General features: G+C 39.2%; 3 protein-coding genes across 3 annotated transcripts in view; 2 read left to right on the forward strand and 1 right to left on the reverse strand.

Moving 5' to 3' along the window:
• Positions 1-3,158: 3,158 nt before the first annotated feature.
• hgd (homogentisate 1,2-dioxygenase) lies at positions 3,159-32,664 on the forward strand. The gene is made up of 14 exons (XM_039745608.1): positions 3,159-3,282; positions 5,225-5,296; positions 7,004-7,092; positions 12,537-12,642; positions 13,919-13,978; positions 17,605-17,696; positions 19,827-19,861; positions 21,147-21,226; positions 24,473-24,572; positions 24,652-24,776; positions 25,203-25,307; positions 26,804-26,930; positions 31,669-31,850; positions 32,374-32,664. Exons 1-14 carry the CDS (start codon positions 3,268-3,270, stop codon positions 32,515-32,517), a joined length of 1,332 nt encoding a protein of 443 aa, XP_039601542.1. The 5' UTR covers positions 3,159-3,267; the 3' UTR covers positions 32,518-32,664.
• Positions 32,665-57,860: 25,196 nt separating this feature from the next.
• On the forward strand, positions 57,861-58,991 carry LOC120524684 (sperm-associated antigen 16 protein-like). The gene has a single exon (XM_039746496.1). It carries the CDS (start codon positions 57,967-57,969, stop codon positions 58,492-58,494), a length of 528 nt encoding a protein of 175 aa, XP_039602430.1. The 5' UTR covers positions 57,861-57,966; the 3' UTR covers positions 58,495-58,991.
• A 9,174-nt stretch (positions 58,992-68,165) lies between these two features.
• Positions 68,166-72,089, reverse strand: part of ndufb4 (NADH:ubiquinone oxidoreductase subunit B4) — a 17,664-nt gene continuing 13,740 nt past the window's right edge. The window contains exon 3 of the mRNA XM_039745610.1: positions 68,166-68,319. Within this exon, the coding sequence (XP_039601544.1) occupies positions 68,257-68,319 (63 nt within the window). The 3' untranslated portion in view covers positions 68,166-68,256. The remainder of the gene's footprint in view (positions 68,320-72,089) is intronic.

Genomic DNA, 72,089 nt, shown 5'->3' on the forward strand with positions numbered 1-72,089 from the left:
CGGGTTGGATAAAGGATGGATGGATTGCTGGATGGATGTATATGTTGTAAACTCTAGGGGTTGCTGTTGCCCCGTTAACCCCAACAGACAGACGCTCTGGACACCATGTAAAAGTACCAAGAAGTATTTTAATCCTTTGTCTTCTCAGTGACAATGCCTTAGGTACCAGAGCCACAATAACAAAGGTAAATAAACATAAATCAAGCACAAACTGGAAGAACTTTGGAGCTTCCGCTCTCATGACCTGGGAGTACTGCCAGGCTACAGCTCCCCCTGGTGGCACCAACAGCACTCAACAGGGCTGAGCAACTGAACTCCAAGTCCCAAGATGCCCTGCAGGAATTCTGGGCACAACTACATTACAGGGAAGCTGCCATCTAGCCTTTTGGGGGTGGCAGTGTCCAAAAGTATCTGCCTTTCCCCATCCTTCCATCCTTTGGGTGTCCTGGCTGGGTTGAGCTCCTGGCCTTCCATCACAATGTATATTATAATTAATCATAATATACTGTATAATTAATTCTCATATATTATGTACATGTTTAATAAATAAACAGCAACCCCCCAAACACACATAAGAACTTCTGGCTTGGATAATGAAAAGCTGTTGCGGTCAATAACAGCTATGTAGGTGGTGATAAGAAGGTGGGACCAGTCCAAATATACCACAGGTCAGGCATTACCACTTGAATAAGCAGGTCCAGCTTGGTGTGTCCACAAAAGAAACAAGCCGTTCAGAAGTCTGTTCCATCCAGAGTTCAATGGTTGAAGACACCAGCAGTTAGAATGGTTCATCTTGAGAGTGTTCACAATGGAGCGAATCATTTCTCTTGCTGAGTGTAAAACTAAGCATCGACAGGCTGGTGCAACCCCTTCTAGTCGGTCACGTGGACAAATTCAGACCTGCACTTCATTTTCTGGATCACACATTTTAGCTTAAATTGCAGTGTGTTCATGTTTTTAGTGTATTGCATTCACATAAGTCTCCACGTCATCTTATCCTATCAGATGTACTTGTGCAACATTAAAAATCATCTAAAGTAGGAGGCTTATGCCAGTTCTCTGCAATACCCAAAATGCCACAATACCTGAACTTGGCATAACTCACCATGAGATGTGATATTTCCTTCAACTTAAAAAGTGATAGAGGCTGGCCACTTTTGAATTGTGCCCACGGTATTTTTACCCTTGTGATGTCTTCCAGCAATGACAGCAGCATATTCCCAATTTAAAAATACATTTTAAAAAAATTACAGTAACATAGCAAAAAGAAAGAAGCCAAATCGTAATACCTATAATTAATAACAAAAAAAAAAAAGTTGACCAAAATTAAAAAAAAGGAAAGAGAGCTTCTGTAAAAAGGCTGCCACATGATGTGGCATCTAAAAGTGAAGACAGTGATACAATATAAGTTATAAGGGAAAGAAGCTCAAACAAAAATTAAAATGCTGAGAATCATAACAAAATGAATGTGCAAGTTATTGTCTCTGTGGTCCAACTGATTGGCTCTTAATGATAAAAAATTCAGTAAAACTATAGTTGTAGGTCATTCAGCTGCCCTCTGTAAATATGTAAATGCCAGGATGGCCTCCTACCGCAAAGGTCCAAATTTTTTCATTATTTTTCTCACAGCAAAAAAGCATATGCTTAATAGGTTCTTGTGCAGCGACATCCATCCATTTTCAGAATGATTAAACCGAACTGTGCAGTCCACCCAATTCAAAACTCTGTATCTAGAGATTATTCGCCATCTTGTTAGTAACTGATCTTCACTGAAGTTGTACATTTATTTGGCTGTGGAATGTGCACGTCTTTCACACGTCGGTGAGTTTTCTTCTGGGCTTTCCATTTTTTCACCCACACCCACAATGACAAGTGTGTGAAGTTAACTGACAACTCTAGATTGGCCCAGAATGATCGAAATTGGGTGTGTGACTGTGTGTGTCCTGCAACTGACAGGACAGGACTTGTGCCCAGTGCCGCCAGCATATGCACCGGCTCCCCACAACCCTGTAGTGAATAAACCGGTTAGAAAATGGATGGATGTGCAAAATACCCAACAACAAAACTGTCATACCAAAAACATCTTCTGGAGGAATGGACGAGTCTCGTTCACTTATATAACTGAGCCATGACTATCAAGTAAGCGCTGCTGTTCCAGTTGCATACATGAAAAGAGGAGAACTGCTGAGTCATTGTTTGTGAGCCACAGTCTGGATCCATATGGATTTAATTTGGGGAAGGGGCATACCACACAAATTCTTCAAAGCTGTCACAGGGTTGAAAACTTTCACATTCTGTTTTTATTTTTGGGAAAAACTAAATATGCAATCATTAAGCATTTAATTAAATGTAAAACAAAAGAAATGAAAAGTGATTAAAAACACACCGAAGAGTCTAAATAAATATAGCTAATTAGTTTTAAATATCGCATTAATTTAATGGTTTATACTACTGTATATCCCAATCCAGTACAATATTGAAAACGATTAAGAATTGTACAGTTAAGGGTGCTGCACTGCGTTTGCTAACTAAACTCGCCGTTTTATCACAGCCCTGTTACAAAACTATCCAAGAGATCAATGAACTTTACACTTTGTTGGCTTTTTACCCGAATGGCAGGACAAAGTGCGCGGCAGCCAAGCTCGGTATGGGCGTCTCGGTGGAAGCGCGTAGGTTAAATCGGGATTCTGGGGGGATAGCAGGTTAAACGTATAAAGTTCTATCTATCTATCTACAGTATATACAGAAATGTATCATCACTAGCCCATTACATTCTGAAACTGTTATACTTAGAGAACTGCGTGGATCCTAAAGTCCATATGAGCAGCACCCGGTACCACGAAGGAGCCAGACTTTCATTGATGCTGAGGACACAAACCCCTGCACTAATTTGCGAAGGATCAGGAGTCGACACACAAGTGTGGGAAAAGAACTGAAAAACCGGAGGAAAACAAATCACTCGAAATCGCAGAAAATGTATCGACTCCACACAGTCCCTGACCGGAGCAGGAATCCAACTTTTAGGAACTGTGGCTGACCTTTCCGCTGAGCCACTGTGCCTCCTTCACAGAATTCCAGCATTATAACATGCCTGAGAGCGTGCATTGCGTGGCCACCACACTCTGGCAGCGAATCAACCCCACCGCCCCCCCAGCACTCCACCCCCTGGATGACCCTCAAAAGCAGACTGCTGAAGCCTAACTGCTTCTTCTTACTTGTGGGACTCAAGGGAACCAGCAGGTAGACAGCGACCACTAAAGCGCAAGCATGTCCGACCTCGAGGTACTGTAAGCTCTTTTTTTAAGTCTACAAATAACATTCAAGTAGTTTAGTTCCTCTTCTTCCTTTCGGTCGTAGTTAGCATGCCATAAAAATATCCGTGGCTTATACATTACTTATATGTGGATGTGTCAGAACAAAGTTTTCACGAGTTTGCAAAAAAAATGTTCGAAGTAATGCATTTAGAGAGATTTTCATTTTAAAATGATTATCATCAGATTGGGTGTAGCTCCGCTTTATTATTATTATTTTTTTCAAATAGCTATTGTATGCTTTAGTTTCCGCACACGACAATGACACGCAGAGACAATGAACCCTTTTTCACATTTACCATGAGTGGATTAGTATTTTGCAGATATTAATGAATGTGCAAAAAAACTGGCAAGGAAAGTTAATGTTACTCTTCTGATGCGTGTACAGTACTGTACAGTACACGTTTCTCGAGCTGCTGTGATGTTTCTCTCCTTGCGGAATTATTTTCATCTGGTGGGCGTTCGTAAAGCAGCCAATCACATAGCGTGAAAGCACATCTGCCCAGCTGTTCGTACTTGTTCGATCTTCGCGAGTTTTTGTAGCATCGGTTTTGGTTTCCACCTTTAATACACAATAAAGTATCCATCCCCGTTTTTCAGTTGTAGTATCCAATGCCATTTACCTCCTAAAACAAGTTAACGTAGGCTATTTTCGTCGATCACAAACACCTGTGTATCGCTTGTATAATTTCGATAATGAATGGATGAATCTTGATTACATGATTTTGCAAAAATATTACAAAATAGAATGCCGCCTTCTCTTTTATTTCGCACAGCATATATAATATAAAACTATTAAGCCATGGATTCTCAAAATCATGCATTGCACCGCTACCGTATTTGTTTTGATAAGTGCCTTCTGATAACATCATTAATGACAGTAAACGAAATCGCAAACAGTATATATATATATATATATATATATATATATATATATATATATATATATATATATATATATATATACGGAATGTATATATAGACTCTGCATATATATTGTAGCGAAGGACGGCACTGACGTCCCAGGGGTCTCTGGCGCTACACCTAAAATTCGTCTGTTAACTTGAATTTATTTCATGTTGGGTTTCAATCGTGTTTAATGTTGGTTTACAGCTTTAGGCAATGGGAGTGTTTTATTGAAGTTGGTGGGTTGAGGTATAGTTTGCCCACCACTACTGACTGATGCTGTCGGGAATAAAGAATGGGTGTAATTTGAATGTTGCCTTTTGTAGTGATTGTAGCACATGCTCAATATTTTTTTTAAAAATTGTCTTGCTAAATCGTGTCCTTTTGTCTCTCTCTCTCTCTCTCTCTCTCTCTCTCTCTCTCTCTCTATATATATATATATATATACATACATACAGACTGTTACTATAATTTCCACTTCTGTAAAACTTTGAGTTGCCACAAATATTTTTTTAAGCAGAGGAACTAACTCTATAACATAAATTGGGTGTTTATTTTCAGAATTATAAGAGAATAGCTCAGAAGTTCTGTTTAAAAAGAGTGATGAAATTAGTTGCTTGAAAATGTTAAGTTAGAGAATCAAATTTTTTTTTGCAGTGTTATGTATATATTGTGTGAGCGTGTGCGCGTGTGTGCGCGCGTCCACGCGAAGAGATAGAATGTACAGTAATTGTAATTACTCCATAAACACTGACACAAGTACGGCGAGGTAGCAGAGTGTCGATTTTTCCCCAAAAGAAATTCTAAACACGTAAAATTGCATATTATATGTTATGTTACCTAAACTATTTCGTCATCGCAAGACGGCATTAAGCTCAGCGAATCACCAGGCGCTTAGTCAGTCAAATCCGCTCTGCTGAAATATAATACTGCGAGGAGGCAGCCTGGTGAGAACTGCAACTTGTGGAGTTTCATCATTTTGTGTTTTTCTTTTAAAATTTCTATAGTATTTAACTGGATTTGGCAATGAATTCGCCTCTGAAGATCCACGATGCCCTGGTGCACTACCAGAAGGACAGGTAAAGAATGAATTACGCTTACTTCTAGTAATATATGAATAAAGTAAAATGGAGATAATCAAAGTGTATCGACAGTCATAACTTGTTTTTTGCGACAATATAATGCAATAACAAAAAAAATGACTACCAGACAGTTTAATCCCAGACTTCCACTTCAGAGCCCAGAGCACTGTGGACCAACAGTTTGTCTAAAAGACAGGCAAGAGAAACACGCAACATAACGCTGAAAAATAATCAGAGTAACATAAATACGTGTACACACATATGTACAGGATGGTCTTTGGTTTTGTATTTATTGTATTATATTTATGTATACATTTATTTTGTATTTACCTCTTTTAACATGTTGTGAAAATCACTGTTTCAGACTGTAGTAATGGGATGCTAGCACTTGTTCATCAGGTTACTATAATAGATTTATCATTACCAAACAAATGAACAATTTGTGAAGTCTAGTTATTCCAAAGGTGCCAAAATGTCAGATGCAACCTGAGCTTTAGTGTTTAATGTTTTTTATCCATATTGCATAATAATGACTTCATTTCAACCCATACATCTGGTCCAGGGTTGGCACAGTGGAGCAGTGGTAGTCCTGCTGCCTCACATGAAGGAGACCAGGGTTCGTGTCCTGAGTCCTCTCTGCGGTGACTTTGCATGTTCTCTCTGTGTTTGTGTGGGTTTCCTCCGGGTGCTCCAGTTTTCTCCTACTGTCCAAAAACATGAAGGTTATGTTAGCTGTTAAGTTGCCCCTAGCATGTGTGTTGACCCTTCGATGGCTTGGTACCGTGCCCTGGCTTTGTTCCTGCCTTGAACCCTATGCTAGTTGGGACAGGCTTCACAACACCAGCAACCCACAACCCCAGTCTGGATTAAGCAGGTTAGAAAATGACATAGCATCTGGCGTTGTTTGTGTGTTTGCCAATCAAGGAAAAACAGCTTAACCGATGTTCAAAAAATTTTGCATGTAGATTGCTGTTGGTCTAAATTAAGATAAAAGTTACCTGAGCTTTCAGAAGTTTAAACATTTTTGTGCATTATTTCATAAATGGTCGAGATTAAATTAATGACATTTTGCATGTACAGTAGATTACAGTTAACCCAATTTATCATGTAGAACTTATGAAATTTGAAAAGTTTCATTATGGGGCTGGGTGCAATACAGAGAACAACACACAAACTGATAGTTTTACCCAACTTACATATCGTATGATTGATTCAACTATACAACTAGCCACCACGTTTATTAATGTGGGATTAAACGTCCATTCATGAAACCGCAGTAAATGAGAAAATACAAAGGAGTAGCATGTTCATTGTTCCAACCCAGCAAGGATTTAGCAAAATTATGGAATCCAATCATACACAAAAAGAACAAATTCTCTTCTCATGAGAACAACTGAAGAATTAATTGTTATCAGAAAGATAGTGTAGACGACAAATGGAACACCATCATCTCAGCCAGTGGTGTTTAAAGGGTAACCATTTAAAAAACCACAACACATTGCACAGACAAACCTGCACAACACCAGGTACTTCAGGCTAGGATAGAGTAAACTGTAATGGTGTTTCTTATGATATTGTTCTGTAAAGTGCTTTGTGACAATGTCATTATACAAAGAGCTATTTCATCAATAAGTACTGAGTGATGACCATAAACAATAAAATGAGTGTTTACTAAATAAAATCTTGTCATCTTTGCTAACACAGAACAATCCCCAAGTCTGCCCCTACGGCCTATATGCAGAACAACTATCTGGATCTGCTTTTACATGTCCCCGGCAGACTAATAAGCGAAGGTAAGAATACATTCATTCTTTTAATTTATAGTCAGCAACACAGATATGATAATGGGGGTCTCAAGACATAAATTGGCCATGTACATCATGACTCTTAGCATTATTGTTATTGGTACTCATTTATATTTCAGGAAACTACCTGAGTACTTCCCACATGTACCTTCTACTCCATAAGGTTCAACTCTCCACTTCACAGCAGTGGACACACAAAGTGCTGCACAATAAGAACTGCTTTTTTAAGATCACATTTTTATTTAGTTAATCACCTATAAAAACAAACAGTCACAGAGTTTCAAATAACAAAGGTAATACCACAGTGATAAAATCCAATCCCACCCAGTAAATGCATAAAATCCACTCTCCCTCCATCCCCAACATGAAATCCATGCCACAAAACAAAATTAAGAAAATCAACCGCCAGCAACCCTATAATCGCACCCCCACACATCGCTCTGGAGTTTTCAGCTAAAGAGAACTAGGAACACAAAAGAGACAGACACCAATGTTAAGGTGCTAAAAAATAGAAAGGGAAAAGGGAGACTAAAAATAAAAATAGAACAAAAGCTTAGTACATAGGATTTGAGCGCATCATCTGCCTCCTACGGTACCTACCATAGCTTGACTGATTTAGAAGTATTATTAGTTCTAGCAGTGGATATTTCTAAATAAATGAAATTAAAAAAAAAAATGAAACAACCCAGTGTTGAACTGTCATCAGTTCTGAGGATTTCCCTCTAGATGTAACAATCAGCACCCAATAAGAAGACTTTATTTTTGGCAATAATTAAAAAGAATGGAAGGATCATCTGCAAGGAGAAAGTGTGAAGGAAAAACGGGAATTTTACAGTTAAGTTTACGGAAAGCAAATGTGCAACTATAGACCAGAGGGCTAGGATGCACGAAGGAAAGTAACAGAAACATCTTGTGAATGTGAATGATACAACAGATCAAGGAGGTGGTGCTGCTTAATCTGTCATGTTATGACCAGTGAGACTCTTGTGGTTCTAAATGACAACACATATTTGATAATGCAAAAAAGATTTTTATAATGCACTTATTTGAAAGGTGATGTACAGTATATAGTGTATTCAGAAAGTACTCAATCACCTACACTTTATTCACATTTTGCTATGTTAAAGCCTTGGGCTAAAATCATCAAGCAACACTTAATACCCCCAGAATGACAAACCAAAGGATTTTAGAAAGTTTTGTTAATTTCTCTCTATTATAAAAAAGAAATCCTGGAAAGCAAAAGCAAGGCACGATGCGTGATCTTCTCGGAAGTTCTCGAAAGACATTTAAAAGACCCGCGAGACGAAAGACACTTGCCACTGAGCGTCTCGTGGGGACCGTAAACATAAGACTTGTTGCCAAGAGATTGTCCCAGGGCCGTCTCGCGGGGATGTGGAACATGAGATTCTTGCAAGACACACCCTACTTACAACAGATATCATATAAGAGCACGTCCATCAAAAAACAGTCACTCATGTAAAAGCACGTAGTGCACACACATCCTGTGCTCTCAACACATATAAAGCGTAGAAGGACAATACGGAGAATAGACACCCAAAGGCGTTGGAGAGAAAAAAAAGGCAGATAGATTATGAAACCAGTAAAATTCGAAAGTATTGCAGCATCCCAGCCAGGTTGCAGCCTTTTTGGTTTTAAGTGACTGTTCGGTCCAATTGAGGGAGGGCGGAGTACAGCACGGAAGACTGATAGCGGGGTGTTGATTGATGCGGTAAGGGGGGCGAGACATGGAGGATGAGGGATTGGAGAGGGTGCTAGAAAGTTGTGTTTGGGGTTACGAAGTCCGCGATTGTTGAAGTAAAACGTTTGTGACACTTTATCATGTCAGTCGCTACAGTATCAAAGAAAAGATAGAAAAGATTGCATTAGCGCAAAACAAAAGGTAATTAATTATCAGAACCAGGTGTAACTGAAAAAAGAGAAGGAAAAATCGAGGTCAGAAATAAAAGGCAAAGAGTAGACAACAAAGTCTTCGCATTTGCATCATTCAATGCACAAAACGTGGATTTACACAACAATGGACCACACGCTATGAGAATCTGTGGTACTGCAACAGTTAAAACAATGACAAGTTGAATTTCAAAGAATACACAATTCGGTCAGGTGTATATTTATGATCACGGAGAAGCGATGCAAATTTTAACAGGCAAAAAGAAAGGTAATGTATATATTCCACGAATAACATTACACACCAAAGGAGATCGTGATATGCCATTCGTATTAAAATGTTTACAAGTTTACCATGAGAATAGCTTTTGCTATGACAATCAATAAATCACAGGGACAAACATTAGAAAAAGTCTGATTATTTATTAGAGAAACAGAAACAATAGTCACTCACAGGCAGTTATACGTTGCGTTGTCACAATGTGTCTCCAAAAAATATTGTTTTTAATGAAGCTTTAAAGTAAAAGTGCAAATAATGAAATTGAAACAATTCTAAAGAAAAAAAAAATTAAAATTGTATATCCGATTAACCAAACACAGGGGTTGGCAAGCAAAGTGAGCAGGGGGTGAAGCCCCCTAGTATTAAAAAATAAAAAAAAAAGAAATAGACATATCACATTGACACAAGTATCCAGACCGTTTGCTCTGACACTTAAAATTTGGTTTAAGTGCATCCCATTCTAGTGATCATCATAGAGATATTTCTACACCTTGTTTTTTAGTCCGCATGTGGTCAATTGAATTGATTAGACATGATTTGGAAAAGACACACACCTTTGTATATGAACCCCCAGAATTGAGAATGCATATCTGAACAAATACCAAGCCTTTAGGTTGAAGGAATTGACTTTAGACAGGACTGTGTCAAAGCACAGATCTAGAGAAAATCACAAAAAAACCCTGCAGCAGTCAAGGTTCTCAAGAGCACAGGGGCCTCTGTAATTCTTAAATGGAAGAAGGCTGGGACAGCCAAAACTCTCCCTAGAACTGGCCACCCAACCAAACTGAGCAAGGACCTTGGTAAAAGGTGACCAAGAACTCAATGGTCACTCTGGCTGAGCTCCAGAGAGCCTGTTTGGAGTTGGAAGAAACTTTCAGAAGGTAAACCATCACAGCAGCACTGATCTGGGCTTTACGGCAGAGCACCCCAATGAAATCTCACTTGGAATTTGCAAAAGGGCACCTAAAGGAATCTTAGACAGTGTGAAACAAGATTCTGTGGTCTGAAGAGACCAAGATAAGCGTCATGGCTGGGGGAAGCCAGGCACTTCGCATCACCTGGGCAATACCATTCCAGCGATGAAGTATGGTGGTGACAGCATAATGCTTTGGGGGTGTTTTTTTAGCAGCTGGGACTGGGAGACTAGTCAGGGTTGAGACAAAGCTAAACAGAGCTAAGTACAGAGATATCCTCAAAGGAAACCTCCTCCAGAGTGCTCTGAGCCTCAAACTGAGTCAGAGGTTCACCCTTCAACAGGACAATGACCTTAAGCACAAAGCAAAAGCAACACAGGTGTGGTTTGGGGGCCCCCTTGGAAATGTCCTTGAATTGCTCAGCCAGAGGCCAGACTTGAGCCCAATTAAGCATCTCTGGAAAGACCTGAAAATAGTTGTCCACCAATGGTCTATATCCAACCTGACAGAGAAGAAAGGCAGAAGATCCCCAAATTCAGGTGTGTGAAACTTGTTGTGACACCAGGCTGTAAATGCTGCCAAAGATGTTTCAACTAAGTACTGAGTAAAGGGTCTGAATACTGGGTCTATGTAAAATTTTAGCTTTTTATTTTTTATAAATATGCACATTTTTCTAAAATCCTGTTTTTGCTTTGCCATTCTGGGGTATTAACTATTGCTTTGTGTAGGGAAAGAGGAATTTAAATGATTTTAGCACAAGGCTGAGCTATAGCAAAATGTTAAAAAAAGTGAACGGGTCTGAATACTTTCTCAATCCACTGTAAAATCAATATTTAGGATTGTTACCACCATTTTAATTCTGGTCAAATTTACTAGTTTGAAGATTTCAGATTCTAAAATAGCACAGCTGTTAGGCTTTACTAACTCACTCATGGTTTCCTCCAAATATGTAACCACAAACGTACAACTGGACCAACAATATCAGGAATGTAAAACTTGATATTCATGCTAAAAGTTTAGAAAATGTTATGGATGCAGGTGGCATTGTGTTTAGGGTGGGCACCTCTCAGCTCCAGGACAATGAGTCTCAAACCCATGTTGGGCTGCCTGTCTGGAACACACTGTATATGTTGCATCATTTGGTGACTCTAAATTGTCCCACAAGTGTGAGTGTGTGTGCCAATATGCCCAATGCACCATGCAGGATTGCTTTGTGTCCTGCACCTAGCACTGCTGGAACAGGCTCTGGCTTCCTACAACCCTAAAAATAAATTTAGACAACTCGGTAAATAGATGGATAAATATTTAAATATATGCTTGCATTTCCAATGAGAATAAATCACTGTTTAAAATAAATGTCTTGGTAATATTTTTTAATTTTGTAAAACTTTACCAATTTGTGAATAATTTGTTGGTGTGGAAGCTATTCCCGAATAGAAGCATCAAAAAGGTTTACCTTGTTCTTCAGTAATTCTTAATCCCTACTGGTAGCTGAATAAATGTACAGTATAAAAACCTTTTCTTTCCCAGCCAGGACCCCACTCTAGGAGCAAGCATAGCAGCTCATCTCACTTACTTTACATGAAAAATGTAGATAAGATCAGGCCATTAAGCCCAACAAAGCTTGTCCAAAGTAACATAAAGTTGACATCTGAAGGTCCCTAAAGTCCTACTCTCCACCACAATATTTGGTCATTTATTCCATATGTCGGTGCTTCTCTGCATGAAGAAAAACTGTCTAGCATTTGTGCAAAATGTACTCTTAACAAGCTTCAAACTGTGCCCCAGTGTTCTTGTTGAACGCATTTTAAAGTAACAATCTCAATCCACTCTATCAATTTCTTTCATAATGGTAAACACTTCAAACATGTCACCTAGTAATCTCCATTTGCTTAAACTGAAAATGCTCAACACCTTCAATAGCTCCTTATAGCTCATACCTCTTAGTCCTGAAATTAGCCTAGTCGCCTTTCTCTGGATTTTTTCTGGTGCTGCTATGTCTTTTTTTGTGGCCAGGTGACCAAAACTGAACACAGTACTCCAGGTGTGGCCTCACTAGCATGTTATAAAGCTTAAGCATAATCTCCTTCCACTTTTACTCTAAACATCACGACCTAACAATCTGTCAGCCCTCTTAATGGCTCCTGAACACTGTCTGGATGTGTTGGTAGTGATGGCTCCTACATCCTTCTCTTAAGGTGTACTTTCACATTTCAGACTTTCCATTGAGTCACATAATGTGAAATCTGAATGCCAAGGGCTTCTTCTTTTGAAAGCTCCATCAACAGATCACATATTTAAAATAATCATGTGTTTTTGGATACACTTTACAGCTGGCTCTACCGAATCCTGCCTTCAGTTTGCCACAAGCCGTTTGCCCCCATGGAGCAAGGCTATTTAACACATAACTGGGATGAAGTTGAGCCTGAGCCTAATCAGGTAGAAAATTTCTTTACTTTTATTTGTTATTTGTATTAATGATTTGTTTATTTAAATGAAATGTACACGAGTTGTTTGGAATTTTTATCTTTCTTCCTCTATCATTCTCATTCCACTACTAAAGATGGATATAAAAATAACAAAAGAACGCTGTGTAATAAATTTAGACCAGAACATTTAGACACCTAGGCTTAGGAAGGGTAATATTTGATCCTCCTTCACTTTCAAGGTGTCTGGCCATCAAGCATTTTAAGGGAACACTGCAATCTTGTACTTTGGCTAGACATCTCTCTTTCATACTGGTATGCCCACTGTGATAGATGACCAGGGGTCCTTGCCTGGCCGGGACGCCCTTCTGAGGAGAAGACCAAGGGAGAGGACATATCAACAGCAGTACCTCCCCCGGGACATTACAGGGCAGCCTCAGATGAAGGAGGGCACCTGGACAGCTCCGGAGCCGTGGTCTGCAGCATTTCCACCACACTTGGAAGTGCTGCCAAAAGATGATCAGGGTGCAGTATAAAAGAGGCCGCCTCACTCCATTCGGGGAGCCGGAGTCGGGAGGCAGAACACAGGGCTTGCGAGAGAGGAGTGGAGGTGGCAGAGAAGAAAAGAGAGAAGGAAAGGAAGGACTGAGCTACTGTATATTGTGCGTTTGTGTATTGTGAGCCGGAAAAGACTGAAGAAAATGAATGCGTGTGTTTTTGAGACATTGTTGGTCTGGGTGTCTGTCTGTGTCTGGGCTTCTTCTACACCACTAAATGCCATTTCAGCAGACGTACATAGGGTACCCCCTTTAAAGCAGCCACCCTGTCTGCACACTCAGGCTCTCTCTCCACTTGCCTGTGTGGCTCACCTGGTGGCTTCTGTGAGTGTTTCTCCTGCTTTGTGCCAACCTGTTGATGCTCCTGCCACTTTCTTTAACTGTTGCCAACAGGATATGCCCTATAACAGACTATAAAAATATCTTGACAAGAAATTCTCTTTAAGGTAAAAACATAAGCATGTTAAAAGTGTGATTAAACAAGTTAAAATTCTGCAATAGAGAAATTATGGAAAAAGAGTGATGGTGTAAAGTGATGTTGAGATTTTAATGTGTATTCACCACAACTGACTTTCTGCATAAGTAGTGTGATATCTGCACCTGAAGATAGGAAATACAAAGTGAATGTACACTTGCTTACCAATAATGCAGTGCACATTCATGTATAAATGGGTTTTTTATCTTTCTGTGTTAGTTTATAACTAATATTTGAGGTTACATGCTGTTTTTCAGCTCCGATGGAAGCCATTCATAGTTCCTAAGTCAAGTGAAAAGAAAGTCGACTTTGTCATGGTAAGTTGTCATTTCTGTTGCTTTTATTGCTGTGTTAACAAATAACATTAACGTTTGATCCTGAAACTGCAGACAGCAAAATTATCGAAAATGTAAGGTTTCTGTAACCTTTTTGTATGGAGGGAAACACCAAGAAGTCCAGAAAATACAAATATGGCCAGTTTATTTACCTTAAAGTAGATATAAAAGGGGGTAGCACGGTGGCGCAGTGGTAGCGCTGCTGCCTCGCAGTTCGGAGACCGGGTTCGCTTCCGGGTCCTCCTGTGTGGAGTTTGCATGTTCTCCCGTGTCTGCGTGGGTTTCCTCCCACAATCCAAAGACATGCAGGTTAGGTGGATTGGCGATTCTAAATTGGCCCTAGTGTGTGGGTGTGTTTGTGTGTGTCCTGCGGTGGGTTGGCACCCTGCCCAGGATTGGTTCCTGCCTTGTGCCCTGTGTTGGCTGGGATTGACTCCAGCAGACCCCTGTGACCCTGTATTCGGATTCAGTGGGTTGGAAAATGGATGGATGGATAGATATAAAAGAGTGAAACATACAGGAACTAAAAAGCATCTTAAAACACCAAAACTTCCCAACTGTCTCTGTGCGCCAATATGTTCCCTAAACTGTTTTCTCATGCTTTGCCCACTTGCCTATCTCAAGTAACAGCCAAAAAATATCCCCTTCCCCACCCTCTATCTTTATTAGACTTGGCCTCTTTTCCTCCCACCAGCTCAGCACTCATTTCAATGTAAATCCCAACTCTGCATGCTGTAAGCCTATGAGTATGGGGCAGCTTAAACCCCATTCTGGACTTATTTACTTCAGAAACACCAGACTGGAGCTTCTTCCACCACCAGTGCTGCCCCATAAGACAACTAGGCTTAGTCCACATCCTTTTATATACTGTATATATATATATATATATATATATATATAGTATAATATATATATATATATATATATATACAAATATATATATATATATATATATACTCAGCAAAAAAAGAAACATCCCTTATTCAGGACTGTGTATTTCAACAATAATGTTTTAAAAATCCAAATAACTTTACAGATCTTCATTGTAAAGGGTTTAAACAATGTTTTCCATGCATGTTCAATTAACCATAATCAATTACTTAACATGCACCTGTGGAATGGTCGTTAAGACCTTAACAGCTTACAGAAAGTAGGCATTTAAGGTCACAGTTCTAAAAACGCAGGACACTAAAGAGACTTGTCTACCGACTGTGAAAAACACCCAAAGAAAGGTGCCCAGGGTTCCTGCTCATCTGCGTGAACGTGCATTAGGCATGCTGCAGGGAGGCATGAGGACTGCTGATGTGGCTAGGGCAATAAATTGCCATGTCCGCACTGTGAGACGCCTAAGACAGCGCTACAGGGAGAGCGGAAGGACAGCCGATCATCCTCGCAGTGGAAGAGCCCGGATCTCAATCCCATTGAGCACGTCTGGGACCTGTTGGATCGCAGGGTGAGGGCTAGGGCCATTCCCCCTAGAAATGTCCAGGAACTTGCAGGTGCCTTGGTGGAAGAGTGGGGTAACATCTCACAGCAAGAACTGACAAATCTGGTCCAGTCCATGAGGAGGAGATGCACTGCAGTACTTCAAGCAGCTGGTGGCCACACCACATACTGACTGGTACTTTTGATTTTGAGCCTCCCTTCATTCAGGGACACATTGTAAAACATTTTTAGTTTGTCTTATGGTGTTGACTCTTTTAGTGTTCATACAAATATTTACACATTAAGTTTACTGAAAGTAAAAACAGTTGAAAGTCACAGGACATTTCTTTTTTTGCTGAGTATATATATATATAGTAAGAAAGGTGCTATATTGCACCCAACCCGGCACAGTCTTGACACAGGAGGCATGTATAAAATAAAAAGACTTTTATTTTTCTTCAGCTGGAGGGTGCGTCTTCCCAGTAATCCCTACAGCCACAACACAGTCCCAAGCACTGAAACCACTCCACAAAACACTCTCTTCTTCTACGTCCACAGCTTTGTCCTTCTTCCTCCCGACTCTGGCCGCCAAATAGTGGTTGTTGGCTCCCTTTTATTGGGTACCCTGAAGTGCTCCAGGTGTTTGATTGCCAACATCTGGCTGCACTTCCAGGTAAGGCGAAACCAATGTCCAAAAGGAGCCAGCCGCTCCTGTTGCAGCACCTCCTGGCGGCACCTGCAGAACCCAAAAGAGCTGCACAGAACTCCAACCCTCATGAAGCCCTGGGGGAGTCCGAGGCACCGCTGCAACCCAGGGAGGCTGCCATCTAGCATCCAGGAGGTGATACTGGGCTTGTCCCCCTTGTCCCCCTGGCAGAAGTGGTGAAGGGGTGTCCCGGCCAGGCATATATTTATATTGGATTTTAGAAGGCCTTTGATAAGGTGTTTAAGCAAACAGAGATTAAGAAATCACATGATCAAAGTATATAAAATTATGAAAGGAATTGGTACAGTGGATCGTTTTACTTTAAAATATGTTCTTCAATAAGAACACATTGGCACATTTGAAAACCTAAGGGCAAGTTTTCTCCCACAAACCACAGACAGATGGAATACATTACCAAATACTATGGTGGAAAGTAGGACTTTAATTTAAGGAAGAATGCAGACATATCAAAAGCAGCACCTCCCCCGGGGCACAAGAGGGCAGCCTCACATGAAAGAGACCAACCTGACAGAGGGCGCCTGGACAGCTCCAGAGCCGTGTATAGTATAAACATGTCTTTTGGGCTGAAAGGCCTTTTCTCGTCACAATTGTTCTAATGAAACCTTCAAAGGAGAAGATGTCCAGAGTACACGTGCCGCTCTTTCTACTTGAGGAATAGCTCATTTCTATAAACTACCAGGTTGACTCTAATCCCACCTTTTAGCAGCATTCCTTTCTTAGTGTATTCAGTTGCAGCCACATGAGTGGCCGTTTTGAAGAATCTAAGAGTCTATTCTCATTAACAAGAAGGCTGACTTAATAAAGTGGCCAAAAGGTATACATTTTCATTTTATTCTTGAAAATATATCAGAACATTTGTGCATGATAAGAGCAAGTAACTCTGTAATAAAGCAGTTATGCTGCTGCGGCTTCACATATCCACTGCCCTGTGGTCATATCATATGCTCAAGTGTTAACCGTGTGGAGTTTGCACATTCTTCCCATATTTCTGTGGGTCTTCCTAAGGGTACTCTGCTTTTCCATGTTCTTTTCCTCTTTGCTTTAATGTGGCAGTTCCAAATTGGCCCCTGTGTGAATGTGAATGTGCGTATAAGTGGGCCCTGTGATGGACTGGCACCCTGTCCGGTGCTGTTTCCTAGGCTCCAGCTCCTGTAACACTGAACTGGATTAAGCAGGTTTAAGAATGTTATGTACGAGAGCGGCATTGTTCATTGATATTATATTTGCTCTTTCAGATCTCTGAGACTCTATGACGATAATAATACTTTGTTTTTAGATGGTAATTGTAAAGTAAAATATAATGCAAACAATTCTGCAAAATCTGTAATTTAATTATTTTAACTATTATTACAATTATTTAGTTAAAAGTTTCTATGTAACATTTTAATGAAAAAAATATATTTCTCAAATCATTTTCTTCACAATAAGACTTTCTGCAAAATATTCTTTATTGCAGGGTTTGCATACCCTGTGTGGTGCTGGCGATGTTAGATCTCACAATGGCATTGCTGTCCATATTTATGCCTGCAACATCTCCATGACTGACAAGTACGTTCTATTTATATATTGTGTGTGTATATATGAAGTGGTGAATTGTAGTGGGGAGCTGGTGAAATGTGGGTAAGGACAGGTGTCTGCAGTCAACAAGAGACAGAGAAGAGAGAGGTTGGGAGCATGCACCGATACAGAGCATCACCGCACCCACCACACATGAACCACCTCAAAGTCCCACATTAGGACCCGAGCACAGCCGTGCAACAAGTGACACCTCAGCACCACCCTAGTTCAAATGGATTGGGACAATGTGAGGTTTTTACAGTAGCTGGAGTACCAATCCTGCCACCAACCCCTGAGTTTTCCCTGCAAGTTGGAGGACGGAACCTAGCAAAAGGTATCAATACACCATCTCCACAACATGGAGCAGGTTACAACGTGGGTGCTTTTTGTGACATTACAGTTTTTCCTTAGAATTAAACCACGTCTAATTCCTTGTGAAAGCAACTGAGCAACCTTTACCCAAGGTATGTTGATTGCATTTAAAAAGCAAGACCACTCTTTGTTAGAAAAGAAGCTACAGGGGACAATAAGTGTAGGAAATATAAGAAAATGTCAGAAAAAAAACTTAAACTGTTTTATAGCTTAATCTCAAAAGGTACAAAGAATTAACAAGAAGTTTGTTAAAAAGATAACAAACGAACCCACACAAAACAAAATTCTATTGCCTTATTGGGTCTTCCTTTTAGATATTTTATCTCTCTCTAGCAGGCATTTTATCTGTTCTGACCTTCCTTCCCTCTCAGATGAGCCTTTGTCCTTTACCAACCCCTATAACGACAGTCGGCCCTGTGTGTACGGGCCAGACTGCAGTCCAGTGCTTGAAGTGGGCTGGTACTCACCACTACTCTGTTTCAGCACTTCTAGATTTTATTGTTTGGAGTATCAGAAGTTTTTCCATGTGTACCAGCAGTGGTTGAAGTCAGCCAAAACTCAGCAAGACATTGTACCAGTACTTCTACCCTTTACTTTTCAGAGTATGGTCAGTTTTTCTTTCAAGGCCTCCAAACTGACACTACTCACAACCTCGCAGTACTATAATGCTACACGTGTTGGGTGGCAGATGGGAATTGTAGAGAGGGGGTCTCCTGCCTTACATCTCTCCATATACTAGCTTAAATTTGTACGAAGGGGACCCCAGCTGAAGAAGGCAAAACACCTGGAGTACTGCCTGTTCCTTTTTTCCATGTCATCCACTATTCCCATACATTTTGTTTTGTCCAGCATCTTTCTACAGTGACCACCACTGTAAGTCACTTTACAACTATAACATTAAACAAGATTGGTTTATATACAGTACATACATTTTACAACTGGACGACAAGTAGATTAAGGGACCTTGAGTAAGAGGCAGGGATTGAACCAGCAACCTTCCAATTTAAAAAACCAACTCATTGGCTGCAGAGTGGTGATACTCGTAACTGTCCTCCAGTCACCTGCTACCTACCTGTAGAGCCATGCAGTGGTGTCCTCCATTTATTATATGCTTTAAACTGACTGTGTGCTTTCTACTACTTGCAATGCAGTTTAATTGAATATTCAAACCTGAAACACAAACTTGAAAGAAACCCACACTTAGTTCCATATACAGAAAACTACTAGCCCATGGATATGATAGATAGATAGATAGATAGATAGATAGATAGATAGATAGATAGATAGATAGATAGATAGATAGACAAGGCACTATATAATTAGATTAGATAGATAGATAGATAGACAAGGACAAGGCACTATATAGATAGATAGATAGATAGATAGATAGATAGATAGATAGATAGATAGATACTTTATTAATCCCAAGGGGAAATTCACAAATATGTTTAGAATTATTAAGGCCAATCTTTTACATTTATAGTTTTATGCATTAAATGCTTTATTAATAGTTCCAGCTACAATCTTCTTTTACATGTGCTTATTTTGGCGAAAAAAATCATACTGCATGTTCAATGTTTATAATCAATAATAAAAGATATTGATAAAACATCTCTGCATATTAAGGACTAGGAAAATAATTGTGTAGTACTTGCACCTGACATGCCTAACAAGTATTAGGAAGCTGTGCATTTCTAGATGTATGTGCAACTTAATTTAATTAATGTCCATTGTTAAATATTGTTGCAGATGCTTTTACAATGCAGATGGTGATTTTCTTATTGGTGAGTATACTATTATGCCCGGATTTGCACCTTTTTCAATAATTAAAATTCTCGAGTGAACTTTCTATTGATGCCCCTTCAGTGGTTGACTTCTGTCGCTTGTCTGATGCCATCAGGACAGGTTCTGGTTCAGCTACAACCCTGAACTGGATCAGTAAATACACAAATCAGAGGTAAACATTCTACTAAGTCAGATAAAGTGGACCACCTGTTGAGCCACAGTTCCATTCCATCTGAACTAGTGTGTTGCTGAGGTTTCACCCATTGTATGGCTGCACTCATGTCCTAATCTGGGATCCTGAGCTGGTTTGTCATGTGTTGGGTGTGGTAATGCGCTGTATCAGTGCAGGTTCCTAACCTCTCTCTCTCTCTCTCTAAAGGAAAACTACTTTAGATATGGAAATAATTAGCAAACTCCATAATGATTGTGTCCAGGACAAGATCTGAATTCTGCCTGGCAATTACTTGGTTAGAAAATGTAAAGAGTTTCTCTGAGATATACCTCTTACTAGTTTGATTTGATTTTTGCTTTACCCTATTGGCAGGATGCAACCTTAGACAGGGTGCCAATCCATTTCAATGTGTGCACACTTCCACAGCAGTCCAAATCAAAATGCACACTGTTGACATTTGAGGGGAAAGCAGAAGGGCTTAAATAAAAACCCTACACAGGTACAGAGAGAACATGCAAAACATACACAGACAATGACTTGGCCCAGGATTCAAACCCAATGTCCTGGAGATGTGATACGGGAGTATTAGACACTGTGCCACTGTCCGTCCTTCCATCTTCTTTACCCCCTTATCTGGACAGGATCATGGGAGACAATCCCATCAATCATGGAGCATAAGGCAGGAGTAACACCTGGACAGAATGCCTTTCCATCACTGGGTGAACACACACACACTTGGGCCAATTTAGTAACAGCAATTAACCTATCCTGCAGGTTTTTGGATGATGGGAGGAGAGGAAGCCCATGTGGCAAACATGCAGTGAACACCTGAGACGTGAATCCTGTTCTTCTTACTGCTGTACCACCATGCCACCCACTGGGCCACTACATGCATAGTGCATATGAGATAAAAAAATGATAAAAGATGTGTTGAGTTGGCAGAATATCCCAGATTTTGGTCTGATATATACCAATATTCGTGTTTTGTTTACCAAATTAGCAATCACCACTTTTGAGCCATTTGCTTCCTATTTGTTTGTTTGAAACGTGTGAAGTTTTCTACTTTCTACCTTCCCCTCAAATTCAGTTTTGTCTTGCATATGTTGTTTCAGTACCACAGCTTGGAAAACTACTCATTACAACAGAATTTGGGAAGATGATGGTGGAACCAAATGAAATCTGTGTGATTCAGGTAACACTGAGAATTTTAAAACATGATGGGAAGATAAGCATTTGGTTAACATTTTTATATTATACAAATCAGTTTCTAGATGCACCTATTGTATATCTATATCTATATAAAATCCAGTGTCTGTCTATCTGTTTTTCACGAGAGAACTACTAAACAGATTTAGATATACAGTGGTGTAAAAAACTATTTGCCCCCTTCCTGATTTCTTATTCTTTTGCATGTTTGTCACACAAAATGTTTCTGATCATCAAACACATTTAACCATTAGTCAAATATAACACAAGTAAACACAAAATGCAGTTTTTAAATGATGGTTTTTATTATTTAGGGAGAAAAAAAATCCAAACCTACTTGGCCCTGTGTGAAAAAGTAATTGCCCCTTGTTAAAAAATAACCTAACTGTGGTGTATCACACCTGAGTTCAATTTCCGTAGCCACCCCCAGGCCCGATTACTGCCACACCTGTTTCAATAAAGAAATCACTTAAATAGGAGCTGCCTGACACAGAGAAGTAGACCAAAAGCACCTCAAAAGCTAGACATCATGCCAAGATCCAAAGAAATTCAGGAAAAAATGAGAACAGAAGTAATTGAGATCTATCAGTCTGGTAAAGGTTATAAAGCCATTTCTAAAGCTTTGGGACTCCAACGAACCACAGTGAGAGCCATTATCCACAAATGGCAAAAACATGGAACAGTGGTGAACCTTCCCAGGAGTGGCCGGCCGACCAAAATTACCCCAAGAGCGCAGAGACGACTCATCCAAGAGGTCACAAAAGACCCCAGGACAACGTCTAAAGAACTGCAGGCCTCACTTGCCTCAATTAAGGTCAGTGTTCACGACTCCACCATAAGAAAGAGACTGGGCAAAACGGCCTGCATGGCAGATTTCCAAGACGCAAACCACTGTTAAGCAAAAGAACATTAGGGCTCGTCTCAATTTTGCTAAGAAACATCTCAATGATTGCCAAGACTTTTGGGAAAATACCTTGTGGACTGATGAGACAAAAGTTGAACTTTTGGAAGGCAAATGTCCGTTACATCTGGCGTAAAAGGAACACAGCATTTCAGAAAAGGAACATCATACCAACAGTAAAATATGGTGGTGGTAGTGTGATGGTCTGGGGTGGTTTTGCTGCTTCATGACCTGGAAGGCTTGCTGTGATAGATGGAACCATGAATTCTACGGTCTACCAAAAAATCCTGGAGGAGAATGTCCGACCATCTGTTCGACAACTCAAGCTGAAGCGATCTTGGGTGCTGCAACAGGACAATGACCCAAAACACACCAGCAAATCCACCTCTGAATGGCTGAAGAAAAACAAAATGAAGACTTTGGAGTGGCCTAGTCAAAGTCCTGACCTGAATCCAATTGAGATGCTATGGCATGACCTTAAAAAGGCGGTTCATGCTAGAAAACCCTCAAATAAAGCTGAATTACAACAATTCTGCAAAGATGAGTGGGCCAAAATTCCTCCAGAGCGCTGTAAAAGACTCATTGCAAGTTATCGCAAACGCTTGATTGCAGTTATTGCTGCTAAGGGTGGCCCAACCAGTTATTAGGTTCAGGGGGCAATTACTTTTTCACACAGGGCCATGTAGGTTTGGATTTTTTCTCCCTAAATAATAAAAACCATCATTTAAAAACTGCATTTTGTGTTTACTTGTGTTATATTTGACTAATGGTTAAATGTGTTTGATGATCAGAAACATTTTGTGTGACAAACATGCAAAAGAATAAGAAATCAGGAAGGGGGCAAATAGTTTTTCACACCACTGTATTTCTATAATTTGCTTGAACATTCCAGTTGATTCTCTCATCGCTGTAAGTACCATAGTTCGCTTGCAGTACCGATTCATTTACGCGAATCCGAGAAAGCAGCTGCAGGCCAATGGGAGAGTGGCGAGGCCCTCGTCACTCATGTGCCAGCCTCCATGTGAGTCGCTATACCTCTCGCCACGTGTTGGAGTGTACCTTGCCTCTGCTTAGCTAGCGATACCTGTTTGTTCAACAGACATTATCATCTACAGATTGTTAAGGAGTAACGTTTGATGTTTTTGATAGAGAGATCAGAGCTACGTGTGTTTTAGAGGGTAGCTTCTGATTTCCAGAGATATCACCGCCACGTGCTCTTCTCCCCACGTGGGGGACGCTTTCCCATCAGAGCTGAACATGATCAGATACAGTGCCAATGTTTGATGTTGGAAGTGTACATACCTACCTTCCGCTTGGCCAGAACTACAACTTTTTTTTTTTTGTTATTGATTTTTAAGGTTTTTCTTGTTTCACTACTATGTGGGTGGAGGCGCAGGGGACAGCTAGTACAGTATAAATGAATGTGGCACATATTACTTGTTCATTGTGTGTGTACTTTTATTGAGCATTATTTTCCATTTGATTTTAATAACTGAGAAGGGGTGCCCAGTCTGCAAGAGGCTGCTATTCACAAAGTACCCACTAGGGTGGTTTGTCCTGCCATGTTCCTGTACGTGGTGTCCATGCTCCAGTAAACTCTTGGATGCTGAGCACTCTTTCACATCATGCTGAACTTGTAAATAGGAAATGTAATAATACAGAAGTTAAATAGAACTGAACTATACACCATTTCCAAAATATTTTGTTAACAACAAAGTGACCACTGGAAATCTAAGCAGCCAGTTCTTATATTTACTTTATGTTGTAGAAATGTATCCTCAATAAATGTACCTGCAGATGGATGTGGGGGCCGGGACTGTAGCATAAAGTACCAAATGTGATACAAATATTCTAACAGCACCAGGGCTTTCTCAAACCCATTCTAACAGTGGATTTAAGGTTTAACTCGGGGGGGACACCCTTTGATAATATACTCAGTTACATACTTTAACTAATTTAATAAATCTAGCATGGGTCTAATTCTAGTTAAACAGCCTCAAAATGTTTGCCACTCTCATTTTACCAGCCAGAATCACAAATTCCTAATTCTGATCTCATTTTAGGCCTATTAATTGAACAACTGAAACACTTCTATAGAATGGAGATGCACAACAACCGGATCATTTTATTTTAAAGTACAATTCATTTTTTTTGGTTCTATCCCAACGTTTTCGTTATGTCTTAAGAGTAGAACTGGCAAAGGCAATTTAATTCTCACCTCAGACTAATTAGATGGTGTTCTTCCTCAAAGACTATTGACGAATGTTTCAGCTTTTATAAGACCCACTGTTAGGTCCAAGGTGTAATAAACAGTTTCATGTTTGTTTGTAGCAAGGAATGTGTTTCAAGGTTGATGTATTTGGCGAGACCAGAGGGTACATCCTGGAGGTGTTTGGAGCCCATTTTGAACTACCCGATCTTGGACCAATTGGTAGCTAAACAATTTATCTACTTCACTTTATTTCTTTACTATTATAACAACCCCCTCACCATAACATATCCTCTGGCAGGTGCCAACGGCTTGGCCAATCCCAGAGACTTCCTGGTTCCTGTTGCATGTTATGAAGATTACAAGGCTCCCAGTGGATATACAGTTGTGAACAAATACCAGGGAAAGCTGTTTGTAGCTCAGCAGGTAAGTGATGGCAGAATTAACTATTAGGAACCATAATGAATCAAGGATAACACTCCCTACTGTTCACATTCATGTACTTTTTTTCAGTTTTAAAAGTGTAATCATCCACATTACCATTAGACAATACATATAACTGAGCTATGAACAGTCAATAATACTAAATCAGAGGTGTAAATTAATTGGTACTGTAGGTACACACACAATGAAGTCTCAATCACAGCTCAAGCAAATGGCTGTATGACAGCTAATATGTTAATGGCCCACAGGCAAAAAAACACTTACAAGTCTGTTGATGCAGCATTTAATATTTGTTGTATATGTTAAGAGTCTTCCTATTTGATACTTTTCATGTGTCTAGGATGGAAATACTGTTTTGTTTGTATTAATCACATCAGTGAACAAAGAATCTACCTATTTATATCACAGGGTTTCTCTCCATTCAATGTGGTCGCCTGGCATGGAAATTATACCCCCTACAAATACAACCTAAAGAATTTCATGGTGATAAACTGTGTTGCTTTTGACCATGCAGTGAGTATTCAATATGCTCAAAATTATATATAATTAGAGTTATCAAAGGTTCCAAAATTATATATTAGAAAATGTTTTCCTAGATATTGGCATGTCACAGGAAAGGGTATATTGCACTGAATAATCCTGTAAGAAATGATTACTGTAATAATTTCTGAAAATTATTCATATTTATTATCTAGGTATATATTAATAAAGAATTGTATTGTGATCTCCTTTTATAGTCATTTCATGCCGATTTACTTTACACTCAGTTTAAATTAACATATTGATAAATTCCACTCAGTATTTTTGAAGGCCCTGATTTTTGCATATTACCTGGAGCCACACATTAGTGCTGCTGCCAGATGTTCATTTTACCTTATAGTGAGGTCTGGTAAGGTACATCATAATATATTAATACAATTAGGAAGCATACATTTAAATATACTCTCTCTATATAAAATCCTAAAAGTGCAATGATTTTGTGCAACAATTTTATGTGACTTTTTAGGTCACTTTTTTGTCACGCTTTAAATCGTCTTATTTTAAAACCTACGTATATATCTTTGGTGTCATTCTTTTCAGAATTTATCGAACTTTAATGTGATGTCGTTAGATTTTCAGATTCTTATTCCATTTTTGAACTATAAACTAAAATATCAAGAACTCATGTCCCGCGAGACAAGACTTTGTGCCAAGTGATTTAACCAAGCCCGAGACCGGAATTAAAAGACCAAGAGTAGGACATCTGCTGTACAGGCTTTTAAATGTTGATGAGATGAGATGCAGATCACGCGGCACGACAGCAGCAAGCCAGCAGCTGATCAAGCAAAGAGGAGGTAAAAAAAAAAACTGTATTTGTTTCCCATTGTACCACCATTTAAGAGGTGGTTTTGGAGAAGCGACCGCATCTCCTTGGGGTGCGTTCAGCCCCCTCTTCACAACGCGAGCGGCAGAGACGCAAAGTGGCTGGCGCGTAGCACAGGCCACGGGGGGTGGCTAGCGAAGCGAGCAGGGAGTAAGCCCACTAATAACGTATATAAGATAAAACAACCAAACAGTCTGTAACAACCTTACCAGGCCTCACTTTCCTGAGTTGCTCTGACAGGGCAGGATTTTCAAGCGACAGCTTCACACATCTGTCCCACTTTCTGCATCACTTATTCACTAAATGATTTAAGAGGGTGTAGATAAAACAAATGTTTTCTTTTATATATACAGACTGAGAGAAAATTGTTTGCTAAAGAAGATATGTAAGAGATTTAGTGAATCTCCCCATGTGTTAAAAAGTATAGTAAAACACCCACTTTCTAGACTGTCCACATATATTTTGCTATCTGAATAGAGTGCACTTCAGCATTGTTTGTCTTTCATTTTCAGGATATTACAAAAAAGGTGTTAATAAGGCCTATATAGGTGTTAAATACTTGGACCAAAAGACTTAATATCAAGATGTCAAAGCAGAGAGAAGGATTCATCATATTCAAAAATTATGGTGACATGCTCTTTTACAGGACCCATCAATCTTTACTGTGGTGACGGCAAAGTCAACACGACCTGGAGTGGCCATTGCAGATTTTGTTATCTTCCCTCCCCGCTGGGGAGTGGCAAACCACACATTCAGACCACCCTACTATCACAGTAAGATTCTTTTACAGATTACTGTAAGTCTTTTAATGTTTAGTATCTCATAATGAAGTGTTTTCCCTCAGAATGTTGTTGGAGATGAAATAAATAGTAAACTTACAAAAACTTATAGTTAACATTATGCTTGTTAAGAAGTAAAAGAATATAAACTATAACCAATATCAACATAATGGGTGATCAATTTCACAAAAGATTGTCTGAAAGAGAATATTGGAAATATTAGTCAGGAGCATTGGGTGCCAAGAACGGCAATTGTTCTCAAGAGTTTCAAGATGAATGATAAATTAGAAACAATGAACAGTTTAAGAGCGGGATAACAAAACATTTTTGGAAACTTGATTTGTCACATCCCATTCTATTGAGACAAAATCCATTTGGTTTTGTTTACTTTGTTTCGGTTTGCTTTGCTTTTTTTATTTTGGTCATTTGAGTTTCTTCAGAGATTCGTTTTTACTTCAACAAAGTAAATATAAATGATTTTGTCAAACCAATGACTACAAATTGGCCCAATAAGGGTGTGTAAGTGAATGTGGCCTGATCTGCCTCTTGCCATTTTAATTTGGTTGATCTCTGTCATGATTTCTTTCAGCTCGGTGATCATTCCTCCTGAAAAAACATCTAAATTCAGAACGTAGCTCTTCTTTCTGCTAGTTCTTCCCTGTGTGCACAATCCAGTTTATGTTATTTGTTCTGGCCTGAAAATGACAGCATGTTCTTCACATCTGGCTCTCAACCTGCAATTTTACTATGCACAATTTAGTTATCTACCTTATTTCTGTGTCATCCTCAAATATTTCTCTCTGTAATTGTTAAGCTTTTCAATGGCTCTTTATTTCTCGCTTTGTTGCTATTTTGCAACAGGTCCATTCAACTTCTCACATCTAATGCTGCACTCAAATGCTAAGAGACATATGAGTAAGAAAAAGCTTACCACTGGGATACTTCATGCGACTTCCATTGCAAGTGGTAGCTGCCATAACAATGACTTTGTACACGGAATTAGCCAAGTTGTGAAGTTATGCTGACCTCTTATCTCATATCATTACTTAAAAGAAAAAAAAACTAATAACCAGATCATTTAATAATGTAATTTTCTGTTCACAATGTATTAAGTGTGAGGTAATGTGTGCTTATTGTGTTTATTTTCCATTTTATTTGCTCAGAAAGAAATCAGAACTAATCTTTAATTGCTTTTTGTGAGAATCGAGCTACAAATCTGCAACAACCTTGCACTTTACCACCAACTGGTTATTCATGTGAAGAGGGAGGTGGGAGGGTGAAATACCACAAGGGGTAACTCCAAATATTCTCATATTATGTTCTGCGTCACATAAACGCAACATAAGGCCCCCTTAATTAACGGCTCCTCTCTCTTCTTCTCCACGCTGCTGTTAATTTCTCTTTACTTGTGTTTACTTATAGTGATGTTGTTTGCTAAATAAGAGTACAGAAAATATTAATCAATGTAATACTTTACTTAGTAGATCCTCTGAGAAAGAATCTCCTTTATAACGAAGCTGGCATAAAACATGCTGTGGAATTAATTTAAGCACCTATCAGCTAGTGCAATTTGGGAGCCGTTGTGCAATCTCGCTACATTGAACAGTCGTTTTCGGTTGTAGATACCGTGCATGTTGCAGAATGCAAGAGTGCTTAGGTATTTAAAAACTAATGCAGTTATTTTAATATTTTTATAAAATAAATATAATTTGCATAAATATGTCACAAAAATGTGAAGCAATATTTTTAGAAACTAAAAAGCAGAATATAAAAAGGATAGAAGCTGGATAAAAAAAAAATGCCACATAGCAGACTCATTGGAGTTAGCATCCAGCCATTAAAAGGCCACGTGCAGAGTGTGTAAGGCACGGGGATAAAGACCAATTAGCTGCAAGCATTTAGGAGGTGCTTCTTCTCTGCTAAAATTAATTGGATTTGGCAAATCTCCTTGGGTATTCTGGTTTGATTCGGCTCACAAAGCTGGAGAAAGTGAGACACCATAAGTGCCGGGGACATGAATGTGCAGGCAGTGCATGAGGCAGACAAGAATGCAAGAATGGAGCCACATAGAAGGAGCTGGAGAATATCGGGGCAGCAGCAGCAGCACTTTTGAAGGGTATCCAAGTAAGGAGGCTAAAATAAACAATGATGAACCCCTAGTCCAAGATCTTCTCAGTACATACCCAAATTCTTCTTATGATACAGCAATATACAATAATGAGGTTTCATGTTAAACACTACAATCATGAACCACATCTACTTTGTTAATTGAGGTATTACAGTATACCATTTTCAGAATTGGAAAGGAATTAGAGCAGCCAGTGAGGTGAAAGGGAGCGTGTCTGATCAGATATATCCACACGGTACATCAATCTCCATTGAAGATATTGTGATGAAGGGTGGAATAGCAGGCAACGATGTATTTCAAAATGCACTGCTTGTCTCTAATTTCTTTGCTTTGTTTTTGTAATATTGTACAAATCGGCCAACATCTATTCAATATCAATTTATCAATAATTAAAATTAATCTTGAGCTATGCCATTAATACACGTCAGCTATGGTACATTTGTGGTGAAAGGTGCTATGAATTTGCACTCAAAACAGAAGTCTCCTCAATCATATATTCAATTTATTCTGAACCTTCAAGAAAACCAATGGTTCTCAAACTCTGTCCTGTGTCATTGTCAGTTCTGATCATTTTTTACAAACAGTTTATTAATCTGGGTCCTGCGTTTGTCTTTAAGTCATGTTTAGCTGGTTGCCTAATTTAACTCTCTAAAACTCTAAAGTGTGATATGATTTTGTGATCATTTTATAATATTAAGTAATATCACCTCTTCACTCTGATTCAGATAGGCAAGTACAGAAAACAAATGGACCATGAAAATTAATTAACCTGTGTGTTTTTTTAATTACTTTCTAAATAATTTCCTTTATGATTGACAATAAACAAACAGCAGACACAGTGTACAGTATGTTTTCTAAGCAGGAGCTGCTAACTCAGCCCCAATCACACCTCAAGTGCCTGCTTTAATAATATGCATTGTAAAAGAAAATAAAAAGTGACCAATTTGAAAGAGAAACATTAGGATAATAAAAGTATACCTGTGAAAGAAGCACACTCATCTTTGCTAGATTCCATTGAAAAGTAACACAAACAGAATGTCTAGATTGGCATGTACAAGGCAAGAATTGTACAACCACAACATTTTAATTAACATAAAAGGTCCATTTATGAGCAGAAGGTGGCCCCCAATTAATGAATCAGAACAAAAACCAAAAGGCCGTGGCCATCACGTTTCAAGATGCCTCAATACAGGCAATGCTAAGGAGCAGCTAATCTACCATTTTCACTTAAAGATTTCATGTGCCTAAGTGGGCACTGCCACATAGAGGCACACCTACCAACACCCACCACAGTACTGGGCAAGTGTGTTTAGATATTTGACACCCAATGATAAAATGACCATTTAGGAAGCATTAACCTGCCAATCACTGGGCAGAAATAGTGGGAGAAAATTGCTTAAAGAGTGCTATGCTTGACACTTAGCAGCGCTGGAAGAGACACCATTTATTCTTTTTGTCATCCACTATAACTAATGCTTTTAGATACTTTACTGGTTTCATCTATCTAATTTGTGAATTTTTGAGAAGAAAAAATAAACTGGGCCTGATTGTCCTTTCTTTCATTTTGACACATTTCAATCTTTTATACTGTATTTGCTTTAGAAGCAATTTTTACCAATGAACACTCACAATTGCTTACATTTTACAAGGATTCTTCTTTCACATCATTACCATCATTATACATTTTCAAATGACTTTTTAGTAATTATTATTTCAGAAAAGTTTTTTTTGCTTTTTAATGTAATTACTCTTACCATCCAATCCAAAATGCAGTGAATTGCTTTGCATTGTAAGCGTATGAGCTTTGTCAAGAGACTATACGGTTATGTTTACTGGGCTACATTAAAGAAACACTGAATGATTTAAGTCTGATTTTAAGTATAAAATACTTTTACAGTTTATCCCTGGCACAGTAAATTAAACACAAGGACATTAAACAATTGAAGAGGAGGAATAGGAGGGCAGTAGTTAGTGCTGCTACCCCACAAAACCAGTATCCACGGTTAGAAATCCTATGCTGAGTTTGCCACATCCTAATTTTGGCGAGAATTTACAAGGATAAAACACTGGAAGGGCTTTGAAAACACCATCCAGTATTGCAGATAAGTGAAACTCCTTGTTTTAGGTATTAAGCTAATTTATCTTTACTGTGTGACAATTTATTCCTCTACATCCTATAATTTTATAGGTTTGTTAAACAAAGTTATTTTAGTCTATTGTACACAGTACAGTAAAAATCAGTAAAAAACATGCTTATCGACATGCTGACACTCTCCGGCACCAAGGCTGAGTATAACTGCCTTGCCTCGAAACATCTCTCTTCTTTCCTGAAACATTTCAGAACACATTTGTCAGCATAACAAAAAGCAGATAAATACCTTGAACACTAAAAAAAATGCCCTGTTAGGTATATCAGCTTACCTGCATTAGTTGACAGGACCTAATACTCGGGTATCTTCGGTTTTTCTTTGAATTAAATGCACATGTAATGATAAGAAATGACTGTTTCCCAAAGCTGCTTTTCCTCATTCAGAGTGGCTCACATGTATGAAAACATTCATCAAAATAATGTGAATATGTCAATTAACATGATATTGTTTTTAGGGAACTGCATGAGTGAATTTATGGGCTTGATTAAAGGCCATTATGAGGCTAAAGAACAAGGGTTTCAACCAGGAGGAGGCAGTCTCCATAGCATCATGACACCACATGGACCAGATGCAGACTGTTTCGAGAAGGCAAGCACAGCAGACCTACAGCCAGAGCGAGTTGCTGACGGGACCATGGTATGTACACTGCTAAAATATGGAGTGTAGCAAACCCCATTACTATTAAAGAAACAAAGTGCAGTTTTTTTCTTAAATATTTCGCCTCCATTTCTTTTACAAAAATGCTAAGAATTTTTACAGTTCACCAAAAAGACGTTAATGGATTAATTAAGTATTACTTTGGGGGGAGGAGGATGAACTGTCTAGTTACTTGCTGTATATTCATTAAATGATCTGTTGCTTTTGCTTGTCTGCCTTATCCATATTTCACAATAGCCAGTACATACATGAAGTCCACATTAAATTAGGCAGCTAAGGTACTGTGTTGGGTGCAAGTTAAAACAAAAATAAAGTAAAGGTGGCTATCAGTAAGGGGCCAATGGCACTGCAGGCAAAGAAACATTTCGGAATGTGTGGCCTTCCATATATAAAACAAGAATTGCTTGTACTATGGGACGCACAATGTGGACATGTACATATTTTTTACAGTATCATTTTTCTGTGCACTTTCTAAGTTTTATCCTGCATTACTGTTTTTCAGGCATTTATGTTTGAGTCATCATTCAGCATGGCAGTGACAAAATGGGGCTTAGAGACCTGCAATCGATTGGATAAAAATTACCAAAACTGCTGGGAACCACTGAAAAGTCATTTTAATCCCAACTGGAAGAGTAGCGCCAAATAATCTAAGATGGGTAGCCTCCTCTTTAGTCTGACACAGTAATCTTTACAAATAATTAACTCTACTAAGATACTTAGAGCATCCTGCATTGTTGCCTGCTTAGTTATAACATGTAAATAAAATAATCTTGTAAACTCTTCTGAAACCCTAGCATTAAGTCATTCTTGTGTAACAATTAATCTATTTTAGAGGCTGGTGGAAAAGAAGTTGTTCATATCTATTTGCAGGCTGTACAGAAATGGCCGTATATTAAAAGAGCAAAATGAAAATACATTCGGCCAACACTTTCTTAGTGTTGTATGTGCCAATCCTTTATTTAGGTGGTTGTGATCAATAAAACTTTACTCTTTTGGGGGACTCTGCCTTAGCTAATAAATCAAACCTGCCAAAGCGAATGAAACAAGATGGAAAACAAAAATCAATAAAGAGCAGCTCAAATGAAGGAAAAACATGCTAACCCATCTCAGGTGAGTCAAATACTGGGTGTATTATCCGTATCATCAAACTTTCATAAAGTGTTTTTTTAAAAAATGGTGTGTGGTAATGCGCGGGTCGCGTCTTACCAAATTTAAGTATGTAGCAGCATTTATATTCGCTATGAGAAAGTGCACTTACCGTTGGTGTGTTCAGGGCGCTGTCGCGGGAATGCGGGGCCGTCTAGCGGGTGAGCGCTGTGAGGCGCGGGGTGTTGGACACACGTGGGGCCGGTATAATGGCCAGTACGGGCTCCGCCGCATGTGTTCATTTTTACGCTCCGGTGTCCTCGCAGCCTGCCTAGTGTAAAGTGCAGCGCGCCTAAAAGAGAAAGCTGGCATTTGATTGATTGAGTCAGAGATGAGCATCCCATAATGTTAGAGAAATGATTTTACTTACTGGTGAGTCAACCACGGGCGTGCTTGAGCTCAGCATAGCCGTTGGCTGTACCGGAGGGTTTATACATGCGCGACCCGCAGGAGTTTGGTTTTAAATACATAGTTGCTCGGGGCGTGTCGCGGCGTGTGGCGTGAATGCGCTACCGTCTACCGGGATAGGTGCATGAGATAGACATGTGGGCAGATTGGCTGGACAATCTTGCCGGTTATATTTAAAGAGTTACCGGCCAACAGGGGTCGTCAGTGGACCTAAGAGCGAGGTAGGAATAAGCACTGCTGAGCTATTTGTAGGAGCAGTTGTAATTTTGGCTTTTGCATATATTCTTTTGCATATATTCTTTTGCATATATTCTTTTGTATATTCGTTTTGTATATAGAGTTATATATCTCCTAGTGATTATTTTTGGTGAAGGTATATATACTTATTGGGTGCTGGGATAGTTTTTGATTTTGGGTTTGGTGCAATTGTTTTATTTTTGTATATACACACACTTGTTTTTGTGAATATTTCTTTCCTGCTGGAGGAACGTCTTGAACCAGGGATAAAAGAAGACAACCTTCATTATTGGAGCGTGTGTCTGTAGTTTTTGTAGGAGTGCACTATTTTTTGTAAATACACCATATTTTTCCTTTTTGTTTGTTTTTATTTCTTTTTGAAGAGTCAGGGTTGAAGGACTGTGTCTCAAAGCCCACCTGACACTACTACATTTTTTTGTGTACAGCACTCTTGTAAATAAATTTGCACCATTCACCCTTCAGTTTTTGTCTGTGTCTCATCTCTCCATTTGATCCCGTTCGGTTCATGAACTATCAGATGTCCAGAGTGTAGGCTGGGGCTACTTCCCACTACACGGGATATCACATGGTGCCGTAGCAAAATATACAATAACGACATATACACCCACATAATGTACAGAACACATACTGTATTAACCCAAGGCTGCTCTTAGTTGGCCTGCCCATTATCATCAAGCTGCAAAACACAAAGAAATCTCTTAATTAAGAATAATAAGGTTAAAAATACATAAAATATGAAACACCTGCATCCAGTTTCCAAATGACAAAGTAAACAGAAGAAAAAAAGACCTCATAGGGAGACACAGCTAACAACGCACTAAGCGGATCACCAACTGGCTGCGTCTCCACTGTAAATCAAAGTTACTAATTTAAACAAAAACAGAGTGCTATCTAAGTCCATTAGGAGACAGAAGCCTCTTTTACACATATAAAAATGTAGCGTCATTTGTTTTTTATTCTTGCTATTAGGATAGTGTGGTGGCACAGTGGCTAATGCAGAAGCCTCATGAATCCAGCATCTTGGATTGCAATCTGCAGTACTGTCATTGTTCACATATTGTTTCATGTTCTCTATGTGTTCCTGTGGGTTTTCTCTCCCACATCCCCAAAGACATGCATGTTAGGTTATTGAGTGATTCAAATTGGTACGCGGATGCTACGTGCATAAGTGGGACCGGTGACTAATTCCTGCCTCACACCCACTGTTGCCAGAATATGCTCCTAAGGTGAATAACTTGGACTTAAGAGTGTTAAGTTATGGTAAACATTATTATTTTAGATTTGGCTGATTCAATCATCCAAAGCAATTTACAAAAGCAGGATACAATTGCTCATATGCACACTGCATCCAGGGTAGCAACTTAGGCATTTGAAATCCAAAGCCCTTCTCTCCACATCCATAAAAACTTACATCTAGCTTTTTTTCCTACTTGTTGTCCAGGATTGCAGTTATAAGGAAATGGTTATAGGAATATTTTACATGCTACTTGATTATTGTTTGGGGAGCAGGCACAGTCCTTTTAATTTTTGAACAATGTAGGTAACTGGTAATGTTCCTTTTGTCTTTGCAACTCTAAATGTCAGCATTCAAACAGGTTCATAGGTGTACATCTTGATTTCTGGCAAGAAAACCCTAACCCTAACCCAACAGGCATTCTGTTGATTCTACAATTGTCTTAACTAACTATAAATTATGTTTTAACATTCTAGTTTGATGTGCTGTTGGCTTCATGTACAAAATGAGTGACATTCTGCTATTCTATAGTATAGTTCACAAAATAAAATCAACTTACAATCTAAATCAGCATTGCAGCACTTGGGCAACAAGCAGCTAGCCCTTAATGGCAGACAATGTGGGATACAGATCTACAGCAATGGCAAACAGATTGATCACATTTTTACCTTCTCATATACAAAGTACAGGGTGGTCCAGATCTAATTATGCAGATCGTCTGGATGACTTTGATTTATGTGGGGACGATTCCAGGTCGGCGCAAAGACGATTCTTCATGTTGTCAGTTCGCACACTTCTCGATGGTGATTTTCTGTGTAATAAACTTAATAAATTATAGCATAATGAAAATTGCATAATTAGATCTGGACCACCCTATATAAAGAAAGTATTGTAATCGTCCAAAAATTCAATGTTGAGATTTTGATGAATCTCGATGTTTTGGACATCCCTGACTTTCTCGTATACGATTTATAGGGGAAGTATTGGAATTCTTCAAAAATTTCATTTTAATGAATCTCAACGTTTTAGACCTACCATTTTTGAAATTATGTCTGTGTGTCTGTCTGTGTGTATGTGTGTGTATGTAAATATGATAACTTGAGTAGGCCAACCAAATTTTGCATACAAGTATTAGGAACAAAATGTAGATTTCTATCACCTTTTGTGCTATTTCTGTTAACTAGAAGTGGTAATTTACTACTTTATTCATGCAGCTGCAGAGTCCGATTTATTCAACTTTACTTTTATAACAATTGTTCAATATATTATTAATTTGATTTGATTTGTTGTTGATGGTTCTTCAATGTACATAATATAAAAATATAATCTTTGTCTTGTGGTTTACTCCTCAAATATCCATCCCCATTTCTGCGTATGCAAGAAAGTCTAGGGGAGACCACTCTTGATTTTAATCCCTGGGTTATCAAGTCTAGGTCTCCGTAAAGGTCAATGCAAAGACAGATCTGGGCAAACATAATAATTAAATTAAAAGCTCATCCCACTAAACATTCCTCCTACCTTACTGTAGCTAAAGTATTAATTTCTATTTATCATCCGGTTACTAAAGCAGGGCAAAGAAAACATGATTACAATGTATTACTGCATAATAAAGCACTAAAACCATAGATAAAAACTAGTTCACTATGCAGTGTCATCCATTTTGTTACAATGTACATGCTGCATACAAAAATATGCCAAGTGACTACCTTGGACTACCAAGGTGCCTCAGCAGCATTAGAATCTATCAGAATGGATCCCTCTCATTGCCAGTCTCTAGCCTAGTGCAGGAATTCAAATGTGCCATGGCAAGGCTGGTCATGTCCTTCACAGAATCTCAGGACCCAGTGGTAAGAGAAGTTGCTCCTAACTTGGCAACAGGGAAGAAGTGGACTCCAACCTCAGCTGTGCTGGATGCTAAATCTGCCAGCCAGCACCAAGATATAGTCGGCCACATCCACAAAGGCAGAAGAGGCTTTGGTCTGGAAACAATAACCTTTACCTGGCAGAAGGCCACCTCGAATGAATGTCGGACCATGGATATACAGGAGTTGTGCTGACAGAAAGAAGCAACCGGTTGGTCAAAAGGCAAAGGACAAGTGAGACAAGGCTACTAGAGGAGATGGGATGGTGCTGAGAAGAGGAAAATCACATTAAATGAACTGTGGAGCATGGAGTCAAATAGGTTTGAGTTTTATTATCAAGGCCACATATAACGTCCTGCCCTCTCCCATAAACTTAAATCTCTGACCTGGAGAGAATCCGGCTTGTCCTCTGTGTACAGCTCCAGCAACCCTTAAGTACATCTTGATCAGATGCAAGATTAGCTTAACACAAGGTGAATACTCCTGGCGACACAATCAAATGTTAAAGCACTTGGCAGTTGAACTTCAGTGCAATCGACTAACCATCAATACCATACCTATTAACAACCAGGCAGTGCCCTCCATTTTTTATCAAGAAGGGGTAAAAAACTGAAGACAAACCCCTCACCTGACGAGTTAGGACCACTGAATGCAGCCAGGGACCGGGAAATGCAAGTAGACCTAGGCCAGAGACTCATTTTTCCATCAGAGAGTGCAACAAACACCCTGCGACCAGACCTGGTCCTCTGTTCCTACTCTAGCAAACATGCCTGTGTCATTGATCTAACTGTCCCGTGGGATATGTGGTTGATGAAGCTCATGAACGTAAGAAGCTGAGGTACTCCAATCTAGCAGTTGAAGCAGAGGACATATTATGGAAAGTGAAATACACCCTTTTGAAGTGGGGTTCAGGGGCTTTGTAGTCAGTTCAACAGCAACGTTTCTCAGAGAAATGGTGCCAGAGGGCAGGCCCACAGGAAAGCAATCAAAGAGCTGGCCACCACAGCTGAAAGCAGCAGCCATTGGTGGTGGCTGAAAAGGAAAGATGCCGTTTGGACAACCAAGGTGACCAGCCGACAACAAGACACACGCCCGGGTCTGATCAGCCAGTGGTGGGCCTGCCTCAGCGAAGGATGTCTTGTATTAAAAGGCCGAAACACTCATTGATTCTGAGGTGCACAACTGATGATGTGCTCGTGGTGGTGACATCACCTAGTGGCCATCTTTTTCAGATGACAATTGTGGTGCAGAAACATTAGGGACTGTGACATCCGGTTCTTTATTTAAAATACAACTGCTATTTGGCACCAAAAGTACAAAATGGAATAAGACAGTTTGCAAAATAAATGAATTAGTTGTTAATCATCCATATAGAGCTTCTCAGTATCAGTCAGCCACACAAATGATAAAAATGGCCAAATATGAAATGTATGAACCAAAGCAGTATCATAAATTAACAAGGATCCAACGTTTTTCTGAATTTGCCTTAAATTTAATTGCACTAAAATACAATGGAACAAATGAGTAAACTTACACAGCATGGAAGCAAAGCTGTAAACGTTAGCATTGCAGTTTTCAAAAACCTGAATCATACTTCACTATGATAAATTAAAACATTTTTTAAATTTCTAATGGTAACATTGAACTGTTTTTGTCTCATTTTCTTGATTCTACACAAGGAGGCATTCTGGCTAGCATCGTCTCCTCACAGCTCAGAAGCGCTTGATTTTAATCCAAACGTGGGCACTGCCAGTGCAGGCTTTGCAGGCTCTCCCATGTCTGCTTGGTTATACTGCCACACTGCAAAGACATGTGTTTTAGGTTTTCTGGTGTTCCTAAATATACCCTGCATGAGTGAGCGAAGATATGAACATGCGTGTGCCCTTCAACAGACTGGCATCTCATCCTGGACTGAACCCATCTTTATACCCAATGTTCCTGAAATAGACTCTCATTCCCAAAACACTGACCTGGATAAGAGGGTTAGAAAAGGGGATGGATAGCATGATGGATGTACCAAAAATGAGTAAATAAAAAAATTTATTAAAATGTAAAACTCCCTTCAGATCACATTTGAAAGAGAATATTCTTAATGAGTTTTTTGGCAGCCATGACACATACATACAAACATTACAGTGAAAACATATTTACCCCTCTGATTTATTTTCTACATTACATAAAATATGTTTGGGTCAGTTCCTTATGTTGCTTGTTTTAAAAAACAATTTGTTGTTTCCTTTATTTGGTTTGGTGTGTAAACTAATCAAACATGGCAGGCTTCCAGTGCTAAAATGTTTCTACCCCACTATTAAAACCAATCAAATTGAAAAGATAAATAGGAACAACTGGTTTCAATACTGCTGTCAAAAAACAGGCCTCAAGCAGGTTGGCACTGCCCAACATAAATCTGAGTAACGTTGGTTGTTACTGTCAAAGTAATCAGTACTCATTTTCTAAAGTCACAACATGCTATCATTAAAAGAAATTTCTGTAAACCTCCAAGTGTATTTCTCTGAAAAAGATGAAGTTCTCGTAAATAGTCTAATACTCTTCATAAGTGTGGATGTCCTGTCAAAATGTATCCCAGACCTAGAAAAACAAAGCAACATCAAGGAATCTGCAGACCTCTACCATCACGTAAAGTCAAACTCGCAAGCCTGGCAAAAGCAGAGCCTAAAGTAGTCAATCATTGCTCATTAAGTACATGAATATTTACCCAAATGTTTCCAAAATTAACCCAAATACTCATCTGGAGTGGTAGACGAATCTTCTACAAACAGATTAATCAAAAGTGTAGGTTTTGACCGACTTGTGGGCTATTAAGTCTGGAAATTGCACCGCATTGCACAATTAAAACCTCAGACTAAGCTCAACAATATTAGTGTCTGGGTTTGAGGATTAACGATGTCCTGCAAAGGACCTGAATGAGTTACCCTCATGGAAGAAACCTCAAATTCTTCTCTGATTCAACATACACTGGTAAGGCCACATCAGAATGGTTAGGAGGAAAAAAATCTTGAACAGGGCTAGAAAGCATTAGATAAAATAAAGTCTTATATATCATGTAAAAGCTGTGGTAGGGTGTGGGACAAAGAGCTCTTACCTGGAAATTCTTAAGCAGTTTGTTAAGCAGGAGTGTCACAGCACACCCTCCACAGCACCATTGCAGTTATTGTTGGAAAGGAATAACAAGCTAGAGACCCAATGTAGCATTCAGGTTTTCCATCTGATATAAGACACTGAATAATTTAAAAAAGCAAGTAATAAAATGTTGTGACATTTGTTCACTCAGGGTTGTGTTAGCTTCAGATGATTACCTGATATAATCTCATGCAACAAATATAGCACTAATATAAAGTATATGAGATCTGACCCAAACATCTAGAGGTGCAGCCATACCCTTAAACAACAATTGGCAACAAGCTGCATTTAAAATAATTTGTAATTTATTATTTCTTCCAAGCATAAATGAGTGGGATGACCAATAGAAAGCACAAGAAATTGTTGACCAGTGACAAGAAGTAACCCCAGCTTCTTCATTATCTTAATTACTACGGGGTAAAATAGCATAGGTGGAGCTGAGGAGGAAAAAATACACTTTTTTATTATTTTTTATTTTGGCATTTGAGCGTTGTGTGCTTTGTCTCATCCATTTTGTTATTTGGATAAACAAAATGAAGTGCTTATGAAAATCCAGCAGGTGGCGGTCTGTTTTTTTTTCCTTTTGTCATGGGCCCCAAAGTAATCTTCAGAATAAGTCTTACGTACACTCACCTAAAGGATTATTAGGAACACCTGTTCAATTTCTCATTAATGCAATTATGTAATCAACCAATCACATGGCAGTTGCTTCAATGCATTTAGGGGTGTGGTCCTGGTCAAGACAATCTCCTGAACTCCAAACTGAATGTCAGAATGGGAAAGAAAGTTGATTTAAGCAATTTTGAGCGTGGCATGGTTGTTGGTGCCACACGGGCCAGTCTGAGTATTTCACAATCTGCTCAGTTACTGGGATTTTCACGCACAACCATTTCTAGGGTTTACAAAGAATGGTGTGAAAAGGGAAAACATCCAGTATGCGGCAGTCCTGTGGGCGAAAATGCCTTGTTGATGCTAGAGGTCAGAGGAGAATGGGCCGACTGATTCAAGCTGATAGAAGAACAACTTTGACTGAAATAACCACTCGTTACAACCGAGGTATGCAGCAAAGCATTTGTGAAGCCACAACACGCACAACCTTGAAGCGGATGGGCTACAACAGCAGAAGACCCCACCGGGTAACACTCATCTCCACTACAAATAGGAAAAAGAGGCTTCAATTTGCAAAAGCTCACCAAAATTGGACAGTTGAAGACTGGAAAAATGTTGCCTGGTCTGATGAGTCTCGATTTCTGTTGAGACATTCAAATGGTAGAGTCAGAATTTGGCGTAAACAGAATGAGAACATGGATCCATCATGCCTTGTTACCACTGTACAGGCTGGTGGTGGTGGTGGTGTAATGGTGTGGGGGATGTTTTCTTGGCACACTTTAGGCCCCTTAGTGCCAATTGGGCATCGTTTAAATGCCACGGGCTACCTGAGCATTGTTTCTGACCATGTCCATCCCTTCATGACCACCATGTACCCATCCTCTGATGGCTACTTCCAGCAGGATAATGCACCATGTCACAAAGCTCGAATGATTTCAAATTGGTTTCTTGAACATGACAATGAGTTCACTGTACTAAAATGGCCCCCACAGTCACCAGATCTCAACCCAATAGAGCATCTTTGGGATGTGGTGGAACGGAAGCTTCGTGTCCTGGATGTGCATCCCACAAATCTCCATCAACTGCAAGATGCTATCCTATCAATATGGGCCAACATTTCTAAAGAATGCTTTAGAAACACTCAGTCGTGTGAGTGTAAGGCATTGAGCACACAGAGATCCAGGGCTCTCAGCACATATAAAGCATATAGGGAAAATACATTATAGATGAAATGTCGATGACTAAGCGAAGAAGAAAGAGCAGCGCGAAGAAAAGAGACTCAAAAACGTTGGAGAGAAAAAAAATACGAAAAGGAATAATCTAGGCGCAAATTCAGAAAATAAGGACAGTAATTATCAGCCTGGAACAAGTGGAATTGAAAAAAGCACGTCCAATCGGGCTCAAAATTAAAAGACAAAGAGTAAAAGACAAAGTAGAACTTCATAAAGATGTTCACAAACATTGGCACTATACATATGCAGAGCAGGTTAGAGATTATGAAAGCAGTGGAATTCGAAAGGCTAAAAAAAAAAATGTTAGCGCAATACACATGTGGAGAAAGTTAAAGATATGAAAGTAGGAAAATTAGAAAGTATAAAAAAAGAAAGTAAAGATCGCAGTAGCGCAAACAAAGGGAAATTATTACTCAAAAAAGGGAAAATAATCACCACAGACCAGGTGTCATTGAAACAGAAGCAGGACAAAGTGAGGTCAGAAATAAAAGAGAGTAGAAAGCAAAGTAAAACGTCATAAAGAGGTTAGAAAATAAGGGGACCAAACACACGCAGAGCAGGTTAGAGATAATGAAAACTGGAATTCAAAAGACTCAAAAAAAACGTAGGCACGAAACACATGCAGAGCAAGATACAGAATATGAAAGCAGAAAAAACTGACAGTGTCAAGACAAAGAAAGTAAACCTCGCATTAGCGCAAAAAAGGATAAATTATTACTCAGAGAAATAATGAAAAGATAAATAGAGATCGAATATATGGACACAGGTGATATGTCAGAAGTATGTAAATAATTTAAGGCTTTGAAGATTAAGTCAAGAGAATTTCAAAAACGTGGTTTAACTCACATGCATTTATTGGTAACTTTGCAAAAAAAAGATTAACTGCTGATGATGTAGATCGTTTCGTCTGTGCTGAAATTCCAAACAGAGAAACCTATCCTGAATTATGGTACAAAGTCATTAAACACATGTCTTACAGACCTCATTTAAAAGATTCAGCATATTGGGACTCCAATGATTCCAAATACTGTTTTTACAGAAGTTCTGAAATAAAAGGGAAACTAATGAAATAGCAACAATTCCAAGAAAAAAAAATCTTAAAAATATGTGTATTCGGAAAACCAAACATGGGGGTTGACAAGCGAAGCGGGCAGGGGCGAAGCCCCATAGTTTATTTTGATAAAGTCTGCGTGTTACAGTCGGACCTCGCTAAATCGAACTCAAAGAAAAAAAATTCGACTTACGGAGTTTACGAGTAAGGGGAAATGGCGTAATATGCGCGGGTTAATCAAGGACATTATTTTTCCGTCTTAATTATTATACAGTATAGCCGTTTATTATATTGTCGTTTTATACGTATACATGTAGGCTACATACTGGTACATCAGCGCTTCCTGATTGGGGGTGCTAGCAGAATCCATCGAGGAAGAAAAATGAAAAACATTATTTGTACAAAATCTTAATTTATCTATCCATTCCTAAATAATTAATTGGGCAGGCTATTTCGTATCAGTGCAACACGCTGCTTGTTAAAACGGATGACTTCCGCTCTTACGCGCACTTAGTGCTGCGTGGGTATTATGAACTATCATATGAACTCATATTTTTTCATACTTCTTCTCAAACCAAGGGGGTGTGAAATCGGCCTCGTCTGTCACAGGAGGTGCGAGTGTAAAATGAATCGGGAAGCGCTGCAGTACATGCATCTACAGTATGTACTATCGAACAGTGCAATGAAACAGGTTACCTTTAGAGAAAAAAGTCTGTTAACTTTGCTTGGCGTCGATGTGCCGATGCATTTCGCTCGTCAATCTCCTCAATCTCGTCATTGGACCGAAACACATACAATTTTTGCAAAAGCTTCCCATAAATATGAACGTTCCTATCCCTTGCTTGCACAAACCACTTCAAAATGCATTGTTCAATGACGGGATACTCACATTCCCTCATCCTCTTCTGATGGCCACATGACTTCTCACTGTACAGTTTCAAAATCTTTTCTTTTTCTTTCAGAAAAGTGGAGAGCGTACTTGTGGGAATACCGAATTGCTCTGCAATTTCCACTGTCTTCTTGTCGCCCTTTTCGACGGCTCTGATGACGGTAACTTTTTCCGCGATTGACAACGTTTTGAGCTTACGCTTACCAGTTGTCATTTTTGGGGGAACGTACCATACGGGAGAGTATGGAGAAGCACACAGACACGAACACTATTCAAGGCTCCTCCCGACAAGAGACTGACAAAGGTGAAGGGAAAATTGGTTAAAAACGTCTTTCTTGAGACAATTTGGAAATTCCAGACGCCACTCGGTTGGTTATGACTCATGGAGCACCGAAGGGACCCAGATTATTCCAGCCACTCACTTTAGTTTTCGAACATTTTTGGTCTCAAAATAGACATCCTACCCTCAGAGAGTCGCTCAATCCCTTGTGGAATGCATTAAGATAAGACTTTGCATCCCTTTTCTTGGTTTTCTGGACGACATGTTCTGAAATGTAGCCTCAGAATAATAACCCAAAGGCCATTGAAAATTCGACTAACGGAGGTTGGGAGCCGAAAAGTTTTCGAGTTCAGGGGATCTAAATACATTGGTCTTATGGGAATTCGGCCGGGGACTAACGAGCAATTCGAAATAGGGAGGTTTTTGACTTAGGGAAGGTCGACTTAGCGAGGTCCAACTGTATCTTACAAAAATTTAGCTGAATACTGTAATGAGAAAATCTGGTGTATGTTAACATTATTTTAATTAAATTCCCACGCAAGTTTATACAGTCAACACATACTGGTAACAACGTTTGACGTAACCGGACCCGCAGCCCTAGGCCCCACACACCCCTAAGGTGGCACTGACATCAGCATTGCTGTAGATCAAGGGTGTCAAACAGATTCCAAAAGGCCACTGGTTTTTGTACCAGTCACTTTAATTAGTAACCAGTCACCACTGTTAAATGAACATACTTCTTCTGCCTTAATTTTAAGTGACTTGCTCTTAAAACTTCACAACCCACTCTTTATCCCTTCTTTGTTTCTTTAACCAGCAGCCAAACAGAAAGATGCAATGTGAACTAACAGATGGTCACCAAGCCAAGAAGATGCGTGATGTGCATATGCAGCTTCCCACACAAAAACTGGAAAACCTGAAGGAGAAACGAGAGTATATTTATAATAACTCTGACCCATGTGTATGCAACATTGCAGAGAAACTGGGAAATGATGACTCACGTGAATAATAATTAATTTCACTGAGCCGTTTTTATAATGTGCGTCGACGTGACAAACATATCACACCTCAAAAGTGACGAAGATGATGTACAGACCATATCTTAGTTCCCTTTTAAGAGGGTTAATGCTGCGTGTTTGCACTGAAGAACTTTTTGTTTTTTCTTCAGTTTAAATCGGGTGCCTATGGTCACTTTCAGGGAGATGGCTGACAGATCAGGAATATCTCAGCCAAGCTTCACTCCATCATGCCAGCTGCACTGGAAGCCATTAACTGACCAACAAGGCACTACATCCAGTTTTCGTATGCTGTAGGTGTACATACCTAAAATATAACACATTTTTGCCAATATAATAAAGGCAATTTGCAACAGTGTCTGGTTTTCCTAACGTAATTGGAGGAATTTATTGCACTCATATTGCAATAAGGGATTTACTGAGAAGGACCCTGCTTTTGTTAACCATGAGCAGAGACAAGTCATCTGTGATGTCAAAATGACACTGATATTCTGAGGCAAAGAGCTTGCAGACGAGATGGTACTGCTTGTGATGAATGGCTGATTGGTTTGATAAATGGCTGAACCCTCGGCGCTTCATATGGCCTGTACTATTCATTGTAATGTGTCAGGTGATAGATGCTGGCCCGTACACCTTTCTCTGATCCCAAAAAAACAGATGAGAGGTGCTATAATGCCTCTCAATTACAATGCAGCCAGACACTCTCTGTGTATCAGGTGGGAAGCTGGTCTACCAGTCAAAGAAGTTCTGCAGCATTGTGATTGCATATGTATGAAGTTGGTTAGCATAGTTCATATATGGTTGTTTAAGGCCTGCGTTCAAGACAGTATTCACATACACACATTTACAAAATGACTGCAATCTATAAACGGTCAATTGCATATAAATGTGCACACATCACATTTTATAAATCAAAATTTTTTTTGCTTACGCATTTTCCTGGGTTTTTTTTTTTTGTGTGCATTTATTTTCATGCTTGAACCTATGTAACATTTTATAAACGAGACTCTAGGAGTCTCAAACTCAGTCTCTGAAAGACCATCATTTTTTTTTTTGCAACAATCAACTTAATAAGAAGCTATTTGGCACTGTTAATGAGACACAATGTACCGTTAATGAGATACAATATTTAATTATATGGTTAGCAAGTACGCTAATTCTGCTAAAGTACTCATTTACAAAAATATTGATCTTCTTTTTTCTGAGACCACCATCAACATGTTTAGTGGACCAAAACAAGTTGTTTTGTTAATCGTGATCTCAGTTGAAAATTTTATTTTTAAAAAAGGTTATTTAAGACACACTGACTAAACTGCATCGATTAATTTTTTTTGAGGACTTTAAGTGTCCATTCATACCGCCCTTTCATAAATAATACCCTCATATCATACAATCTGTTATCATTGTTTTACTTCTCTCTGCTTTATTAAAGTTAACACTTAACATTTACGCTGACTGTGATATTAGGAATCTATTTAGTTTTGAATGAAAAAAGTTAGTTTTATTAACAATAGCGACTGGGAGCCCGGCCGAATAGGGCTACAAATTCTACATTTGTGAAATGCATACTTTCTCTGCAAAGAATTGCTTGTTTTTTTAAGTCTCTGAAATGATTTTGTTATCATGGCACTGATTTGTGCTTAAAATAGACCTTTTCGGCTGATGTAATGAAGAGCTTCCTGTTTAAACGGGGCTGCGAGACGTGAACTCAGGTCTTCGGCGCACCTCATTTGATTTTTTCCGGCAAACAAATTTTCAAAACAAACCGTATTTTACGACTCTAATCAGAGTCGGAGTAATAATTATGTTGACGTGGTCATTTTAGATCTGAGATCGGCTAATATTGAAACAATGACTGCTGTTAATACCCAGCCGTCATTACTCAGTTTGCCAATAGATGTCTGAAGGACAGATGCCAAAACCGAACTGCCCAAAGATAGATTTCAACGTACCAAGCAAATGCAGATATGTTCTAAATTACTTACAGTTCTGGAGCTGTCGAAGGGTTTATGTCAGTTGACAATGTTAGTCCTGGAAAGTTCGCCCCCCAAACCAATGTTCCAAAAACCAACTGAACTTACTGTTATCTGCTCGAACCAACACTGACTTACTATACTCGGCCGTCCAGTGGCGTGACTAAAGCATTCGAACATTCTTAGCCAATCATTCAATATTGCGTCCGCGTTTGCCACGTTATGTTCTAACTACAGAGGCAGAGTCCCATTGCATCGTTCTAACTTGTATTGAGTCGAGGTATTGACGCGAACACCATACATACAAATAGTATGAGATTATATATAAGGATATATTTGTTTCCCACTTTAATCTTCTAGTAATCTTCTTGGAAACAGAAACGTTTATTATTATTGTTATTGTATGGCTATTATTATTTGTCTGTGTACGGCTCTGCAGTCATTATGAAAATAAACGTTTTCTCGTGTTCCTATATGTTACTGACACGCTTACATTTGGGTCCTCAGATCCAAAGTTTTAAGAACCCCTGAGCCTCCCAGCGCTGTGTGTGCTGCTGCTGATAACACTGGATGGTTCTTCTCTGAGGACAGTTGTGGTGATTGAAGTGATTCTGTCAGAATGGCGGTTCCTTGCGACGCAACTAAAGCTACAGAAGAGATACAGTAAGAAACTCAACCCTAATGTAGCTAACTAGCCCACTTCCGTTAGTCACGTAGTGTAACTGGCAAGTTAAGTTTAGTCGCTTTACATAAAATATACTATAACTGTAACTAAGGTTAATTATAAGATTCTGTTCAACCTGTTTTTCAAACATAAAATAAATGTACCTTTGCCAATTCATCTGTAAATGGATGACTACTTGACTGATAGGCAGCTGAACAGAGGACAAAAATGTGTGAATACTTAAAGTATGATTGTGTATTAGTATAAGCCATTTACTCCTGTGTAAATGTTTGATGTTTTATGTGATTAGTTTAAAGTGCAATATTGAAAATGAAATCTGGTTTGTGGTGCAACAGGACCATTAAGATTTTGCAATACACAATTCACTCTTAATTATTATATAATAATTATAGACAGAATATTCCTATCAGTTTAGAATTATTAAGTACAATACAAGGCATTTATCAGCTGTAGGCTACTGCAGAGGTTTCCTTCGAATTAGAATTTGGCAAATTGGTATTCAATAGGCCAAAGAATAATCCGATTTCTGCTCTCTCTACTATAATATCGCTATTATGTAAACTATTAAATGTGCTACTTTAAATGCTACCTCATGATATTCACTGGCCCATTCTGGCCACCCAGCCAAAAATCTGGAGGCACCCCTGTCTGCTGCAGGACGTGAAGGTAGCATATTAACAAAAATGAGGTCAAATATCAGAGTAAGAAATCTGGAATAATGTTATACAAAACAATTGTGACAATAATCGAGACGTGGTATCCGAAAGCAACAAAAGATTGATAGATGAATACCCAATAATTGGTTGAATAATTGTAGTCTAGCCACGCCCCTCACCCATAGCCCCGCCTGTTATCTTTTTAGGTCAAGTCAAAGCTGTGGCAGAGTTCATTTATTAACGTTGTGCGGGACTGTTCGAGATTTTGAATTTTTCAATATTTACGGGTAGATTTCTGTTTTAGAATTTGTAGTGTAAAGTGAAGTATTTCCTCCTACAACTGGCAAAAAGTCTTTTTTATAAACTTAGATTATTGAGAGCGTCAAACATGGAAAAAGACGAGAGTTCCGAACAGTATGAAGAGATGGATTCAGACGATGACTTAAGCCCAGGGGATGACAGCAGCGAGGTGAAGATGCGTGTTGAAGACATGGAGGCGACATTTCAGCGGCCTATCTTGACTAAACTCTTTGCATTAGAACATTCCGAGGTGGTGGACGATTTCTTGCGGAACTTCTTAATTAAGGCAGGGATGAACAAGACCTTCGCCTGCTTTCAGTCCGAGTGGTATGAAATTAAGCCAGGTTTGTTAACTGTAAAGCAGATGCGTTCGGCTCCCGACATTCACACTCACAACCAGCTTCTTGAGAGCGAAATCAAACGGCTTACTAAGGAGATCGAGTGTTTCAAAGCAACGGCTGTGCAAAGAGAGAAGATGTTGGTGGATTTACGGAAGAAACGAGATTTCCATCGAGTGCAGCGCAGACAAGTGGAGGAGGAGAAAAAGTTCCTGATCGATGACATTAAACGGCTGATGCGGTTCTATTCCTATTATAATACGACACCGTTTAACAAACACCAGTGACCGATCTGGAATGAAAATCTATTCGTAGACTAAAAGCATCGCAGCTTCAGGCGCCTTCGGGGGTCCAAGGTGTGCCCTCAAAGAAATTATATTGAAAACAGGGCCCACTTAACAACTGGAATATATGCTTACTTTCCAGTCGCTTGCGGGAAGACATCTGCTCTTCGTTACAAAAGGCTGTTTTAAAAGAGCCACCAGATTTACAAGTACGTTTTACTTCCATGAAAATGGTGGTTTGGCGATACAGTCAAATAGTGCCTATCGAGTTAAGTTCAGATTCTAATTCTATAATGTCAAAAATTAGTGTAGTAGCTCAATATGGTCTGTCTGTTTCAAACAAGTTACATTTTATTTGTCTTGCTACAGTCTGAGTCGTTATTTTATATTGTTCAAAAACAGTGTAACTTAAGTGTAACCATAACTGTCCTAGAAAATCTTATAATGTAAGTGGGATTTTTGCAATGTGCTCAGTTTATTATAGGACCAGGCCTAGTGATTTGCAAAGAGATTTATGATGTTTTAAAATATCATGTAGGCACCCACAGGAACATGCACTGACACAGTGAAAGAAATTTGAAAGAACGTGTTCGCAGTTTGTAAGCACTTATTCTTCAAAGTTGTTTCTTCTGGCATTATACCTTTCTACAGATTTACTTTATCACACTCAATTTGATAGCTTCTTATATTTTAATCTCTAAACTTAATCCCAAGGATTTCCCAAAATCCTCCATTGGACGACCATTTCTAAATTCTGTGAAAGAACAATAAACAGCAGTTTCTCATGACGCACAGAATTTTCTCCCTTTTAGATGAATTGCATTGCAGTCGAGTGAAACTGGGTGCCCGCGGGTGCCAGTAAAAGCCTTGCCTTATACCCTGCAATAATAAAGTTTGAGAAACTAACAAACCTTAGCAGTGGAAAAGTGTTCTCTTTATGCATCTTTAAATGAAAACATTCCACAAATCACCTTTGTGATCTGCTGCTCTTGTGTAAAATGCATGTGAGACTGTGAGTGGCGTTTCTTTTAGGTTCCATAACTGCGGTTAAGCACTACTTTATCGCTGAACAATGGAAAATGATTGTATACTAGCTGTGCTGCCTGTCTGAACGGATTAAAATTAGACCTCAGCATTAACATTTGCAGTGCACCATGCAACGCGTATGTCTCTGTTATGTGCCATTTGGTATGGGATTTGTAAAAGCAGCGTTAATGTCTATGAGGTGGCATCTGTTGGAATGACAAAAGAAATTATTTTATTTTATTACTAAAACGTTTCTGAACTGCCATCTTTAGGAATGACAGAGTCATAGCAACCGGACCGACATGCAGACAGACAGACATGCAGACACTTATCCTTTTATTATTTGGAAGACTCAGTAAATGTGAAAGGCATTCACTTGGCATTGAACAGAAAGTAGGGCAAAGCAATTAATAAAGTGTGAAAATAAATAGTTTTTGTAATGCTGAATAATGTTTTAACTGGCTTTGTTAAATATTTTAAAATAAAAATCACAAGAGAGGAGGCACAGGCTAAGGACACTTCATGATGGCGGTATGGCATCTTTAAAATGCCAGACATAATAGTGTTTTTTTGTCATCAAACAGGCCACAAATTACATTTTACTTTATGTGCTTTGTCCTGTGTGGTGATTTGCTCACTGATGACAAGTCAGCACTGATCTGTTGAATCGTGATCATGGCACCAGAGTGAATTTTTAAATGTTTTTTTTTATTATTATTATTATTGCTTGACCACCGTGAGTACTTTTTCCCTGTGAAGATATAACTACTGATTAGAAACGGAACTAATCTGCACAACAATGAGGCCTTTTAATGTCGTAGAGCAACAGCACTCGTGCATTCATCTTCCACTCACTCACTGTTACACGCGAGAGCTGCCATTAAGTAACAAGCTAACGTGCAAACACAAATTATGCTGCACAGTTGAGCCAAATATTTTAAAATGGGTGGCGATTTTATCATTTCTTTATAGCAAATGCATACCCTTGATTGTCTATTCCCCAGGTATTTGAGTGTTTTCATTTTTGACTCCAATCTGCTCCCACAGTTCGAAGGCAGACAGACGGCCTGTGCCTTTCGGGGGTCTCTAGTAATGTGTGTCATGTGTGAGGGGGGACAGTGCACTGTTATGTTATGTTATGTTATGAAATCAAAAACGGGGCTCCATCTTTGTAAGTGTTGTTGCTGGCATTGACTCTAGTGAAGAGACAGAATACAGAAGTAGGTGGGCTGATGTTTTCTTTACTTTTTTAAAATAATGTTATAAAAAAAGGCACGTAAGCATCTTTAAAAGATAAGTGTAACGGTTGAATAAACAGTAACTGAAATAACAGTAAGAAACAACAAGGATATTTCATACAAGGTAATGAGCAAAGAATGTGTTGATGTCTAAAAGGCGTGCAAGTTAATTTCAATTTACACGGCTGCATTAGCACATTTACACGGTGAATTGAGAGCAATTTATGAGGGATGCATTTCTGGACAGTTCTATGTGCTTTGTGTATCAAGGGTTCTGTTTGTCATGTTGTCATTATTGTTATATTTGGTTCTGTTTTCTTTATATTATTAACCTGCTTACTGTAAAACCTTAAAACTGCAAACGTATAGAAAGAAGAAAGGTGTTTTTATTTTTTTTTTTTTTTGCTACAGAATGATCTTAATACCTACAGCATAAATAAAATAATTATCATTGTACTTCAGGGTTCTAAGTTATACTGTAACAATTTCTTGCTGAAAGCCAAATAAATGCACGTAAAATAATTGGTCACATATGGTACCAGATGATCGGTTCTGGTGGCTTCCTCGGTGTCTGACCCAAACTACACTCTTTACAATCCTGCATCTTTAAAGGCGTTTTATGGTTCTTTACTGGGTTGTGTGGCTCCTCAAAGCAACAGTCCATTCTGGGACGGGTACTCTGCATGTGATGTTGGTTCTTTGTGCTTTGAAGAAATGTCCTAATACGTTAAATCAAACTGAAATCTTTAACCTGAGCTTAGCCTGTGTTATTGTATGTAGCGAGAGTCCTTTAGAAATTATGAGCCATTGGTATTTCACAAGTGCCATGAATATGGGAAAGTAAAATGTAGTATTATCATCAAGTCTGTTATCCTCTGTTCATGGTAATTTACTGAATGGAGTATCTTATCTAAATAAATACAAAGTTCTTTCTGAAACCTTCATGTGGATGAGTCTTTTGGGAATCAAAGGTGGTTCTCCTAGGGAAGGGGTGACCAAGTCTGGTCCTGGTGGGCCACAGTTGTTGCAGGTTTTCATTCAAACCCTTGTCCTAATCGGTGAGCAGTTTTCACTGCTAATTAACTCCTTTTCCCTTCATTTCAATAGCCCCGTTTTTAAGGATTCAGTCCTCTGAATCGATTTGTTTCTTCATTAAATGGCAGCCAAACAGAAATGAGATGTGAAACGAGCCAACAGATGACCAGATAAACTGGAACGTCAAACTCCAGCCAATTTCACTCCAACCAGTTTCTTAATGAGAAGCCAATTCTTGTTGTGAATTAAAGCCGTTATTAAATGTCATGACTTGCTGCTCTCTTTCTGCCACAGCAGACCGTTGATTTTCTGTTTTTTTCTAAGACTATCATCAAGATGTTTTGGTGACCTGAGCAGACCAACCTTCACCTTTCTTTATTTTCAGATTAACTAGTCATGTGGCAGCTTGTTTTGTGTCTCATTATTGTTTGGCTGCTCATTAAGAAAAAAGAAACAACTAAGGGGTCTGAGTCACGTCAGTTAAAACTAAGGAAAAACAAGTTAATCAGCAGCGGATCACTAATTAAAAAAATAGAATGAAAACCTGCAGCCACTGCGGCCCACCAGACCACAGCTGGACACCCCCCATCCTATGGCATCACTTTGAAGAACCACTCTGATACCATTATATATATATATATATATATATATATATATATATATATATATATATATATATATATATATATATATATATATATATATACTGCTCAAAAGAATTAAAGGAACACTTTTTAATCAGAGTATAGCATAAAGTCAATGAAACTTATGGGATATTAATCTGGTCAGTTAAGTAGCAGAGGGGGTTGTTAATCAGTATCAGCTGCTGTGGTGTTAATGAAATTAACAACAGATGCACTAGAGGGGCAACAATGAGATGACCCCAAAACAGGAATGGTTTAACAGGTGGAGGCCACTGACATTTTTCCCTCCTCATCTTTTCTGACTGTTTCTTCACTAGTTTTGCATTTGGCTACAGTTAGTGTCACTACTGGTAGCATGAGGCGATACCTGGACCCTACAGAGGTTGCACAGGTAGTCCAACTTCTCCAGGATGGCACATCAATACGTGTCATTGCCAGAAGGTTTGCTGTGTCTCCCTGCACAGTCTCAAGGGCATGGAGGAGATTCTAGGAGACAAGCAGTTACTCTGGGAGAGCTGGAGAGGGTCATAGAAGGTCCATAACCCATCAGCAGGACCAGTATCTGCTCCTTTGGGCAAGGAGGAACAGGATGAGCACTGCCAGAGCCCTACAAAATGACCTCCAGCAGGCCACTGGTGTGAATGTCTCTGACCAAACAACCAGAAAGACTTCATGAGGGTGACCCAAGTGCCCCATGTCCTCTAATGGGCCCTGAGCTCACTGCCCAGCAGCATGCAGCTCGATTGGCATTCGCCATAGTATACTAGAATTGGCAGATGCACCACTAGTGCCCTGTGCTTTTTACAGATGAGAGCAGGTTCACCCTGAGCACGTGACAGAAGTGAAAGGGTCTGGAGAAGGCATGGAGAACATTATGCTGCCTGTAACATCATTCAGCATGAGCAGTTTGGTGGTGGGTTAATGATTGTCTGGGGAGGCATATCCATGGAGGGTCACACAGACCGCTACAGGCTTGACAAAGGCACCTTGGCTGCCATTAGGTATCAGGATGAAATCCTTGGACCCATTGTCAGACCCTATGCTGGTACAGTGGCTCCTGGTGCACGACAATTCCTGGCCTCATGTGGTGAGAGTATGCAGGCAGTTCCTGGAGGATGAAGGAATTGATACCATTGACTGGCCACCACACTTTCTTGACCTAAATCCAATAGAACACCTCTGGGACATTATGTTTTGGTCCATCCAATGCCACCAGGTTGCACCTCAGACTGTCCAGGAGCTCAGTGATGCCCTGGTCCAGATCTGGGAGGAGATCCCCCACAACACCATCTGTCATCTCATTAGAAGCATGCAACGATGTTGTCAGGCATGTATACAAGAACACAGGGGCCATACAAAGTGCTGCGTACAATTTTGAGTTGCTGCAATTAAATTTTGGCAAAATGGACTAGCCTGCCACATAATTTTTCACTCTGATTTTTGGGGCGTCTTTGAATTCAGGGCTCTGTAGGTTGATCATTTTCATTTCCATCAAACGATGTGGCATCCTTTCGTTCCTAACACATTACCCAGTGTATATCAGTATAGATATCCAGGAGGATTTCTTTTTCCCATTGAGATCTGATGTGTTTTCAAAGTGTTCCTTTAATTTTTTTGAGCAGTTTATATATATATATATATATATATATATATATATATAATATATATATATATATATTTTTTTTTTTCATTTTTTTGGAGGACGAAAATCTTTGCTTCGATGTTCCATGATGTGAAACCTTTCTGTTAAGGTCCATGTAACTAGGTGGGAATTCTTTTATTTGCTCTTTCATCTTGTTAAAATGTGTCATTTTTGACAATCTGAATAATCAGATATCATAGGCATACATGACTTGACCAAGTTTGTGAACATTATAGTGGCCCTTTAGTTACACTCAATTTTTAATGAAATTAAAAACACAAAAATAAAAGTAGGAACTAATTTGATGTCTATGAATAAAATGTAACAAACTCTGTTCTGTAAAGTGCCTCTTCTCCCCTTTTGAGCCACTGCGCACCATAGCTGTCTGTTTACGTCACTGAATGGAGCTGAAGTAAAACCTATTATCCAACCCGCTGTATCCTAACTACAGGGTCACGGGGATCTGCTGGAGCCAATCCCAGCCAACACAGGGCGCAAGGCAGGAAACAAACCCTGGGCTGGGCGCCAGCCCACCGTAGCACATTGATTTCTACACAGCTAATTAGCGACAAGGCTTATAAAGACCCCACTACGTACGCATAAGGGGAATGAACCCCGAGCTCCTCACACTTCGTCCGTTACAGCAAATAATGTGTTGGTAGCGTCTTACTGAAACAAGAAGACTGCTTACAACACGGAGACAGAAGTGTTACGTAGCTGATGGACTACATGGATTATGTATAAGGGTTGATTAGTTTTCATTAGATACATGAGTTGGGAATGCAAGCACAGTCGATTTTTAATATGAAGTTTGCATTTTCCCCGTCACTTTGACTTTTCTGAAGTACTCCAGGAGTCGGTTAAAATACAGAATACATATCTTATTAATCAAAATAAGGGAACATGTACAAAATTATTTGCCCCCTTCCTGATTTCTTATTCTTTTGCATGTTTGTCACACAAAATGTTTCTGATCATCAAACACATTTAACCATTAGTCAAATATAACACAAGTAAACACAAAATGCAGTTTTTAAATGATGGTTTTTATTATTTAGGGAGAAAAAAAAATCCAAACCTACATGGCCCTGTGTGAAAAAGTAATTGCCCCCTTGTTAAAAATAACCTAACTGTGGTGTATCACACCTGAGTTCAATTTCCGTAGCCACCCCCAGGCCTGATTACTGCCACACCTGTTTCAATCAAGAAATCACTTAAATAGGAGCTGCCTGACACAGAGAAGTCGACCAAAAGCACCTCAAAAGCTAGACATCATGCCAAGATCCAAAGAAATTCAGGAACAAATGAGAACAGAAGTAATTGAGATCTATCAGTCTGGTAAAGGTTATAAACCCATTTCTAAAGCTTTGGGACTCCAGCGAACCACAGTGAGAGCCATTATCCACAAATGGCAAAAACATGGAACAGTGGTGAACCTTCCCAGGAGTGGCCGGCCGACCAAAATTACCCCAAGAGCGCATAGACGACTCATCCGAGAGGTCACAAAAGACCCCAGGACAACGTCTAAAGAACTGCAGGCCTCACTTGCCTCAATTAAGGTCAGTGTTCATGACTCCACCATAAGAAAGAGACTGGGCAAAACGTCCTGCATGGCAGATTTCCAAGACGCAAACCACTGTTAAGCAAAAAGAACATTAGGGCTCGTCTCAGTTTTGCTAAGAAACATCTCAATGATTGCCAAGACTTTTGGGAAAATACCTTGTGGACTGACGAGACAAAAGTTGAACTTTTTAGAAGGCAAATGTCCCGTTACATCTGGCGAAAAGGAACACAGCATTTCAGAAAAGAACATCATACCAACAGTAAAATATGGTGGTGGTAGTGTGATGGTCTGGGGTTGTTTTGCTGCTTCAGGAAGGCTTGCTGTGATAGATGGAACCATGAATTCTACCGTCTACCAAAAAAATCCTGAAGGAGAATGTCCGGCCATCTGTTCGTCAACTCAAGCTGAAGCGATCTTGGGTGCTGCAACAGGACAATGACCCAAAACACACCAGCAAATCCACCTCTGAATGGCTGAAGAAAAACAAAATGAAGACTTTGGAGTGGCCTAGTCAAAGTCCTGACCTGAATCCAATTGAGATGCTATGACATGACCTTAAAAAGGCGGTTCATGCTAGAAAACCCTCAAATAAAGCTGAATTACAACAATTCTGCAAAGATGAGTGGGCCAAAATTCCTCCAGAGCGCTGTAAAAGACTCATTGCAAGTTATCGCAAACGCTTGATTGCAGTTATTGCTGCTAAGGGTGGCCCAACCAGTTACTAGGTTCAGGGGGCAATTACTTTTTCACACAGGGCCATGTAGGTTTGGATTTTTTTCTCCCTAAATAATAAAAACCATCATTTAAAAACTGCATTTTGTGTTTACTTGTGTTATATTTGACTAATGGTGAAATGTGTTTGATGATCAGAAACATTTTGTGTGACAAACATGCAAAAGAATAAGAAATCAGGAAGGGGGCAAATAGTTTTTCACACCACTGTATAAGCTTCGACCCAACACACATAATGGAATCGCATTAGGAACCAGCGATCAGTTTAAGGGCCATCTACAGCTATACCGCCAATGTTGGTAGAGTGATAATTCAGTTCCTCCGTCTATCTCTCCACGAGTCGTTACAACTGCATCGTCAGCTAAGAGTGGAAAGGGGGCAAATTCTGTAATTGTACAGATAAAAACAACACGGTTAATATATTACATGTTAATAAGATTTGCCGCCTGCTATGATAAATCTTTCTAAATGGTCTTTATTCAGTGTAGCACATTTACGGTATATAAACAGGCAAAGGCGTTTTAACGGTTTTAAAGATATACTTAGTGGCAAAAACTCAGACGAGAAAAAGGGATCGAAAAGACTTATTTATGTTATGTTTAGATTTTGATTCTTACCTTTCTTAATTGCATCCCCTGGACCTTATCGATGTACGCAGAATGGAAGTTCGCATGTAAACGTCTCAGCGGGTTCACTTACAGTATTAGCTAATCTCGTCTATAACGTTACGGTCACGCCCCCTTCCATATACGGACCTTTGATTTCTCCGCCCATTTTTCAACTGCATGAGACACTGGCATTCTTAAGACGCTTCACCTAAACACCACTCAGCTAAGAATCCGGGAGTCAAGCATGGACACAGCTGATAATAGCCAAGAATCGAGCAATGAATCTGACGACTTTAACGAGATGCTCTCAGAGGAGGAATGCAGCCGCCCAGAGTCTCCATCCTCACGGCCTACACTGCTTGTGTCCTCCCAAGAACCCAAGGCGTTAGACGACTTTACGCTCAACTTCCTCATCAAGATGGGGATGCGCAAGACCTTCGACTGCTTCCAGACAGAGTGGTATGAAATGATGCAAAGGGGCTCCATTACTGGAAAGCATGTAGGCTTTGTCCCGGAGATCTATCTTCATAACCAGCTGCTGGATAACGAAATGCGCCGTCTGAACAAAGTGATTGAATGCTACAAAGAAGCGGCTGTGAAGCAAGAGGAGATCCTGGTGAAGCTGCAAAAGGAGCGCGACATTCACCGCTTGCATCACAGACGTGTAGTGCAGGAGAAGCAACGCTTGATTAGCGACATGAAAAGAATGGAAAAGCACTACGCATGCTGCGAGCCGGAACCAAAGCAGCGAGCGGGAGTTCTGAACGCTTAAGGCAACGAAGGAGATTGTCCGATGACCACACGGCATAGTCGATTTATTTAAATACTTAAGGGTGCTTGTAAATATCCTTGAGACTGGTTTACAAGACAGAATGGCATCACAGGCGCGGGAGAGTAACACTTCGTAAGGAGAAACCTGGACAACACAGGAAATCCAAATGTTTTGTATACAAAGTATATGTATATTTTTAGCACATGGTGTTAATTGGTCAGTCGTATATTTAATTCGGAAGGAAAGTTACAAACTTTAATTACACTTAACTTTTAGCGATATGAAGGATTTCGGTATTCGCAAGAGGCCAATCACTGTTATATTCACATTTTTCCTTCTGTGTTCAGTAAATAAATAAATAATGACAGCATTGTCCGGTCCTTTCCTGAAATGCTGACAGTTACTTTTGTTACGTGCGTTAATCAATAGGGCTCGGAAATCAGATCACTCAGCCAATGGCGTAGCTCGAGTTCTTGCCGGGCGGGGCGGAGCTTCAATTTGCCGCCCTCCAACATATCTGAATATGTTAACCTAATTAACTACAAAATTAAAATGACGTAGAGAGAAACATTATGAAATTTTGCATAGATTTATTCATATATAGAGAGAAACAGCAAAATTTTTCACATAGAATTATTTATAAGCATCAGCTACATAAGAATATAGCAGAGATGCACTGATAAGCCGTGTTCTAATTATTAGTTTAATATAATTACTCTGCGAAAACCAGAACCAGTGTAGTGTACGAGTGATAAGTGGGGATGTTTTCTGCGCAGAGCAAGAACGAATTCGGATTGATAACAAAATGAAAGTATATATTCCAAATTAGCTGTTTATCTTCCTACAAATTATGATCGGTATAATGTTTATGCTTATTTTTGTTATTGCCTCATAAATTTCAACTGCTGTGACTGATGCCGTCACAGAAGGGCAGTCTGAAAATTATTTTTGAAGCATTTCTGGATTCAAATAAGAGAACTGTACTTTTTTCATTCATGAGTGGTATTTTTCCGAACCCTGCTGCTTACAAACGAATTGTACTGAGCCTTTTAGCCTTTTTGCCGCCCCCAAAAATGTGCCGCCCGGGGTGGACCACCCCCTCCACCCGCCCCTAGCTACTCCCCTGCACTCAGAATAAGCACCAGCTAAAAGTAAGAAGCAACCGTGGAAGAAACACAAGTCAGTCAAATAAGCTTTTGCTAGTCCATACGCGACCTAAAATAATCGAACAATGCTCGGTTCTAAAATGGCACTTTACCAGGTGGTGTGTTTCCCATGTAAAACCATTGATTGACAAAGGGGCATTTCGTTTTGTGAAGAGTTCTTTGCATGGGAAATTGGTTCTTTGGACTTTGTAAAGGTTTCTAATTTGTGCACAAAACAGATATTTAATGTATAGCAGACTACTGTACCTAGCAGGATACAACATGCAGATCGAGAAAACCTGAAAATAGGCAATGCTATTGTATGCAGAGAGGGGTCCTTCTAAAATCGGGAACATGCTGGTATATCACAAATCTACTATCTATTAACGAATATGTATTGAACCTGTTATGGATTGAATTAAATAAATGCTCTTTAAACAACCTTCATGTGGATGGTTCAATTGGGAACCAAAAGTGGTTTCTCTGTAGCAGCGCTCTTAAGAAACACTTTGGCGTTTTTGTTTTTAAGAGTAGCATCACTTGGCAAAGCAGAAATCTTGCAGACAGATTAGCTTCACTCCATGAAGTTCTTGTATTGATAAATGAGTATTTCTTTTAAAAATATCAAACACGGTGACACTAACACAGTGCACGATAAAAAAAAAAGCAATGAGCTCTACTATACTGTACACATGACACCTCTACTTAATTTTTAAATCAGAGCTGCTGTTTAATCGCAGTTAACGTGTGCGAATAATGCATGAAACGTTTCTGCGATTAAATCTTTAAACGTAACCCCAAAATGCGGTCAATTTGACCACGCTTCACACTTTATGAAACAGCTAAATTTGAATCCGAGTCTATTAGTAGTACTGTTTGATCGTTATGTTTCTTGATAATCGCCTTCATTCACACATACCATTAGAGTCGCCACTCGTACTGGGATATTACAATACAGTATACCGTAATATATCAGTATGAGACACGATTTCGTTTCATATATAGCTGATCAAAGTGCAGAGAATAATACGAGAACAATTCAAATCAAACCAGTTTCACAAGCGGAGTGAATGCGGCTAAGCGCTGCACTCTGAATCAGACTGCGTAATAACTTATTTACTTACCATTATGCTGCATTCACATATTGTCGAATAAAAAATAAATCAATAAAACAATCACAACGCACACTATAGCGGAACGTCCAAAACAAGACTCTACACACAGTGATGTCTGCTGATGCAAGTACGACTGTGAAACGTAAGAGGCCTTCGAGGTATCGATCTAAATGGGAGACGAAATGCCGTAGGTCAGCCCTGTTCTCGGACAACGAATACTCACCCGGTCGAGCGTCATCTCACGAATAACGTCACACCCGAATTGATCACGGTCCATTAAAAAATTCGGAGAAACCAATATGGATGCGTCCAGGAAAACCTCTGTTGTGTTTGCTCCATCGGAGTAAAGAGCAGTTGATAACAACGCACGACGCGGTATTTTGCGAATCCACAGTTAGAAGCCATACAGTACTGTGAGTACGACTGATTTAATGAGACACAAATAGGCAGAAGTGCTCATAAACATCCATCCACCCATCGATTTTCCAACCTGCTGAATCCGAACACAGGGTCACGGGGGTCTGCTGGAGCCAATCCCAGCCAACACAGGGCACAAGGCAGGAACCGATCCTGGGCAGGGTGCCAACCCACCGCAGTGCTAATAAACAATATAATATATAACTTTCACCGAAGTTCGCAATGTACGTCGTAATTTTGGATTGACGTCATGACATGAAGTCGGACAAACTCGGACTTGACTGACCATCCCGTCATTTTCGAGTTGAAAATCCTACTTATGGAGGTGTTCCAGGTGTAAATTCGGATTTGGAACTCGGAAAGTCTGACTTCCCATTTCAAATGGAACGCACCTCAATCAGACTTCCCCCAAAACAGACATGGCATGTTGTTATTGTTTAATTAATTGTATGTTATAGCCTATATTAGTCTATATTATACTGTAACCCAGTGGCGGTTTTTGAAAATGGCGATATGGGCCGTTGTCCAGGGCGGCATCGTGGTAGGGATGGCATCTTGAGCGTCGGGAATTTTTTATTTTTTTTGCGCGCGCCCATGCTGCCCCGACATCATGCCAGCACATTTTTGGGATTGCATGGGCAATGATCGGTTTTCTATTGCCCATTTGCAATAGTAAGGGCGTAAGGGAGTAAGGGCGCCCTCCATTTGCGAGGTGCTCCTGCTGCTTTCCGCACAGGAAGGGAGAGGGGCAGGGCGGCGGGGGATTCTACTGCGTTAAGCTGACGCCAGCTCAATGCGTGTGCTCTCTGTAATCTTGATCACAGGTTAGTAAATTCGCCATAATTGGAGTGCACATTACAGGCTTTAAAAAAGTAAAATATCGTCAGTGAGATTTTAAACATGTTGATAAAATGATTTTGAGTTATTAAGAGTCTTTTGTATGGATATTCTTTAGATAAAACTCCCTAAAACGTTTTCCATTAATTCTCTATGGTAGTGCTAAACCACTACCGATGCGATCTATTTTCTGCCACTTCCGTTTCGGGGGGCGCTGTTCTGCGCTTTTCGCCGCTCTGTCTGCTACCTGCTTGCAGCGTCCGCCTTCATAGACTTGCTGCTGCGGCGTTTTTTATTTTTTTATTTCTTAAGTAATAGTGAAGTTTAAAATGTAGATCGCGCGGTTATTTCTGTTGATTAATTCATGATTTCATTATTTATAGCTAATACCGTTAACAAGTGGTCGCTATTTTTGCCTGTTGTATACAATCTATCTAGCGCCTTTCACATCTATCGCCACTCTCACTGCCCGCTTGCCTGCGTGCAGCGTGTGTCGATTGATATGATTTAATGTATTTCTTTTTGACATAATTCTCCGAGTTGTAAAATACATATACATTATATATAAAATGAAACTACTATATAGTTAATACAGTAATCTATCTGTCTAGTGCCTTTTCTGTCTGCCTATTATATAGCGCCTTTCCTGTTAATATCTGTTGTACAGTGCCTTCTCTATCTGTCTATCTAGTGTATTTCAAATCTATCTGTACTCTCACTGCCTGCTTGCCTTGTCTGTCTGCTATTATACAGTGAATTCCCTGTTCTGCCTATTATATGTGCCTTCCCTATCTATTCATTTATCTAGTGCCTTTCACATGTGAATGTACTCTTATTGCCTGCTTGCCTTTCTGCAGCATCAGTCATATAGTGCCTTTCACATCTATCTATCTATTTATCTGTATGTCTATTTTTTTCTCCTGACAGTTTTATATCTTCTATTACACAGTGCCTTCCCAGTTTATCTGTCTACTGACTTCTCTGTCTGTGTATTATTCAGTGCTGTCTGAGAGTGAATGTCTTACATAACTTAAAAATAAGAACAGTTATAAGGACACTTGTTCATGTCAATTGTAGTCGCAATTTTTAAATATTTTAAAAAGAGCATCCCACATTTATTATACATCTGCATGTACTCTCACTATCTGCTTGCCTTCCTAAAAATATCTGTTGATTAATAAAAAGGCTGTACCATTTTTCAGTTAGCAGTGCTTTCACTATCTCTCAGTGAACTCCCTGTCTATCTATATAGTAATAGTAATTTTATTATTATATAGCAGCTTCCCTATCTGCCAATCATATAGTGCCTTTCCTTCCTTTCTATTTATCTATCCCCTTAGCTGTTTTTTATATCTATTATACAGTGCCTTCCCTGTTTATTTATATATCTAGTGACTTCTCTACCTGTCTGTCTATTATGCAGTGCTCTGTCTGTCTATGTCTTATGGATTTTAAAAATAACAGTCATAAAGATACCTGTTCATGTTAATTGCAGTCTCAATTGTTAAAAATATTTTAAAAGGAGCATCCCACATGAAAATACAATGATCTGACTGACTGACAGTGCATACCACTTTATATGGTTAAAAAGAAAAAAAAAATAACACTTTCTCCCCAGCGGGGAATCGAACTCGGGTCTCTGAGGAGCAACAGGCCTGCTGTGCACTGATTGGCTGAGCAGTCTGTGTCAACTATCGTGACTGGCCGTGGTCGTTGGGCCTTGTTTTTCTTACATAAATCTGTTAAATAAACTAACTGAAATCATTGTATATGCTTAGGTAAGCAATTATTAATTTTTTATTATAAATTAATCAGTTATTTCTGCTTTATAGAAAAATAGTAACATGCTTGAAGGAAATACTACAATAAATTGTCAATAATATGCTGTTAATTTTGATTAAAAATTGTAATTGTGATTACATTTTTTAATCAATTTTAATTGAAGTCAGATCATCTAAAAAGCATAGAACACGTTTAAATAGTACAGCAGAGTGCTTTTTAAAAGTGTGTCACCATGCTGAGCAACTTGCTCTCATATTTATTACTTCTGACCAAGTCAAGTGATTAGCGTAGCAGACAGTGTGAGCTTCAATTACTCAAATCAGTCTCCGCTAATTCCATTATGCTGTCTTTTTACTTGGACAGCTTCACTGTTAGCTAAACAAACCACCTAGATGGACTGAATCGCCACCTCTCATATGTCAAATGTCTGGTGTCCTCATGTTATTAGATCTACTATCGCTTAGGTTGCAGTTACTGTGGCTTCCCGCCTGAGAGTGACTAATTTGAGATTACTTCAGCTTCATCTTGACCACTGCTTAAAATTAAGTGTGTTCATTTCATGTTTGCCTTACTTTGTGAGTGACAAAATAAAATACAATCAGGATATAATATAAGCTGCTTCTATGAACTCATGGCAGTTACAAACCTCACCCATGAAGTCCATCTATAGACAAGTGTTTTATCATGTTATCAGGTCACCAAACACGAAAGGCACCAACTAACTTCTTAGGCTCTGTTATTAATGAGGGAAAGAAGAAGTGTAAAAATCAGCTATGTACCGGTAACCTCGTACCTGTCTCATTGTCCATATTAAACCCTGCATATTCAACCTTAAGGAGGTCTAATGGCAGGCTGCTTGCTGACTGGGACTGTTTTTTTTCCCAAAGCTTTACTTCAATCCATTTTTACCCTTAATATAAGACTTCTGAAAGGCATCCCCTTGAGTCCTTACGGTACCACAGTTAGATAAAGAATGGACAATCCAGCCACTTGGCTCACCGGTTATAATAATTAGACAAAGGCATTGACTTTTAAGCTGTTGCTTTTAAATTTCACTATCAGTCAGAATTTTTAGAAATTCTTAGTTTTTTTTCAGTTTTTCTTCAAATTCAATCATTTAAAATGCAATGGACGACCTAAAATGGCGAAAAGGTGATTTAAATTTAAAGTTTAGGTTAGCAAAACATGAAAGATGGCAATTTCAGAATATTATAAATGGGACATAATAAAAAAGGGAACAATTAATGGGTCACAAAGTACAGATGTTCTGCGGCAATTACAGTCAACTAAGCCTTGCAATTTGAAGCAAACCATTTGCACAGGTGTCCCAACTTTCTGTTGATTACTTAAAAATCCTCTGTCTGTCTTAAAGCAGAGTTACAACAGACTGTGTTACTACACCCTCTGAGGTACTGCTTGGACAATATTACACTGTAAAATGTAAATTCCAGTGATAATGTCAAGAAGACAGCAATTAACAAATGTAATGAGACAGAGCATTATTAACCTTAGAAGTGTAGGCGTTTTACACGGAGAAATTGCAAAAAAATATCAAAGTGTCATTGAGTACAGTGGTGTCCTACACAATCCAAAGGCAATTGGAAACTGGAAGATAGGAAGAGATCCGTCAGACCCAAAGTCACAACAAAATGAGAAGACAAGTTTCTGAGAGTCGCCGGCTTGCATGACAGGCGTCTCACAGCACAACAGCTTCAAGCACAGTTTAACGGTGGTCAAAGAAAGCAAGTCTCAGTATCTACTGTGAAGAGGGGACTTTGGGCTGGAGGTTTGACAGGGTGAGCGGCAGTAAGAAAGCCATTCCTTAAAGGACAAAATAGGGCCTTGAAATACCGTCTGTGGGAAAAGTCTTATGGACAGATGGATCAAAATTTGAAAGCTTTGGTTCACAGGATGTTTCTTTGCCCTTGAGTTGAGGAAAGGATGGTTCCTCAGTGTGTGACACCAACTGTCAAACATGGACGAGAAAGTGTGATGGCCTGGGGTTCTTTTGCTGGTGCCATAGAGTGACTGGCGTTCTGAATCAAAAGGGTTACCAAAGTTTGGCTGTTATATCAGCAAAAGGTGACTACTTGAATGAATCAAAAATTTTAATAACACTTTGCACACTTAATGAGTCCTTGCCTTATTTAGCCATGTTTCACTTTCCTCCACTCTCACCAATGTTTACCAGTTTGTGGACAGTACAATAAGGGAAAATGGGACCCTAGACTTATTATATGCTAATGTTAAAGAGGCATATAATTCTTCTGTTACTTTGCCACCTCTGGACAGATCCAACCATAATTTGGTATTGCACACACCCACCTATACAGTTAACTCATTGTTCGATGGCTGCCTGTCCCCATCAGGATCATACAGAAATGGAGGCTGAGGATGCTTTAAAGGATGCCTTTGAGAAAGCCGAGTGGAGTATGCTTTGAGAGTCACACTGTAAAGACATTAAGGGACTCAGCCACTGTATCACAGACTATTTCAGTTTTTGTGTAGATAACACAGATCCCACAAAGACGATGCAGTGTTTTCCCAGCAACAAACCCTGGATCACAAAATTGCTTCAAAGCCTTCCTGAATAAAAAGAAGAGGGGCCTTTGGGTCTGGAGATAAATAGGGAATCAAACCGGTGCACTCATAACTGAGGAAGTAGGTCTGTGAGGAGACAGCCCACTACAGAGTCACACTTGAGCAGAAGTTACCACAGACCATGAAGTGAGTATAGAATGGGGTGCAGACGATCAATGGCTGCATGCAACCTGTAAAACCTGCAGAGGCAGGAAACATGAACAGAGCTAATGAACTGAACCAGTTCTTCATCAGGTTTGACTCAAGCTAGTGTCTGCATGAAAGCTAAGGAGGTTACAGAATCCCAAGTGCCATCTATACCCTGCCTGACCTTCCCCTACACTGACATCATACACGTGGTCTCAAGACCCCTTCTATTACTTTTAATGCCCGTCTCTGCTGATCAGGTGAAGATAGAGCTCATGAACAAGGCTGTAGGGCCAGATGGAATCTGCTCCATGGTGCTAAAAATATGTGCCAGTCAGATCTGTGAGGTCCTCTAGTACTTGTTCTCGCTTTCTCCGAGTTTGCAGAATGTGCAACAGCTATGGAAGACACTCTGTGTAGGCCCAGTGCAAGGTAAAGTTAGTCCAGTGATCCCAAGGACTTCCAGTTGCTCTTATTTCATACGCCATGAAGAACTTTCTCAGGCTGTTCTTGAAGCAGCTACAACCCCTGGTTTCAGAACATCTTCATCCTCTGCAGTTTGCCTATCAGGCAGGCAGGCATGTATGTATGTACGTACCTACACACACGCTCCAAAGATGAGCTATATAGGCAATCATTTTTCTGATTTCCATTGATGTTCACACTGTTGTGAAGTTAGATTGTCTAAATTTGCTTTTAAGCATATTGAAGTGATTAAATTTAAAGAAGAAAATCCACTCAGCACATGTGGCAAATGTAAAATGGTGCCCAATGACTGCTTTTCAGATATGAACACATTTACTCACTCTCATAATAATTGTTTTGTCACACCATTTTAATCCTCACAAGGGAAATTTGTAATGATCATTTTACAATAAATACCAGTGACAATAATAAAGCATATGGCCACATCAACTTCACACAAAGTATTTTGATGCTCATCATTAAACCAATATTTAAAGTTTCGGTTAGCTCCATCATCCCGAAAAGAATTTGTTTCATCAATACATCCTATACAATAACATCCAAATTATCAACAAATGTAAGGGGCATTGCGGCTGAAGGTTTTCACCTTAGCCAACTTCTTAATTAGAAATCCAATACTGCTGCTGATGTAGCACACCTTGAATCTACTATAACTGTGAATTAAGATTTAGAATCTTTAATGTCTTATTTTTCTTCTTAAAACTGAACTCAAACTGTCATTTTTCTTATAAATGTGCAGAATCAAAATTACATTCAAATGGCTAAACAGTATTACACAACTAACTGCCTTCACACCCATGTGTGCACTAGTGTCAAAATATTTGTGAACAAATTAGTGGCAGAAATATAAAAGTGATGTTCTAAAGAAAAATCTGTGTTACAAATGCATGACATGACAAAACAAGCACCAACACTACATGCAATTACATTTTATTAGAATCCGGTTTTAGACTGTGCCATGAAACCCTTCCAGGATTCATAGGCCTGTGCTTCCCAAACTTCCCAAAATGACTTATCTAAATGTTACAGCACATTTATAATATTTCTAATTCTAATTTCTCCTAAAGAAATGTGAAAATGTTCAGTAAATTAAGTTAAATACTGAATGCAAATACCATTACTTCTTAAACAATTCTAAATAGTAATAAATGAAAGAAACCACTCTAGAAGATACACATTTATTTCACAATAAATTTACTATATTAATCAGTATACAAGAGTTCATTTTTAATGCCATCTTTTCAAAAGACTATTTAGGAAGACAGTTGAAATTTCCTCTCATATTTGCCTTCTTGGATTAATTGTTCTTTACGATCCTAAAGGAAAATGAAAAAGGAAACAATTGATTTCTAGACAAGACTGCAAAAAAAAAAAAAAAAAAAAAATTATATATTTATATATATATATATATATATATATATATATATATATATATATATATATATATATATATATATAAACTGCTCAAAAAATTAAAGGAACACTTTGAAAACACATCAGATCTCAATGGGAAAAGAAATCCTCCTGGATATCTATACTGATATAGACTGGGTAATGTGTTAGGAACGAAAGGATGCCACATCGCTTGATGGAAATGAAAATGATCAACCTACAGAGCCCTGAATTCAAAGACGCCCCAAAAATCAGAGTGAAAAATGATGTGGCAGGCTAGTCCATTTTGCCCAAATTGAATTGCAGCAACTCCAAATTGTACGCAGCACTTTGTATGGCCCCTGTGTTCTTGTATACATGCCTGACAACATCGGTGCATGCTTCTAATGAGATGACAGATGGTGTTGTGGGGATCTCCTCCCAGATCTGGACCAGGGCATCACTGAGCTCCTGGACAGTCTGAGGTGCAACCTGGTGGCATTGGATGGACCAAAACATAATGTCCCAGAGGTGTTCTATTGGATTTAGGTCAGGAAAGTGTGGTGGCCAGTCAATGGTATCAATTCCTTCATCCTCCAGGAACTGCCTGCATACTCTCACCACATGAGGCCAGGAATTGTCGTGCACCAGGAGCCACTGTACCAGCATAGGGTCTGACAATGGGTCCAAGGATTTCATCCTGATACCTAATGGCAGCCAAGGTGCCTTTGTCAAGCCTGTAGCGGTCTGTGTGACCCTCCATGGATATGCCTCCCCAGACAATCATTAACCCACCACCAAACTGCTCATGCTGAATGATGTTACAGGCAGCATAATGTTCTCCATGGCTTCTCCAGACCCTTTCACTTCTGTCACGTGCTCAGGGTGAACCTGCTCTCATCTGTAAAAAGCACAGGGCACCAGTGGTGCATCTGCCAATTCTGGTATTCTATGGCGAATGCCAATCGAGCTGCATGCTGCTGGGCAGTGAGCTCAGGGCCCATTAGAGGACATGGGGCCCTTGGGTCACCCTCATGAAGTCTTTCTGGTTGTTTGGTCAGAGACATTCACACCAGTGGCCTGCTGGAGGTCATTTTGTAGGGCTCTGGCAGTGCTCATCCTGTTCCTCCTTGCCCAAAGGAGCAGATACTGGTCCTGCTGATGGGTTATGGACCTTCTATGGCCCTCTCCAGCTCTCCAAGAGTAACTGCTTGTCTCCTAGAATCTCCTCCATGCCCTTGAGACTGTGCAGGGAGACACAGCAAACCTTCTGGCAATGACACGTATTGATGTGCCATCCTGGAGAAGTTGGACTACCTGTGCAACCTCTGTAGGGTCCAGGTATCGCCTCATGCTACCAGTAGTGACACTGACTGTAGCCAAATGCAAAACTAGTGAAGAAACAGTCAGAAAAGATGAGGAGGGAAAAATGTCAGTGGCCTCCACCTGTTAAACCATTCCTGTTTTGGGGGTCATCTCATTGTTGCCCCTCTAGTGCATCTGTTGTTAATTTCATTAACACCACAGCAGCTGAAACTGATTAACAACCCCCTCTGCTACTTAACTGACCAGATTAATATCCCAGAAGTTTCATTGACTTGATGCTATACTCTGATTAAAAAGTGTTCCTTTAATTCTTTTGAGCAGTATATATATATATATATATATATATATATATATATATATATATATATATATATATATATATATATATATATATTTTTCACCAGCAATGATCAATCCTTATCTAATATTCTATTGGCTGCTTCCAACACTTCACCTTCTAGAATGAATTATTCACTTTCTGCCTAAATATATCCCACCCTTTGACATGTGCCATTGTACCAAGATGATAAATGTTATTCACTTCACTTGTCAGTGATTTAATGTTGTCGCTGATCAGTGTACATCTGATATTAAAAGTTATTTAACACAATAATTTATATTGTTATGAGAAAGCAAGCTAAAGGTGGATAAAGACAAGCCATTATAAAGTGGAGTTAATACGACTATCTTAAAAGTAACCTATTTCAAAAAATTTTCGCATACAATATATAAGTACAGATTTTAAAAACATCCACTCAAAATGGTAGTCTCAAATTTCTTTCTTTCCTAAAATCAAATCTGCAATCATAAATTAGTAAGTCCTGAAGCAGAAATTATAGTTGGTGATTAACTCTGAAGCTCTGAGGCATTTATTTATTTCAGTCCCATTTCGCTCCATTCCAAGAAGGCATCTTTAGAACTCTTCTCTGTGCAGTTCGAGGACAGAATATTCATTTTTACAGGACACTTGCAAAGTGCACCCAAGATACTGTAAGGTTTTTACTCCCTCCACATTATGCTGAAATTCCTTCTTATTCTCATCCCCCCACCACAATGTCACCAATGTTCTTGAATTGATGTATGTATGTATGTATGTATGTATATGCTCAGTAATACCTGGGTGTGCGAGTTGTTTAAAGACGTGATATTTCTAAAATTTTGTTCTTTATTTAATAAGGATATATTCAACAACGACTGGGATCCTCTGTAATTCCTTTCTTCATTTAAGTACCCTCTTAATCTCCTTCAACCTCTCCTCATAGTTAAAACCTCTCAGTTCCAGAATCAGCCTAGCTGCTTTCTGGACTTTCTAAGGCTACTATGTCTTTTTTGTAATACGGAGACCAAAACCGAAAACAGTACTCCAGGTGAAATCTCACTAGTGTGTTATGCAACGTTAGCAGTTAAGTTATTGACTTGCACTCCACACAGTGATATGCAACTTCACATCCTATCAGCTTTTTTGATCACTTTAGTACACTGTCTGGATGTATAGGGTAGTCCAGGTCTAATTATGCAATTTTCATTAAGCTATAACTTAAGTTTATTACATAAAAAAAATCACACGAAGTCTCGGACCATCGAGAAGTGTGCAAACTGACGACATGAAGAATCATCTTTGCACCGAACTGGAATCGTCCCCGCATGAATCAAAGTCATCCAGACAATCTGGATCTGCATAATTAGATCTGGACCACCCTGTAGATAGTGAGGTGTCTACTACGACTTCTAAATCTTTCTCATAAGTTATACTTTCAAATTTCAGGTAAGGAAGACAATAATTACAACAACAAGGAAATTAAGATCAGGTCAAGAGGTTTAAAGCAGACCATAGAGGCATTAGAAAGCAAGTGGGTCACGTGAAACAGTTCTGTGTGAAGTGACAGATAAAAACACACCAATCTGACAGCAGCATTCTGGGCAAACTAGAAAAGTGAAATGCTAGCATTTGGTCTTGAGTAATATTCAAGAAACATAACAGTTTGGATTCTGTGGATGTAAATTGTAAAAGCAACAGTAGTGGGTCAATGAGGAAATGCATTGATTAAAAGGAGGGTATCTTATCCAAAGATAAAATCAACATTTAAAAAAAAAGTATTATAGAGAGAAAAAAAAAACCACACGATAATGGAGTTCGAGAGATGTTTAATTGAAGGCTGTTCGTTCACCCAACTAAAGATGGTAGAGAGGATATTGTGTTAAATTTAAGAATTAAGGGAGGAAATGAAAGGAAGATCTGAGCATCAATTCCAAAGACATGGTAGCATAAGTACCTCAGCAACATATGAGTTGAGACAAGAGATATGAAGGAAAGTAGAGCTAATTATTCAATAAGACTTAGGCAGAATTTGAATTAGTTCAGTGCAGAAACCAGAATTCGAAGTTTGTA

The sequence above is a fragment of the Polypterus senegalus genome, chromosome 2 (assembly GCF_016835505.1).
Source record: "Polypterus senegalus isolate Bchr_013 chromosome 2, ASM1683550v1, whole genome shotgun sequence".
Classification (NCBI taxonomy): domain Eukaryota; kingdom Metazoa; phylum Chordata; class Cladistia; order Polypteriformes; family Polypteridae; genus Polypterus; species Polypterus senegalus.

Excerpts from the sequence above, each read along its gene's own strand:
- hgd (XM_039745608.1), top strand. Across the intron at positions 19,862-21,146 it reads AGATGGTGATTTTCTTATTG|TACCACAGCTTGGAAAACTA; the intron begins GTGAGTATACTA and ends ATGTTGTTTCAG. Across the intron at positions 25,308-26,803 it reads GTGTTGCTTTTGACCATGCA|GACCCATCAATCTTTACTGT; the intron begins GTGAGTATTCAA and ends GCTCTTTTACAG.
- LOC120524684 (XM_039746496.1), top strand. The coding sequence starts at position 57,967 with ATGGACACAGCTGATAATAGCCAAGAATCGAGCAATGAATCTGACGAC.